At 49.5% G+C, this 60,948-nt stretch overlaps 5 protein-coding genes across 5 annotated transcripts; 2 read left to right on the top strand and 3 right to left on the bottom strand.

Moving 5' to 3' along the window:
- Positions 1–18,166: 18,166 nt before the first annotated feature.
- Positions 18,167–21,991, bottom strand: LOC128271519 (ADP-ribosylation factor-like protein 8). Its single transcript, XM_053009087.1, has 4 exons — positions 21,496–21,991; positions 20,697–20,851; positions 20,451–20,612; positions 18,167–20,193 (listed from the first exon to the last, which is right to left on the bottom strand). Exons 1-4 carry the CDS (start codon positions 21,616–21,618, stop codon positions 20,073–20,075), a joined length of 561 nt encoding a protein of 186 aa, XP_052865047.1. The 5' UTR covers positions 21,619–21,991; the 3' UTR covers positions 18,167–20,072.
- Positions 21,992–22,352: 361 nt separating this feature from the next.
- On the top strand, positions 22,353–24,529 carry LOC128271534 (protein phosphatase 1 regulatory subunit 21). Its single transcript, XM_053009107.1, has 6 exons — positions 22,353–22,644; positions 22,823–23,323; positions 23,412–23,713; positions 23,781–23,919; positions 23,994–24,101; positions 24,175–24,529. Exons 1-6 carry the CDS (start codon positions 22,591–22,593, stop codon positions 24,262–24,264), a joined length of 1,194 nt encoding a protein of 397 aa, XP_052865067.1. The 5' UTR covers positions 22,353–22,590; the 3' UTR covers positions 24,265–24,529.
- Positions 24,489–25,750, bottom strand: LOC128270115 (pre-mRNA-splicing factor ISY1 homolog). The gene is made up of 4 exons (XM_053007520.1): positions 25,685–25,750; positions 25,542–25,564; positions 25,314–25,474; positions 24,489–25,237 (listed from the first exon to the last, which is right to left on the bottom strand). Exons 1-4 carry the CDS (start codon positions 25,748–25,750, stop codon positions 24,603–24,605), a joined length of 885 nt encoding a protein of 294 aa, XP_052863480.1. The 3' UTR covers positions 24,489–24,602.
- A 556-nt stretch (positions 25,751–26,306) lies between these two features.
- On the top strand, positions 26,307–30,870 carry LOC128272014 (nuclear hormone receptor HR96). The gene is made up of 5 exons (XM_053009722.1): positions 26,307–27,389; positions 27,480–28,382; positions 29,045–29,254; positions 29,330–29,542; positions 29,639–30,870. The coding sequence occupies exons 1-5, from the start codon at positions 26,307–26,309 to the stop codon at positions 29,837–29,839; spliced, it is 2,610 nt and encodes an 869-aa protein (XP_052865682.1). The 3' UTR covers positions 29,840–30,870.
- A 15,738-nt stretch (positions 30,871–46,608) lies between these two features.
- LOC128270114 (5-hydroxytryptamine receptor 1-like) lies at positions 46,609–48,132 on the bottom strand. Its single transcript, XM_053007519.1, has one exon. The coding sequence runs from the start codon at positions 48,130–48,132 to the stop codon at positions 46,609–46,611; it is 1,524 nt and encodes a 507-aa protein (XP_052863479.1).
- Positions 48,133–60,948: the final 12,816 nt, after the last annotated feature.

Below are 60,948 nucleotides of genomic sequence, written 5' to 3'. Positions count from 1 at the left end.
ATATAAAGCAAGAAAACTTTCGAACGAGCGAAACTGCGGATTTTGGGCACAGGCTCTTGGATAAGGCCAGTAACACTAATACGCTGCTAACCTACCAAAACTTGACAGAGTGATCATAGACCTTAGCGTCACCGTTTGGCCCCCTGGCCTTAGCCTGTAGCCGCCTGGCCGAGTGCCTGGCATGTATCGCCATTCTCCAGTCCAGGTGGGTGGTTTGTACTTTGGACTGCATCTACGCAGTCTACAACACCGTGCACCGTGGAGATGTAGTGCTTCACTCGTGCGCTGTCTTGCTGTGGTCCCAACATAGGCATGTAGCTTGACAGAGGATGCGGATGCGGCCGACCCGGACCTCAGAATGCTTGGCGCAAGAAGATACAAAATATGATTTCAGCTTCGAGCGGGCAACCATCGGGCACGAGGTCAACGCAAATCTCCATGCGGTTTCTGCTCTCGAGAAGGCAAAGGCAGTCGGTGTAAATCGCGGTCAGCATATTGTCTTACGTTCCGAAGATGCTCGTTCCGTCGATGTTCGTCATTGTTTTAGTCCGAGCATTATTGCCCAACGGGACAAAAATGGAACTCAGCGAGCACTCGAGTTGTTTTGTTTGCAAAACTGTGTTCAACACATGCCCTCAGTTCCGAAACATAAATACATGTAACTACTCAAAAAATAGTGTAGCAAAATAAACGGAAAAAGACCCAATCCGTTAAAAAAGAATGCGTTGAGGAGACAAAATCGGCATCCCGATTAATAAAATACGTTTATCGGAACGCCACTGAAAACACTACACTCCTATGATGGTGCATCGTGTTGCTCAAGTTCTCCCGCAGACTTGGCCATTCCGCGGCCCAAGCAAAACCCAACCTGCGATTGTGTACGCCCTCCTTCGGTTGAATCATATTTCGCATAAATATCGAATGACCATACCGGATGCATACCGGTCAGCCAACGCGCCACAATGCTCCCAGACTCCCAGTCCCGGGATCGGAACGACGGCGGATAGCGATAGCCGTTGGGCGGTCCGGCCGGACAACGCGAGCGCGCGTGCTGCGGGACGGGGTGCGAAAGATAACATAAAATTGAACAGAACGTAACAAGATTTGCCCAGTTAAATATACCTTAACAGTCCTCCTCGTTTTCGTTCGCCTGGCATTTTTACCCACTGCGCCCCTGGATCCCGGGTATCTTCGGGTGTCCCGTATTTATCCCGGCCCGGCGCGGCCTCACGCAAGGAGAAGGCGTTACGTACCATTCGAGCCCGGGTTCGAAGTCGAGCTACGAGCTTCTCCGAGCCGGAGAGCACGCGGGAGAAACAAAAAAAGGAAATATCACATCGCAAAACTTTATCGAAATCGCCACAAAACTCTGCGTCACGAGGCGCGTCCTGCAGCCCAGGGCCCAGAGGTGTGTGAGTGTGTGTGTGTGCCGAAGATCGCGAAGATCGTCCGCGAGTGGCATGGTTTTTCACGCTTTCAAGTCTCACCAGGCCCATACACGCGAGCAGCGGCAGCAGGAGCAGCAGCCGGAGCATATCGGGGGCCGGGATCGAGAAATCGACCCCTCGCGGTCACTCCTCTCCGTTGGCGAAGAATGAAGCAACGACAAAGTTATGAAAATAAATATGACGATTCCTCGGTGCACAAAACAACAGCGACGATCGCGACCGCGACCGAGACGACGAGACTGCATGGCGAGTGTCTTCCTCCTGCGGAACGATTCCGCCCCAAAAACCGCCCCTGCCGGGCACCGAGTGGATCTGCGGGGTCTCTCAGGGGCCCCAACGGGGGGAATCGAACCCAAGTCTGCGACCGAATGCGAGAAACCGAATATAAATATGAAATAATATCGAGCCTTGTAGCGATCATCAGTAGGAAGCTGCCGCCAGACTGGGAGGAGGGAGGTCGTGCGCCGTGGTGGGAAACGGGGCAGGGTGGGAGGGGCCGCCGCGGTAAAAGTGCATCGCCAACAGAGAAATGCATGTAGCCCCAACATATTCCGAGCCATGTTTCCATTTCCTTAGAAACGGACCTCGCCAGACAGCTTGGGGTCCATATTTCAGCCACCCGAACGTGGTGTCAGGTGAGCGAAAGAGAGAGCGAGAGAGAGAGGCAGAGCGTGAGTGGTGAAGAAACATATCGCGCGGGGTCTCGCTGTCCGGGTGCGACAGCCTCCCGAGGACCCCGAGCGGTCCAGAGACCCGCAGAACCCGGGAGAAGCGAGTGACATTGAATTATCCAGCGTGAAATTGCAGTCCCATGGGGTCGATACGATCAGGGGTCCCGGTCGACAGTTTGCATTGTTTCTAGCCTCAATTAATTCAGCATTACGAACACTCCGGTCCAGCGGGGCCCCCGGGGCAAGGTTCCCAGGGTGGTCCCCGGGAACGGGCAGCGGCGGGACGCGATTCCCGGGAAAATGACCCACCGAGCCCGTGGTCTTTGACCACGTGGGAGGCACAAGCTCAATGGCCTGTCAATGCACCGTTCCCTGGTGCAATCCGTGGTGCTCCAGATAGGCCCCGGGTCCTGTGCCTGGGCTGGCTGTCAATATCGGGCTGCAAAATCACAAAACTGTGTCCGATAGTGTGCACCGAATTGAGGTACACTTTGAATCACGCCACAGGCCGCCGGGATCAACATAAAAACGGAGTTTGATTTCGCTAAGAGGCAAGCGCATACAAAGTATTCATAATCGTTAAGCCACAATCAAACTCAGACCGCAGCGGATAAGCAAGCAACTTTTGATGAATCCGAAAGAAACAACGATAAATATTTGGTTGTTACATTGAATAATGGGAAAATTATGATTGCAAAAGATGTTGCGAAAATCTTTCTTCAATCAATCATAATCATTACAATCTCCGTTCGAAACAAGCGTTAGGACCTTTACATCATCGACAACGATTGACGCTGACGATGCAACAATAAATAATAGACGAGAAAGCAGCACGCATAACTGCTTATCCTTCACCTCAACCAATTTAGATTATCACCGGAAACAATAAATAAATAAATATATAAATAAATAAATAAATAAACGAAACGCATTATCTCAATTAGTGCATAGTGCAAACAACATCTCCCTGTCTTCCTTACGCGTCGACGAGTCGAGTTCGACACATGTTTTTCTTCTATGCACACTCCGCCGACTTGCGTCTCGGCGGCCGTATCGGCATGTTAACAACATAATTATCACCCCGGGTTCGCATATTTACGCGATGAATTTCGCGCCAAGGCGTCGCGATTTTCGTGTCCGCGTGGTCTCAGCGCCAAAGTCGCGCCCAAAAAAAAACAACCTCCCCGAACAACGCGAGAACACATTTTCCGCGGAGCTCACTAATGAAATTGGCGCGTGTCTTTTGGCGTGTTCCGTTCCGTTGTGGTTCCGGCCATCGCAACTATGAATCCATCCATCGCCGGTCAGGTGAGGTGTGCTAGTACTACAATGTACCTACACGGACACGGCGACGGCCCCGGTGTACATCCATCAGTGCTCCACATTAACGCTCCGGTTCGGTAAGTAGATGCGTAACAAATACGCAAAGCATGCGGCCAAAGGGGTCGAAGATTCGCATTGCCCGTTCACACTTCACCGACCACTTCACCGGAACCGGAGAAGCGCTCTTGTTCTTGGGCTACAAATGAGCTACGGTTGGAGCAGGTGAATAAAATTATGGACCCTAGCGATGGGCGGACAGTAATACTTCAACCATGATACGTTGCGAGAATATAATGCTAAATTGCTAACCGAAAAAAAAAACGTTTCGAATCATCCACAAACATAAAACTTACTTTCAAGTGTGTTCCACGCTTGCGAGCCCCGGGTGGGGAAACAGTAAAGGATCCACACCAAGAGGTTCGCAAACGGAAGGGTCCAAAGCAAGGTTTTTTTTGGGGGGGGAACATTAACATCATTTCTTGGGCAAGAAAAGATGGGACGAAATTGTGCAGCGCACTAATTACGATTGCCAGCCCCCGGACGGGCGGGGACGAGTCTCGCACAATTATGGAAATGTATTCCACCCCGGCCATGTACCTGCGGCACGTAAATGGCATGCAGCCGCAGCACTAGTTATGCATTGATAAACGGCCAGTAAACTCCTGGCTTTCCGGGCGCAACCTCCTTCGTCTACGGTGATCGACACAAAAACCGATCCCTGCGCCGAGACGCGGCGTCGATTTGCTTAATCGATCGACGGAAAGGATCAAGATGGGCGGAAATAAAAGCATGAGCCACGCACCACACGCCAGGATAACAAGACGCCGACCGACAGCTGTCCCCGAGGCGGTAAACTAGAACCCTCCCAGGGGAAAAACGATCCCCTTTAGCGGTTTTGGGCGGCGGCGGCGGCGGTTTATCTGCAACGGATCGCGACGGGTAGATCATTTCAGCTTCGATCAAGGATTAAAGAAAAACGGCAACCGCTTACGACTGCATTTAAAGATAAGGGCCCCCGAGAAAGGGGGAGCAAATCGAACATCGGTTAACGTAAGATGCAAAAAAAACGGACCACGGACTTCCTATACGGATCAATCATCCTCGAGAGAGAAAGAGAGAGAGCGAATAACGACAGCAAACTGGCGCGGCACGGTTAGGAAGCACACATCAACATATCATGTTCCTGTCGTCTGGCAGCGGTCTGAAGCCACGCACGCAAACGCCGCGAGCCGAGCACACACGCGGAAATACGACCCGAGCCGGGTCCAAAGTCCACGAAGAAAAAATCCTCGCCTTCACTAGACTACGCACGCGTGCTACGGCGCGTGTGTGTGTTGCAGCAGCAACAGCAGGCAGCTGCATGCATTTAATTAACATCATTAATGTAATTGCACACGTCATAATCCTTTATCATGTCCTACAGCCGGCCGCCGGACCGGTCGCCGCCACCAGAAAATGGGGTTAAATCGCCGATCGCCGCAAAAGCAGGATGATCGGGAAGAAGTTCCCGGCGCCGGTTCAAACATTCTGCGGCCATTCTTCGGTTCCGCCGATCGTCACACGCGGTGCGCGATCCCTGTGTACCGTCGACGATCGTCGATGATTATTTGATTAAGTTCTTTCGGCTTCGGCCGAGCGCGGTGAGTGCCGTGACCGGATCCAATGCGATTAAAATCGATGATCCTTGTTAGGAGGCCTCTTAAGCGTGTCTAATTGTGCAATTATCGTGAACACCATCGGGCCATCAGCATCATGAGATGGCGGTGGCCCGGATGGAAGTGCCCGCGATGCGATGCGATGCACCGATCCGCCCGATAGATCCGTGCCCTTTCCGGGGTTCCCTTTTCGGGCCACGCTTCCGGACGCTCCGGCACACGCCGGCCTGCCGGCCAGCCGGAGCATAATATGTCAGTGCCCCGAACCGAACTGGAGCACGCATGGTACCGAAATGGAATGGATTTTTGAACGCGGCCCCGGCTTGATTATAGTGATTAGGGCCCGGGTGTAATTGTTTGATTAATAATAAAAGCCATAGTGAATTGATGCAAATTGGTCGATGAAAAGCGAAGGCAATTAACGGCCGGCAACAGGTTGTTGAAGGAGCTTGCGCCTGCGGGCGATGACAGGTTTGGGTGCCCGCCTCAGGTCGCGGGTGACTTCAAAGGGTAACAATGTTGTGAGTAGCACCGCAACTTATAAATATAAACTTAAGACCTGTTAAGAATTACGGATACCATTTTTAGGCCCATCGAACGTTTATTGATCTCGCAAGAAATTGATTTTATTCCAGCCGAATCTACAACCGAACTCCAAACTCTAAACGAAATGTCCTTCGGGTGCGGGGCCAATGTTTTAATTAAAAAGCAAACATCGGCCCCCAAAAATCGCGGCCCCGAAACACATGTTCTTGCGTTTCTGCGAGTTTCGGCACCGATCGATAACTAATGCGATCGACACGACACCGGCGTGCCAGCGTGAAGGGGGTGGGTGGGGGGAGGCGCGAGCACCAGCCGCTGGGACCGAATTCTTGAGACAGAAGCACACGACACCCGCACGACCAAACGGGTCGTCACCGAGTCTAGATCCCGTGCGGACCGGCGGGACGCACCGAAGAAGCAACCGTAAGTTCGAACCTTCAGCACCCTGCAGCAGCAGCAGCAGCAGCAGCAGCGCCATTGAAGGAATGTTGCCAAAAGAGAGTCTGCCATGTCGGCCTGTTGGGTCTGCTTCCCATATGCGGCTCTCGGCCGTCTGCTGGGGCCACGGAAAGGTGTTTGCTCGCAGCCAAATCAACACCTTCTACGCAGCCCCAACCGTCGCATGCTGTCGCCTCGAACGCGAACCATTATCTGATGGAGCTTCAGCATACCGTGTAAATTAAAATGTACCCCCTTTACGGGCCGGGATGCCCGCGGACGGACGGACGACACCATTTGCAAGCCAGTCGCCCTGTGTCTGTGTGCTCCGAACTTCGGAGTCCCTCGGTCCCGATCCATCAGATGCAGTGCACAAGCGAGCGAGTGTAAGAAGCGGCTCAGCACACGCGGCCCCAGCATCGACCCGACCATCGGCGACGATAGTGTGTGCCCCGTATCTGACCGAGTGTCTTCGGGTCTTCGGATGGTGGCGAGAGAATTTCCCGGAACCCAGGCGAACCCTCATGGGCACTGACTGGGTGACAATTTTAATGCTTCCCTGGCCGAACCGCTGGGCAACGCGAACGCACCAAGGACCCTCGGGAGGATGAATTAAGATACTGCCATCGCTTCGGCCAGCTGAACGTTCCTGGAAAACGGCTCCCCTATCGAACAGGCTGAAGCTGATTAAGCGACCCTTGATTTGTGGGTGTCCCAATCGCAAAACTTCTCCACACCGTTTTGCATGAAGCCACCGACACCGACCGGGGCCAGGCTTTTGGCACGACGGCGTGGCGTGATCGTGGCGGTATCTGCCGGGGCCGCTGATGGAAGCTTTTCCAGCCCTTCCGGCGTCGTTTTCTGGGCAAAAACGGCTACTAATTGCTAGATTGCCAGTGTTACTAGGCCTTTTTTTTGTGTGTGCATCTGCAACGCGCTGTGAGGCCCGACTTCCGCTGGCCGGCTGGGGGCTGTGCGTGATCACCGTGTGTACCGCCCAGCGTGTAGTGTGAAAAATGCTGTCGCTCCTGATCTATTGTTTGTTAATTTCTGTGGCGCTGTGTTTGCCGTTGCGAAGAGTAATTGAATATCAAGTTAGGGTAGTAACAAACACACCCAAAAAAAACGAAACAAAACCCACAACCTCCGAAAGATCCTCCGATTAGGAACCTGCGCCTTACGATGCGCGTCGTTTGCGTACCGAATTCCGATCGTTGCGTTTACATAAAACGAGGGGCCCGACGTGGGACGCGGTGCGAGGGGTAGCACACGTCAAGGTGACGTCCTCCATGCTGAGCTCCGTAGGACAATAATTAGCTTGCGCTGGGCCAAAGCATTAGCTGGGCTGGGCAGCAGCATAATCAGTGCCGCTGCCGCCGCGTGTGTCGCATTGTTCGGATGCATCGAGCGCATTTGCGATGCAGACGGAGTCGATGCACCGCCGCCATTGCGAAGACGTGTGAAAATTAAATTGTACTTAATGAATTAACAAACTTGGCATCGAGCTTGGCAGCGCAACATGCCGATGGCGCTCCTTGCATGTTAATATTTTTTGGGATTCGATAAGGAGCTTCCCGTAAGGATGCTGATGCTTAGTTTATTTACCTTGCGTTGTTTGCAAATAGTGAATTAATTATAATGCAAGTTTTAATGTTGAATGATGGAATGAAAGATTTCAATGATTCTTGACTTTGTTTACACCATCTTAGCGGATAGCTTTCAAGCGATTTTCATTTAATTTCCCAACGTCGGCTGGCGGATTCACGGAATTGCGTAACGTAAGTTCTGCGTAGCATCAACGCATCCAGCGCACAGCCAGCGCGGACCTTTCGTTGCGCTCTCCGTGATTGGGTCCGTGATGATGCAATCCGCTCACAGACGGATCACTCCGATGACGATCGGATCGAGGCGCCCGCAGCCGGATGCCGCCAGCGAAGGGATGCATAAATTAGTGGAAAATTTATCATCCTCGGGCGCCCGTAAACCCATCACACCGTTCAATTATCTTCGACATAATACAAAATAAATGGATCACAATTTGTTTGTCGGTAATCGCACGGTACAACCGCCGGGAATCTGGTCGGGTCGGATCTTTCATGCGCCTAGATTTCCGGGGTTAAATTGCACGGCGCCATTGCCAAGCGCTGTGTTCCCTGTGGCAGCGACCGACGGAGATCGGCGACGTCCGATGGCGTCCACATGTTGTAAAAATAAAAACCGACCCCCCTTTACAAGAAAGGTCAGTCCGTCAGCGGCGTCGTCGTTTGCCGCACGATGTTTATGTGACAATTCTCCACGGCTCCACCAGAGGAGCAGCCCAAAAGGGGAGCCAAAATTTATGATCTTTTCAAAACGCGCTCCGGAACGTAGCCAACATTAGGCGGTCACTGCGCGCGTCACGGCGGCCGATGGTGGACATGCAAATGTTATGCGTCGTCCCAAAAACCGTGCCGCCGCCGCCTTTGCGGTGAGCGCATCAAAGCGAATTTCAGCGAAATTCGTATGCGGCACCGATAACATTCCACGGTCGGCGATTCGCAGAGGTCTCGAAAGGGGAAAAGGCCGGAAACAGTGCGCCGTCTAATGCCAAACAAAAAGACAAGCCGCCACAAGCCGCGAAACCCATACACCACACCCTCTGGCCACACTGTGGCTTGACCCGGCCGCCGGTCCGTTCGCAGCCTTTGTATCACCAAATTAATCAAAACTAGTAATTATGACGTACGGGCGGAGGGTGACGCCCTTCGCGGTTCGCCGCATAAAAGACCCGAAGGTTGCGGCTTTTCCTAGAACACACAAAACCGCCGGACCTGCCGACTGCACTCGGCGCAGAGTGGCGAAGAACAATATGCAATTTCGTGCGGTGCTGGATGCAGCCGAAGCCGACATATAAAACGGCCGGCAAAATTACGGCGAGCGTAGGAAGGAAGTGGCCCAAGATTCACGTTTCGCCAGTATCCGGAACCTTTGGCGGCGACACCGACCGACCGACCACACGAAACGAACTGGCCGACGACGACGCGCATTAGATCAAATGGACGCATCGTTGACGGACGGAACACTTTCGCCGAAATGGCCCAACTTCCTTCGCGTCGCGTCCGGTGCAGTTGCAGGCCGTTCCAAGGAATTTGGCGTCGGCGTCGGCGTACGTTGCTCCAAAGGGCCGAGCAAATATTCAGATTTATTTTCCCTTTTCGCGCGAAGGACACCGCCCGAAAAGAAGACCGCTCGCCCGCCCGCTCGGCCCGGCCGTGCCCGGCGTGAGACAAATAACGAACAACGGCCCGATGGAACCCCGACGACGGGCGACACTTTACGCTAAATATTCATAAACTATTGTCCGTGCGAGAAATAAATAATAAATATCGACGGACAATTTGTTACGATTGGGTTACGGGTTTTCAGCCGCGCCTCGAGCGCGGTCGGCGATGAGCCTTCGATTTCGGTGGAATCGAACCCATCCGTTGGCCCGGCCGGCCCGGCTTGTGGGCTGTACAGTACGTGGCAAGATTGTGGAAATCGTTGTCTTTGATCGTTGATAAATCGGTATCCGCATTCGACCGTCGGAGCTGCCCAATGTTTTACAAATCGCATAACATGTTTAGTGTGGCCAACAATATAAGCCAACATAAGAGGAGTTATCATAAGTTACACAAATACAAATAGAATTAATGTCCATGAGCGGTGCAACTAATGCCATTCGAGAAAATATGACCCCAACTGTAAGCTTGACGTGGAAGGTTTTATTTTCCCCACGGCAGACCGCCAAAGCACAGCTGCTACCGATGCAACCGATGCGTTCTGATGCACATTTGCATGCGAATGTATATTCACAAACTACCGCGCGCGCGCAGCAAGATATTGCAAAATAAATAAGTAATATGCATAAAATGCTGTCCGGAACAATTTGTTCGAACAATTTCGCATTGTTCTACGTGGCGGCCCGCGGCCGTTGGTTGCCGGTTGCACGTGAGAGGCTGCAACCGGCGCGGCATGCGCGCCCGGTCGGTCAGAACCGGCCAGAAAAGCGAGGCCGTTACGAAACGAAGCGACTGGGCGCAAGCCGGTGTTTTTTGTGGATTATGCTTTCCGAGAAAAATGGATCACCGAGTCCGGTTGTATTTTATATCCAAAAAATGTATGTTTGTCCCCACGTTTCAGGGCGCACCAGTTTACAGTCTCGGTGCGGCGGCACGCGTACGCCCTAGAGTAAATACCGGCCACCACCGTGAAGGAACGGGGCAACTTTTTGGGTGCATCAAGTGTTTTAAAACAGCACCGCACCAGGAAACGGGACGCATGGCTCCAACATCCTTCGGAGTGCGGATTAAATGGTCCGTTTGTATTTTCAATTTGATTTGCTTAATAAAACAGAAAAAGCGCGGCGTGCCGTGCCGTGGTACACGTCGAGGTGGGTTAGTTAGGTCCGAAGCAGCGAACGCATGCATTTGTCCCAGCCACACACACACACACACCACACACCGGATTGTGATTCAGTGAGTGCAGCGGCGGGCCGGTGCATTGCGAATTGGGTGGGTACGCACAGAAATGTCTTCGTCTCTAATCGGTGCCAATCGGGTGGCGATCGGCACTTTTGAAGTGCAAACGATAGTGAAACGTTTGGAATAAAATGCACCGAGACGTTACGTGCGGCAAATAGTTGATCGACAGCTCGAAGGTGAACTCAGCTTGAACTGAGTGCTCATGTAAGAGGGTCGGAGATGGGCAATGGTTTGATTTAACGACAATGGCTGACACTTTTCATAAACTTCTGAAATATGTTCGGAAAATTCTCCCATTACATTGTGTACCATAATTGATCGGACAACATCGCTCGACACTGACCCCACCGCCCGGAGCCACAAGTTCTTTGAAACAATCCGTTTCAATCCGTCTACGCGGAATAATATCACAAATCAAATTGAAGAAAGACTCCAAACTGGGACAACGGTGTAGCGACTGATGAGGTGACTATTTTTCATTCATAAAACATAAATTCAGCCCTTCGGGTCGTTGGGTCCCGCACCCGCGTAAAGCGGTCCCCAGTGTCGTGAAAACACAAGAAGGATTAAGGAGGGAACACAAAACAAAAACCCTCTACCCAACCCCCGTTGGCCGTGTTAGCGATCGTACGGATCGCTACCATTTAAGATTAGGTAGCCAAACCAAACCCAGAATCCCAGCTGGCAGCACGTCCCAGCGAGGTGTCAGTGTCTGGGGAAGATCATAATTCATCCCGACCACGATGACCGTTTCCCAGCGCGCGTTTGGGGTCGGGTTTATGTGTTTTGTTTTTTCCTCTTTTCTATAACGAAATGTGTAACACTCGAAGCAGCGAAGAAACTGACACAAAACTTCGGTAACTCAACAAATCAACGGAAAGTAAAACAAAAAACGGAATGGGACGGAAAAATATGTTTGTCTCCAAGCTTCGCCGGCTTCGGTTGCAATCGGTCGAGATGAATTGGACGTGGTTCCGAGGCTTGTTCGATCTTATGTTTTCGTTCGCTTGCCTCTCGCTGTCTCTCTCTCTTTCCCAGGGGGAGAACCAAGCAAAGGCAGCAAACCTCAATCGTTACAAACGCTCGTTATTTCCTTCGATATCGTCGCCTCCGGAGCGCGGGAGTGCGATCTGTTAGTCTTGTTTTCCAGGAAGGCCGAACCAGAAAACCGGATCGTGCCCGGGGAACCGGGGAGGACGCACCGAAGAGATTTGTGTGAGCGCACGAGAGCGTCCGCGCAGCCATTTCATCATCGCCACGAAAAACTGCACACACGAGGAGCAGGCGCCGGGAATGGTGCGGGAACCGTTGCACGAATGCGGTTTCGGGTGTACCGACATATCTAACATCTCTCTAGCCGATCTTGTTCACTCCCCGCGCAACATACCTGATCGGAATTGATCGGGTCGACCACTTACAGGACGCTCCACCCGGAATGGGGCGGCAGTAATGGAAAGGGTTCACTGAAAAGAACTGCAAACTCTTCAGAAGACCTCACAAAAGTTCGCATGTGGGGTGCTCGGTTCGGTACTTTCCGTGCGTGTCACTTGCAGCCGGCGTGCGTGTGCGAAGCTATCCGTCAACGCACTGGACTCGAGATCGAGACTCGAGGAGTCCGATTTTCGTGCCGTCGAAGAAAAGACGAAAGACTGCAAGCGACGAACCTCTGGCTACCCGGTGGGTGGGCAGAGCAGTGTTCCCGGGCAGCTCTCCTCATCAATCGTCCGATCGATCGACGTAACAATGGACCCACCGGTGTCATGCCGGAATGCCACCCAAACAAAAAAAAGGCCCCCAAAACTGTGGCTGTCAAATTTGTTTTATTGTTTGAAAATTGCAACCGCCTCTCGGCCCGGCCAGGCGTGAGCTTCGGCGGAACCCCGACGCAAACTTCGTCTCAGTCATCCTGACGAGCCGTGGCAATGCAAATGGCACGCCACACTAACAACTGTGTCCTCCCGAAGCGAGCGTGTTCCGGTGGCTCCGGGGATTGGAGCGGATTGATCGATGGATTGTCACAAAGACCACCACCAGACGCGCCGGGGACGATGTTAATCATGTGGATTAAAATTCGCCCGAAACCATGCACCAGAGCGGAGGGCAACGCAAAGATGCAGGCAGCAGGCCCAACGAGAGGCCGGCTACATTCGTTCTTCGCTCGTCCTTTCGTGCTAGATCGTTTGGCATTCATTAGCCTCGGCTCGAGTTATTTGGCTCAGCGAGGGTGCTACCGAACGCCCGAAGCCTGGCTAATGTTAAGCCGGCCCCCGCCCGGCGCGGGCCACAAATCGACAAGAATCGTGACATCTTTCAGTTGCGAAGGCATACATAACTATTGCGCTGATTGCATATTAATCATTTCACCGGAATTGAGCTCCGTTGGCGTGGGCAAGCCACTGCCGGCTTGGGGCATTCGTTTTCAGTTTCAAACAGCACCAGACAGAGGATGTGAAGGCTCGATGAAGCATCACCATGGAACGCGAGTCAAAGGCGATCGACACGGAGACCAACGAAAGCATCGAAGATCGAAGGCAAGTTCTTACCGTCTTTCCAAGTAAACGTACTTCGAATCCCGAACCGTAGCGCGGACTCGGGTGCCGATATTCGGACGCGGATTACGAGTGTTTGGCCGGATGCAACGAGTTCCTGGAAGCTTCCGCTGCGAGCCCTTCCGTGAATGTATAAAAAGGGGTACACTAATTAAACACAGAAAACGGCCTTCGTCGATCCTTCCCGGGGGCCGTTGTCGACGGATTTTTAGGTCACCGTTTCGAACCGAATAACCGAACTAATGCCAAATTGTCCATTCCTATGGCATGCCTTCCGTGTTCCGGTGATTTAAGAATGAATTTAAGCCACAAACGGTTCGCTAACGATATGAATGGCGAGAAAAGGGTCTGTTGGCAAAGTAAGAGAAAGAAGCAAAGTTTTCATAGAAACTTGCAGCTAAGGTCCTTTTGACTTAAATTAGGCATATCAAACAAGGGCTCTAAGCGATGCTGAAGATTGGGCCCAAAGAAAATTCATTCCGTCGTTTCGCGCCATTCATCCTTATTATAATAAACTTCGGGTTACGTGTTGCAGAAGTCACGCTTCGGTGTTTCCCGAACAAACTTGAAACAACGCTGAAGATTGCCAATAGACGCCCTTCTCATCACGAATAGCGGGAGACGGCACCATTCCCACCCGATGCAGCATCTCTCATCTCTTTCGCGATCATCATTCGGACATGAGCCGGGCACCGGGCTCCACCAACCAACGGACGTTCTGGCTGGCCGTGCAAAACCCGCGAAGGTTGCCCATGCAGCGGAGACATTAATTATTATACACCAGCTCGCCAGAGGCTGGACCGGGACCGCGGGCGAACTGACACCTTGTCGTTTCCGAAGAATTCCGCCATCGCCGAAAAGGCGGCAGCAGCAAGCGAGGTACAACATTTTCCATTACACGTGTTCCCTTCTCCCTCTAGTTGCGCTGCTGCACTGGCCACATGTCAACCTTACAGGGAATGCCTCGGGTTGCGGTTTGCACTGGACTTGTTTCGCCCTCCGCACAGATCGCACCAATCCCGGCCAGTGGAGGGCCAGTGTTTCGATAAGAACACCAACAAGAAGGGCCGCCATTAACCGCTTCACGATTCGCGCTCTCGCATTCACTCTTCGTTCTTTACGCGGCTCGATCATTTCTCCGATCGGTCGATCTCCTAAGCTGACGTAATTATCTGCCCGAATGAGTCACACGGCCACACGGAAATGTGTCTCATTTTGGGCACCACGACCGTACATATTTGATTATGACATCCACCAATCGGTGGTCCATCAATCGGAATCGATGTGGGAGAATAACGATATCGAACCCGCGGCCTTACCGAATTCCCATAAATTAATCGCTCTCGCAGTCGATCGAACCAAACCATTTTATGCTTCCATTTTATGACCCAATAATGACGTCATTTAAGTCAATTTATAGCCTATTCGCTTCGTTTCTTCGCGTGGACACATCACCACGCGGCGGCGGGGATCGTAAAATTATAATGCCATTCCGAAGCGGCGAGGTCGATAGCGCATGTGACACACATCGTCAATTTGACGTGCAACCTCCTCCAGGCGGACCCGGACTCACAAGGTGATTCGTTTTAAATATTTATCATCCGTGGCCCATCATCCGTGGCCTTCCCGGGTTGGAATACGAACCACTCACGAAAACGCTGTCATCCTGCCGTGCCACACGGAAACCGTGTGTGTGGTCGCGGTCGATGTGTGACTCGGTGGAGGTCGTTCCGTGGCACATTACCAATGCGTAACACAGGTAGCCAACACTTTCTTCCTGCTGGTGGCGGCCCAACGGGTGCGGCCGCATGCATCCGCGTCCCAAACATCCTGCCGGTTCTAGGTACCCTCGGAGGCGGAAGAGCTCGGGCCCGTGCTGTGTGCTCATTACTATTACGATCGGTTTTTTATGATAATTTGCTCCCGGGGGCAAACCATATTTTCGATAATTTATTATTCTTACTATCAATGCACGTGAGAATATGCAGCCGATCCGCGCTAGAAGAAGGTGCAGAGCGCAACCACGCGAAACCACAGGCGAAGCCCAAAAGCATGCCGCATTAATCACGCCTCGTCCGAGACCGACGGGCGGTGTCAAGTCGATCGGGTTTTATTACCAATTTACGGCACGCAACGCTAGGTGTGAAAACTGTGCGCTGCGGATCACAGGTTTCTAGAGCTTTTCAATCACAATGCTGACTCAAAACAGGACACCTTAGAAAATATAAACCTAAACCTAAGCAACTCAAAACAAGAACACATTCAAAAGAAAAACTGGTTTCTGAGGATCATCCTTAAGAACAAATCAATTCCCAAACAAATAGTTCACCGATAATAATCGTCACGGTCAAGAAAGCAAACAGATTGGTCATCAAACTAACCGATCGCGAACCATTATCAGTGAAAGCACCGTTTATCGATAGCCTGATGGATAACCAATTGCTGCGATCGTCCCGTACCACGGTGGTCCGCCGTTCCCGGAACGGCCAAAAATCCTCGATCTGACCACGTCCAGCCTTCGAAGAGTGGGGCGTAATAAATCTTTCCCGTCCGCACGGAGACAGCATGATTTAGACGCGACGCGTTCCCAAAACGCTCGGCGAAGGAGCAAAGTGGAAAAGATCTGAAACGAATTGCTTTTCAGTTGACGCGATTTGAATAGCTAATCAATTATAGAACTATTTCGTGTTTAGTTTCCTCACCGCACCCGCGAGTGTAGCACCGCGTTGGGCAGTTCCCTGTTGTCCACTTGCCCCACGAAATACATAAAACGTTGCCAGTTGCCTTGTCCTACTCCTTTTCCGTATGCTTTGCCACCTTCCTCGACGTGTTCATAGATCTGGAGAGGGCCCGTTGACAAGCCTTTCGGTTTCGATATTCTATACCCACTTTTCTGTGTTGTTTCCCTTTACATAATACATTATTTTTTCCCCAGTTCTATTTTACTGGCCATACTCCGCGCAGACGTGTTGATGTCAAGTGGAGTTTGGAATTCGATGTCCATAGAGCGAAGCGAAACATGAACACATCCGTCATCCGTTCGACAGTACCAGTGGAACTGAAATGGGGAAGAAAAAAACACCGTCCGTGAAAGAAGTTGCCAAGCTGTCTGTGGTGGCCCCCATTCACCGATTAACCGGTGACACACCCGTCGGAATGGGTTGTTTAATAATTAGGATTTCGTACGATCCGATGCAAAACATCATATCACGAACAATGAACACATGCAATATAGCAATTGCAGTCCATTTTGGCGATATTTACAGAAAACGAATGATTTAGTTATTCTGCAAAGGGAAACACCGAAACTCGTTCAAGTGGCAATGGCAACGACGATCAGGCGATAGAACTGCGTGTGCGGTATGGAATGATGAAGGATAATAAACAGGCGTTAAGAAGATGGAGGACATTGACGAATGTTGGCAACGGTTTCGTAAAACGCATCGCCTAAGAAACGGAACGAAAGAAAACAGGAAACGCATTCGATCCTCGCGCCCCAAAAACAACCCACGACCAACGACAATCGCAACAACTGTCCACCCACCTTCTCCGAAAGGAGGGGCCCGGTTTGGCTTCTTCAGCAGCACAAAAACACCAGCCAGACACAGCCTGTAGAGGCGATCTTTGATCCTCCGGAGCGCGATCGGATGTGCGGATAAAAAATGTGCATAATAAACGTTTGTCAAATTTCTGTAATTGAAATTCATTATTGAAAACCCGTGGCGTGGCGTCGGAACGACAACGCGCGGGAAGCGGACACACCCAAACCTACCGCCGGGAGAACCACCATCCTCAGGGGAACTTTGCGAAACATTCCATGGGGCCCGAGGGTGTGTTGCTTGGTTGGTTGTAGGTGAGATTGAGAACATAGCACGAGACGTTATTCCCGTTCGCCATAAGGTGTTGGGGTCCGTGGAATTCGATAGCGACAAATTTCGGCGAAAATCATTTGTCTCGCTAACAATTTATAACTCTCACACACACAGACCCACCCTTTGGCTGTTGGTGGCGTAAACGAAGTGGCGTTCAGAGGCTGCATGGTCGCTGTTGCTGAAACATGAGAGCAACGCTAATGGTTTCAGTGCCACGCATTAATACAAACTTTGCAATACTAAGCACTTGTTATTCATTCGCTAAAACTGGAACCGAAATGAAATCGATTAGAACAGAAAAATAGATTTATAACTCCACACACCATAGAATGGAGCTGTAAAGGGGAAAAGTCTCATGAATGTCATTCACACCATTTACGCTTAGAACTACGTTCAAAATCGGTAATCATGGGATGATCATCAACACAGCTTTCATCGCTCCAATGCAGGACGACCGTCACGCTCGTCGTGATGGTTTTCCATCCTGCCATTTATTTGGCCAGCCCAGCCAGCGAAAGGTGCGGGATAAATCGGACATCTAAACATTTGTTATTAATCAAATCCGTACAATCGAGCATAAAATTGATCCAATTAAATGTGCCCCGTCATCGATCGCCTATCAATCACTCGCACGGACTCGCACTAGGAGGATGATCTTCCGGCAACGCCGGCGCTCTTCGCAGGCTCAACCGTGTACTGAACGACCATCGGTTCAAGACGATCTCGCACCTTCGTGGCCGATTACAATGATCAGTGCGCGCTGGCGATAGCGGGACGAGGCATCGTGAACCACGAAGAAGGCGGATCACAGCAGAACCAAAAACTCATGTAATCCCACAATTTGTTGAGCCAGAATAATGAAACGTTCTGTCCGGCACGCGAATGTGGATGATAAAAATCATACGCCGGATGTAGTATGATGGCAGGCGATAGATATATCGCCAGCAGATTGCGCTTGAGCTTTGCACCTCATGATTAGAATGCTACACACACGGCAGATGAACGGTATTTTCTCCGTCGATCCAATCGTTGATTGATGGCATCGAAGAATCCAAACGGATTTTTTTTCCCATTACTATCATTCCGATTAGTTTTTTTTGTCGAGAAATTCGACCAAGCCTTTGAACAATTAGTTTGTGTTCGATTTTACTTTTTTATTTTTTTTTTATTCTTTAATGTTTCATTTTGCGTTATAATAATATGCATTGTCAATATATACAGTTCAATTTCTAGTTGCTGCAGTTATTGGTATCAGTAGTTGATTTTTTGTAAATTCTTATTCCACAAGCTTTTACCGTTCTATTTTGTCCGATTCGATCCGTGCGATCGGTCTACTCTGGCGTAGCTTTTCTTTCATACTTCCATCGCTACTACTAACCCCAGCTAGCCTTTTTCATTTTCGTTATATTTTTGATAATTTTAATGGATAATTCATTTCCAAATTTATGAAGGATATTGCAACATTCGCTTGCGAAACTGACATCAGAATAACCTTTTTCTCGGTAATCATCCTGCTGTGATAAATCGTGGCACAGATACTAGTGGGACAGTTAGTGGAGATTTGCAAGCGTACAGTCAAGGACCGCGCTCAAATCTGTCCTCTCTGCTTAGGAGAAGAACTTAACTCTTAGAAAATAACACAAACTGATTGATTCATCTGGAGCATTTCCTGTATGAGCTTGCAATAAAAAGCGAGATAAAAGTAGAACATTCAAAATAACATCAATTAGATTAAAACAGAAAACGCGAAACAAACATGAATTACTTTGCTCCCTTCGCAGTTGCGTCTAATTGTTTGACTTGGAGCAGAATGTGGTAGAAGGTTTTTGATTAAAGATATTTGTCGAAAGGTTTGGTCTATTAAAAAGAAGAAAAAATCACTTTCGCTGCTTATCACATTCACCCAGTTAGCGCTCATTCTTCCTTTTTTCCACGAGACCCTCTCGGACCCGCTTTCTTAACACACAGCGTACCAACCATTCATTAACATTGTGGATATTTATATGTTGAACTACTACTGAAACCCAAACATTTTACGTACGCGGCTAATTAATCCAATATAACAAGTTAGTGTAACCTTTTCTTATGCCCTAGCACGTGGAACAATTCGATTCCTTACGGGTCTCTCGCCTTCATTTGGTTATTTGCGACATTCCGGTGTCCCATTCGACGAAGCAGTGTTGCTAACTCTTATGGAACTTATCGACGAGTACAAAACAAAGTTCACAGCAAAGCACCACAGTAAGACCGACTGTCTTTTGTGATAGACCGCATTTGGAATTTGCTTGCAACAATAACCATGATTTCACAACTGCTACCGATGGCGCTCTTTATGCTAGTCCGGAGACTATTCCTCGATGCAGCTACAAGTGTTGCTTTACGTCTAACCTTTGCTCTTAGCGCGGGAGTACCAGCAGTGTACGGAAACGGACTCGTTTCTCAACAATCACGTTTCGTTAATTGCTTTCGCATTGTGTTTATTTTGGGATCCGTGTGTTTGCGGTCTATTGTAAAAGTGATCAACTTTAGCTTGTAAAGGGCGGTGCTTTCCTTGGATGGGTTTCAATTCTAAACCGCTTTGAACCAAGAAGGACGTTACTATCTGTTTCCTGCCGTGACATTTACGGGTTAACTTAATGTTTACGTAAAGTGGTGCCGTTCTTTCCATACTCTTTTTCTCCTTCACCATTATGTTTCCACACAGACACACAGCGACAAGAACGACACTTTGCCCTGAGCGCGGGTTAGGAAGTGAAGGAAAAAAGCACTTACCGGCTGCACGGTTCGGCACGCGAATATGGATGCTGATTTGTAGTAATTTTTTCTGTTAACGCACATGCCATTTTGCCACATTCACTCATCGATTTGGCTTCAGCGCCAGACTACTTTAGCTTGGGTTTACTAAGGCATGCGCCACACCATGGTTCAATTATGAGATTTACTGTTCCTATTCGGTTTTGTTGCATTCAACGCATTTCGTTTCAATGCCCACCGGTAACTTACCAGCACGCTCGCAATGCACCACTCGCTGGGTACACTGTTAACCTGATTGGTGGTCGCTTTGCCAGCTTCTAACGGCTTTGGCTCTTCGAGTGGGCAATCAGCCACTGCAACGTGATGTCGATATTGTCTTTCTCTTTGCACGAAATACTATAACAACAGATCTCCCGATCCTGTATGCTAGAAAGATTCCTGAAAACGAAACCACAGAATTAGTTTCCTTTACTTAGGGATTGGTTTGGCACATTTAGGAAAATAATTGATCCTTTCTTGATGAAAAAAGATTTTAACCAACATGACAATGCCAATGACAAAATGAATGCTGCCCATTTAAGGAACTAACGTTTCCGACAATGATCATTATTTTGTCGTAACCAAATGTAACTAAAACAAACTCTTTGGACAAACAAGCCGAAGCTATCGTAAGAGAAGAATACAAACACACTCACATTCGTTCAATCAATCCAGTTTCGTCTAGTGCACCGGGGATATCACGCTTGTTGCCTAGCACTAGCACCGGTATACCGGCCAGCTGGGGCTTATCGAGCAGTGAGTGCAGTTCGTTTCGTGACGCTTCCATTTTATCCAAATCCGCCGCATCGACCATATAGCTAAAAGAGAAAAAGAAATCAAATGATAACGACGGCCCAGTACCAGTATGATTACCCGTTGGGAAAATGGGTCTTCTCACTTACACGATCGCATTCACGCCCCGACAGTACCGTTCCCACATCGAGCGGAACCGTGGCTGACCGCCGATGTCCCACACCTTGATGGTGACGTTGCCCTTGGTCACCTTGCGCATGTTGAACCCGACCGTCGGAATCATGTCCTCGCAAAACTGTCCTGACTGTTGGGTTGGGGCGATTGAGAGAATATCGTATATAGGTAAGAATGAGTGTGACGGAATAAGCGATAGGTCGCAATCACATAATGATAAGATCCGAGCACAAAGTTCGTCGAACGCGCGGTAATCACCAAAAAGAAAACATGTTTGTGAAAATATTTGCAGAAAGCGGCGTCGGCAAACAGTCCACGGAGAATTGTGATGGCAGCAGCATCATCGCAGCAAGCCATCGCCATAAACAACGCAGTGTCGTGGACATCCCCGATAACCGACCTGCTTGGACCACATTGTGTAAGGAGTTTGTCGTCGGACCGGCGATGGCCGTCATTCGGGTTCGAACGGAGACACCGCGTGCAGTAGCACGGAAAAATAAATCGATAACCGAATGTGACGTCTATCGCCAGACGGCACTTTTTCCCGTTTGCGGCAGCGGGTTTCGAAGGTGCGCTACGACCGAAAGCAACAGTTTCGTGGCGAAAATAATGCTGGTAACACCCACCAAACGAGAAGTCGCCCGTGAGTCATCGCCGATGGCGTACGGTAGTGACACCATTGCGGCCATTGGAATTGATAACGAGCTGTTACTGAGCATTGTTAAGCGCAGGAAACGCAGCAGACAATTGCAGCGCTACCAGGGGGACACTTACGGCGATTACGTTGACAAAGGTCGTCTTGCCGGAGTACTGCAGCCCGACCAGCGTCAGCTCCATCTCCTCCTTCCAGAATAGGCTTTTGAACCAGTCCAGAATGCGATTTATGAGGGCCAACATTGTGCACGGTTCGGTTCGTTCGTTCGTTCGAAGAAAATCACAACACTCGCACTTTCACCCCTTTCGTCCGATTCGCAGTCACGGTACAACGAAATTGTTTATTCTCTTTTTCTTATTTCTGGCCGCTCGCGGCCGGACGGCGATAATGCAATGGACGTTCCCCGACACAACAAACACTTCGCCAATCACTCGACACACTCGGGGCCACTTTCGGGCGGTTGGCGTCAAAACATACGGCGGGTCGACGAGTTTTTCTCACGAAAAGTACACCTACGCCCGTGGGGGTGGGTTTCCCTGCCCGAAACACTGGCCCGTCCCAAAATTGCTCCGTCCCAACAAATATGTATCGTCGCGAGCTTGCTTTTGCACCATCACTGCGAATCCTTGTGAAAGATGAAGCCACGCAGCTGACGGCTGCTGAGATTTCGTTTACTTTGACAGGAAAACGATACAATTCTGCGCGAAGGATGTGTCTTTTGTCGTTTTGCTTAGATGGAAGGCTAAAACGGTATTACTCTTTTTGGATACATTGATAAATAAATAGGAAAAATGTTTTATACCAAATTGCAAAATAAAGTCCGATCCGGTCCGATTTTCCGATTTGTTTATCCTTTGAAATATTTCAGCTTCGCCGATCTGTCAGTTGGGTTCCTGTCTCTTTCTCTCATTTCTGCCAAATGTTTTCTTTCTCGTTGACATCAGACAATGGAAAAAAAATCGCAATCTTCCGCACAACGAAAGGCCAATATTTGTTGAACCGAGCCGATGTTAAACAGTGGCATTTCCAGTCTCAGGTTGTTGTGTCTGTAAAAGAAAATTGCCCTCTTCTGTGGCTCGTTGGCGGAATGCTGAACGGAATCGTTAGCTAATTGAATGGATGTTCTAAACGGTCGATCTCGCTGCATGTTGGAAGGTTCTTGTTGATGGTACCACACTAGCAAATTGGTCAACCGTCTAGAAAGCCACCACGAAATGGAAGCCGAAAATTCCAACAAGTACCAGAAACTTGCCACCGAATACTCAAAAGTAAGTCACGACTCATGTTTGTGGGGACGCATGTTCGTAGGATGCAGAAGTAAGGGTTCACAACATCACGGCAATGGGTGGTTGCGAGGGGCGTGTTTTTGATGGTTGCAAATGATTGGCGCACCCAGGGCGTATCAAGGGGTACCGACTTTAATGTTTCCTCTCTCGTCTGTACCAGCTTCGAGCCCAAGCGAGTGTGCTGAAGCGAGCCGTGCTCGAGGAGCAAACGAAAAACTCATCGCTCCGGGAATCGTTACGCACCCGGGAGGCCACCCTGCGAAAATCGGAGCAGGAGGTGGACAGTTTAGGATTCCGTAACAAGCAACTAGAGCGGCGCGTTGCAGCGCTACAGGAAAACCTCGAGCAGGAGCTGAAGAAAGGCTCGGGCGGTAAGGCGTCCAAAACGAAATCTCCAAGCAACGATAGTATTACGGTGCCGGGCGCGGATGCTGGCGTGGTCGCGGAAGAGCTTCAGAAGAAAATCCTCGAGAATGCCCAGCTTTCAAACACGGTCGAAGACAGGGCGGCCGAGGTGAAGCAGTTGCAAAATCGCATCGAGGGACTGAACCGCGAACTGCAGCAACAGGCGGTTGTGGAGCAAAAGCTGCGTAAAGAGCTCGAGTTGCTGACCGTACGCAATTCGGAGCTGGAATCGAAAGCTTCCGAGGCGGCCAGCACGGTCAGTAACCGTGCACGCACGGCCCGCTTCGCTTTTACGGTGATTAGAGACTATTTTTACTTTCTTTTTCTCTCTCACACACAAACAGATCGGTAGCGAGGATGGTCTCAGCGTGACGACGGACATGGAAAACCACTATAACCATTTCACCGTCAGCTCGAATAGTGCAAACCAGCCAACGGCGAACAATGGCAATCCTGGTACCAACAATAACACTTCCGCCGCCAGTCATGACGATCGAATAGTGTTTCTTGAAAAGGAACTCACCCACTGGCGGGCGCAGTACGAGCTGCTGAAGATTGAAACCTCTAGTCACATGAAAACAGCGCCCTTGAAGGTGGAACAAAAGGACGAAATGATTGCGTCAAATGCCAACGATGGAAGCAACCGGTATGCCCGTCTATCGCAACATAAGAAGACTTACCCTGAGCGCCCTTCTGTCCTTTTTCCGTTGCAGAACGCTGGAGGATAATCAGCAGCAAAGTGAAGTGCAGACGCGCGAACAAAAGTTGATCGAGTGTTTTACGAAAAGCGCAGAGGAATTGTTTCATGACAAATGCCGGGCGGAATCGAAACTGGCTTCGCATTTCCTCGAGGTAAACTATCCGAAATGCGCTACCATCATCCACGCTGGGCCGTACACAGATTTAGTACATTTGATCCTTCACAGTGTCAAAGACTGCAGATCCATTTGGAGGTTTCCAAAAATAGGCTTAAGGAACGGGAGGAAGCCAGTCGAGAGGAGGAACGTCGTTACCGTATCATCGAAGATGAGCTTGTATGCCCCTAAAGCTTACCACGGCCAATCCGCAACCGGTTTGTAAACAATCGTTTTTCTCTATCTCTCGTAGTCCCGGACACGTCTCAACTACGAGGAACAGATCACTGTGTTGACGGAGCAAGTGATAAGTTTAAGTGATCAGCTAGCAAAGGCCAAGTAATCTACGCACGACAGACCGTTGGCAGGTTCTATGCATTCGTTCGTTAACGACCGGTCGGAAGGCATCAATAGCCATCGTGGTCTGTTTGGGTCGTAGCAACCCCCATGTGAGATGTGAATATCATTCATTTCCTTCGGTGCTGGAAGGATCGTGGCCAGCGGCTGCAATTGCGAAACGAGACGTGACAACGTCTCGAAAAAAACGAAACATTAACTGAATGTGTAATAAATTCTTATAAAAGAAGTTTCCGTCTGTATTTGTTAGAAAACGATTAAACGGGTGTTTTGCGTTATGCGACACAAAATTTAATCTATTTACATCATTCCTTACTTAGTGATTCACATTTGCTCATCGTCATCGATGCCATACTTTTTCATTAGTTCCAGCTTCCGTTTTTTCAGCAAGGCGGCTTCGATGTCCTGTTGGCTTGGCACGGGAACGTGTGCAGTAAACCGTGGTCCCAGTAGCCCCATCGGATCGTCTCGCACTTCCTTCTCGGCGTCACGTGTAATGTACGCATCCGACCCATAAATATCGGGTTCGTCCTCGACTGCATCGGTGTTACTTTCGGCACTCTTGGTGCTGTTCTGCTTCCACTCTTCCACCGCTCGCTGTACGGCTGCCTTTTCCGCCTTCTCCTCCAGAGGCAGCAGCACACCGTCATCATCATCCCGATATCCGTAGTAATCCGCATCGATGTCTTTCATCAGTTCGGCACGTGTTTTCTTCGGCGGTGGCGGTGGTTCTTGCTCAAACAGTTCTCGTACTCCCGGTAAATCTTTGGCGGCACCGAAGTATTTGTACCCACGGTTGCCCGGTACCTCGCGACCATCGGCGTCAAACATTCGTGGGCCATAGCGCCGGTAGTGGGGTCCTCCGAGATCCGAAATTTGGTTCTCCCAGTGCCGCTTCTCGCGGAGTAGCTTGTTAATCTCGTCGTTCAGATCGCGGATGCGGAACTCGCCCAAACCGGCTAAGAAAGTGGAAGAGACACGGAAGCATGAAATGGTACCCCCTTCTTGAGTGAGTTCAAATGAAAGGTCTCTTACCATTTTGTATCTGTGCTACTTTCTTTGAAATCTCCCTAATGATCTCCAGGCGCCACTTCTCGCACTGTGGCAGATCGGTACACTCCGAGGCCAGGTAAGGCCGGCGTTCCTGTTTGCCGGTCTCCGTTTCCTTTGCCGCTCTCCAACGAGCCAGTGTCGTCCTGTGGAAGCAAGCGGAAAATGCGTTAGGAAAACAACAAACCTCCATTTTGGGTAATCAATACTCACATAGCCTTCTCTGCATTTCGTGCCTGTGGCGAAAAGGTAAAACAATCGTTAATAAAGGGGAATTTTGAGTAAAATGCAAACAACTTACCATTTTTGTGCGGAGCAAGGAAGCGCAAAAAAGGAAAACGTCAACAAAGCGCAACGTTTGACAGCTGTCGAAAGGGTGGCTGCGTGCGGAGTTGTTGTTGCTCCGTGCTGCTCGCAGCCATTGCACAACAATTACGCATCCTCTTTCACCTGACAAGAGGTTGTCTGTTTTCAGAGAGCACAGCTCGAAGGAGTTGTGCCTTAAATTAAATTAAACTTTCAATTCAACACCCACCGGAGAATCGGCGGAACTCCTGGCGGGCCACGGTGAGCGAAACGGGAAACAGCAGGGCAGTGCCTTTGCAGCGGACGGTGTTTTGGCCGGAAATCCTCGCAATCGATCAGCTGATAAGCCCCAGATGGGTGGGGTGGCATTGTTTTGTGTGAAACGTTTGTTGATCCGAACGATGCTGGGTGCTGGTGCTTGATGCTGTCCCCTTCCGGTCCGTGCTCCGATGACGGGCGGAAGGATTCGTGGAGGCGAAACCGACGGCGGAGACTACGCCATCGCAACGTTCGTGGCGTGAACGGAGAACCTGTGAACGAACGAAAGATAAGCAGCGAATGGAAGATAAACCTTGTCACCGCCCGTTTCCTATCGCACACATTCGCAGTGCGGACAGTGCGCTAAGTGTCGCGAGGGCGAACACGTCGATGGAGCCAACGATGGAGCCGACGATGGAGAACCCAGTTCCGGACGGTGAAGTGATGGGCGCGAACGGTGCCAGTAGCAAGATTTGCAGCGTTTGCGGGGACAAGGCACTCGGCTGCAACTTTAACGCCATCACCTGCGAAAGCTGCAAGGCGTTTTTTCGGCGCAATGCACTATCGACGAAAAAGTTTTCGTGCCCGTTTAATGAAAAGTGTGACATCACGATCATAACGCGCCGCTTTTGTCAAAAGTGTCGACTAGTGAAGTGCTTTCGGATCGGCATGCGAAAGGAGTACATCATGTCGGAAGAGGACAAGGTGCTGAAGAGGAAGAAAATCGAACAGAATCGTGCCAAAAAGAGGCTTAGTGACGCACAGCCGGAAGGGGCGTCCGAAGCGGGTCCGACAGGCGTTGACACGGAGACCAGTAACGGGGTTCCGGTTAAGCTTAAGCGAGAGAAATCTCTGAAATTCTTCGATGCCGTGGAATGCTGGAACAATTCATCGTCCTCCGAGTACTGCCCGACGGATCCTGGTCAGTCGAACGGTCTCGGTTCGGTTGACCCCTCGAATTCCTCTAACCATTCGCTTGTCTCGAATGGCACGGCCAACGGGTTCCATCGCGTGCCTTCACCAGCGGAACTAATCACCACTCCCGGTTCGTCGGTCTACAATCCGAACAGTTCCCTCTCGTCCGAGACAGAACTGCTGACGGCTGCAGTTGCATCGTTGCAGCAACCGACACCTGCGAATGGAACCGTGGGGACGGCTTCACGATCGAATGGCAGCAGCTCACAAATGGCCGCTTGGGATGACGCTTCCCTAGCGCCGGTTACGATCGACTCGAGCGCGGAAGATATTGTCAATCGCATCGTCAACTATCCGACGCGCGCCAGCCAAACGATTGCCTCGCTAATGAAGAGTCCTCGCGACGCGGTTTTTATCATGTCGAAGATCATCCATTCGCAGTGCGACGCGCTGAAGCTGATAAGCCACTTTATAGTCGCACCTGGCGATGCACTTCAGATAATCAGCCTCATCATGAACTCTCCTTTCAATTCGTTAACTGTTTTTGCACAGTTTATGTCATCTCCGACCGATGCATTGCAGGTGATTATTTCATTTTCCTCTTATCCTTAGAATTCGCAGGATGTTAGAATTTTTTAATGAATACTATTGGTGACGGGACCTGACCTATAGGTGATTGGGAAGATAGTCAGTTCGCCGGCCGACGTTTTGACATTTATGCAACAGCTAATGCAGCAACCGGAAGACGCGCTGCAAATCATGAACAAGTTCATGTCATCACCGGCCGAGGCGCTCCAGATGATCAACAAGATGATGAGTCACTCGGACATTGTGAAAACGATCAAAGAGGCGGCCGATACATCTCAGAAGGATGACGAGGAGCCGTCGGCAGTTCCGCTGCAGCAACCGCAACAGCCGAATCAGCGGACGCTGGCCCCGGACGCACTGGAAGCTGCGGATGGCCCTTCAGAGCAACATCAAATGATTCGTTCGTTGATGCAAGAATCGGTGGCTCTGGATGCGGTTGCACCGATCAGTGCGGCCGCGTCCCCTTCGTCCACGTCGAACTACGAACCATCGTACCAATCGATGCTCGATCCGTTGCTTTCGAGCACGACTTTGGCTGGAGCCAACCACCCTCACCACCATGGTCACGGTCAGTCCACGTCGCCTTCGAGTTGCTCAGCCGATATAGCCGACGTCATGTTTGCATCCACCACGTTCGGGCACGATCTGTCGACGGCCGCCGCGATCGTCGGGCCACCGACGGACGATTTGGACATCTTTCAAGACATCGAAGCGAAACCGATCACGGCAAACACACTGGAATCGGTGCTGATGCAAGCCATCAAGCTGGAGTACGAGGGCTACAATAGTGCTCCAATTGGGGCCGGTAGTGCGGGACAGCAGGCACCGTCGCACCATCACCATGGAACGGTGCTTGGGAACAATAGTATCGAGCTAAACGATGCTGAAAGAGCCAAACTGAACGAGCTGATTGTGGCCAATAAAGCGCTCTATGCTCCCGTCGACGAGGATCTTGCGTCGCTCATCTCGGATGACTGCAGGATTAAGGTAACGTACATTGAATGGCTTCATTTTTGCAGAAAGTTAAATTTTTTGACATTTTGTTTTATGCGATCGTAGAAAAGAAGGGTTTTGCCCTTGAGCAGTATCGAACATGCAGACGGTTGGGAATGCAACCAATCTGTGGATATTTACCCAGCTTTCTTAACATTTTTATAAGGCCCTCAATTGGATGCCTCAACTGGTTTTATTGCAGTATTTGTCTTATCTGGCGACAAATCTCCTGCAGATTACGGGTACACTGCCATTGATTAGCTGCGGACGGAGACTGTTCTTTGCGCTCTGTAACGCCAGGTGATAATGACGGCCAGGCGAGTGATTACCAGCAACACACCTGTTCCTCCGGTGCACCCAAAATGTACTTAAAATCGATGGGCGGTTTGTAGTTGCTTTTTAATGGGAAGGCTTGATTTTTGTTATTTCTTTGCACTGAAACGTCCTACGATTGCGGTTTTCTTTTGCTCTGAGATAACGGAGGTCGTTCTGTATCAGCGGAGGTATTTTGTTGCTTTCGCTCGCCGACATGTGCCGAGGGATAAGCGCTAGTCATTGCTTTTTGTTGCTGTGTTGGGATTAACCCTTACTCACGCGACAACGCACGGTATTGGGCAGTTGATTATTATCGTCCATGTTTCGGTTTCTTCTTGCAGAGCAACCAACCGCAACAGGACCCGCAGCTACTGAAGGTGATCAACCTGACGGCCATTGCCATTCGGCGGTTAATAAAGATGTCGAAAAAGATCAGCGCCTTCAAGAACATGTGCCAAGAGGATCAGTTGGCACTACTGAAGGGCGGCTGCACGGAGATGATGATCCTGCGATCTGCCATGCAGTACGATTGTGATAGGGCAACGTGGAAGGTACGTGCCGCCCTCGGATCGAATAAGTCTCACTGCTGTGGCCGCTTTTGTTTGATGTTTACATTTTAATTTCAGATTCCTCACAGCCAGGAAGAAATGTCCAACATTAGGGCCGATGTGCTGAAGCTTGCCAAAGGAAACGTTTACCAGGAGCACGAGCGTTTCATTCGGACGTTCGACAAAAAGTGGCGCTCCGATGAAAACATCATACTGATCATGTGTGCCATTACTCTGTTCTCGCCCGCTCGTCCCAAAACCATACACTCGGATGTAATCAAACTTGAACAGGTACGACGGAAAGGCTTCGTATAGCCAGTTACAACTTATAGCAAATAACTCACCACAGGATACTGATCGATCTTGCTTTTCTTTTTCGCTTCTTAGAACTCCTACTACTATCTTCTACGCCGTTACCTGGAAAGCATCTATCCCGGTTGTGAAGCACGGTCGGTGTTTCTTAAGTTAATGCAAAAAATATCTGAGCTTCATCGTTTGAACGATGAAATCATCAGTGTTTACCTCAACGTTAACCCGTCCGAGGTGGAGCCGCTTTTGCGAGAAATATTCGATTTAAAAGTGCATTGAAAACGCTAAATTGATTGCCGTTTTGACGGTAATTTATCGCTGGTTATTGGAATAGGTTAGCCCAAAGCTTAAAGTGGAGGCTCTTTAACTGTATTTTGTTAGACACACGAGCATTAGATTGTCTCGGATGACCGGTATTACGAATATTTGGTTCCTACACGCATTTCTCCTTAGAATTAAGATCCGTTTCCGTTATTCCGATTTCTATTGGAAGGGTATTACTGGCTGATGTTACTCATGCTGCTTTGATAGGTTCATGACAATTTATCAACCTTTACTGGTGGCACTGGACAAATAATTTATATCATTACTCAGTTGCAATCCTGTTTTATTTGGCAGTAACCAAAACACTCTTTCAGTGCTCGCGTACCTCGTTTACATAAGTTCCGTTTCGTATGATACATTAGACATTAGAAAAGCAAATTTTCTGCATTCATGTTGAGAATCAAACTACTAAACGAAGTAAATCGCTAATAGCTACAACTAATTTGGAACAAAAAAATGCGTTAAGAAATACTATCAAACTTTGTACGTTAAGGTTAAAGTCAAAGAACATTCGCTTTCTCTCTGTAGACTGTGAGAAAGTAATATACAGGTAAACGAAAGAAGTGATATCAAATATTATCAACCTTGCCTTACAGCGTATTGTGATGCCTTTGCTCTTACAGCGAATGTACATTGTTAGGGAATGGACTTGGGGCGAGCTTTGAAACGAAAAAGAGAAAACTAGCAAAATAAAGACAGCATGCGGCACGAACGAAATGGAGTTCGTATGACTAAAGTAACGTGATACGCTTAGGTTAGTACGAGTCGCAAAACAGATGCATCACTGGAGACAACCAACCAAAACAGACAAAAGTTCAAATTACGAATATAGAAACGAGCAGACGCACCGTCGTCTAATTTCGTTCTCTTTCCTATGCAATGCTTTAGCCGTTAAGTAGGTTAGGTATTTTTTTGTTTCTACTGTTAAAAGCTTTTACTGTTTGTTATTAACTGGTAGTATAAATTTTTATTTACATCATTGTGTATCTAAAAAGGTATGCGAACAAATAAATTATTGATGATAATGTGCATCTCACAAAAACCAATCCAACACTTGTTTGTTTTTTTGGTAACCGGGAAAATGTCCACTTTGCAAAACAAAGCCTTCCTATTCGATGATATCCGTGCTGTTAGGATGTTCTGTTTGATACCAGTAGCGCAATATAGTGATTTAAATTGAATTGGTTGAATCACCACGCGACTCCATCGAACCATTCGATGGAGGTGCATGGTGTTTCACCAAAACAATACTAATCCCCAGGCAATTGTGCCGCTACCGGTCATCAAATTCGATTCAAATCACGTAAGAGGGTGGACGGGAATTGGCCACGAATCTGAAACATGTTTCTACGGATGTCTATTTCCAACATAATCCCTCAATCGGAACATATTCTGAACGTAGACGTGTGACGGGCAAAATAGCAACATTTTCGGACTGGTCCACTTTGCGCACCGTATTGCTGTTTGGGCATTGTTAATCCGCTTAAAAAATTGCATAATGTGTAGTGCTACAGGTCCAGGCTTACGCTGTTTTATTAATTACTCTACTGAATGACATCAGAAGTACATCAAAGCCCACCGAAAGAATATTGTGTCACTCATAAATTTAAACGGTTGTTGAGCGAACAGTAAAAACCCTCACGGTGCGATGGTTTGTTCGTGCCTTCGAAAAGCCCAAATTGTTATTACAACTGCTAACGAGCGGGCTCGTCGTACGCGTACTTTACTGTGTAATGTGGACCCCGTCCCGGCAGGGCGCCATAAGACCCTTATCAAAGACAAGATGCGTTGTTCCTAATACGATTACGCTTGCTGAACACACGAGCCCGACCCGATGGGCGAACATGTCACTTTCGCTAGGACATCGGCTTGTTGTCCTGTTCTCTGCCGGGGGCTGCAGGCGGCAGTCGTACGCGCATACGTTGTAGGCAGACATAATGTGCGGGGATAGACTCAACGTGTTCACAATTTGTTACGACTTTTTGCAGAGTAACGGGCGTTGGACCATTTCGGAGCATATTTTCCTGCTTTTTTCTGGAAATCAGCCTGTGGAGATTTCATTACCACGAAACGATACAACAGATTGATGTAACGTGTGTAACGTGTAACGTGAGACAGGGAGCGGATGGAGTGCGTCGTTTTGTCTAATTTATCGCCGTTTATTGAGAAGTCCAATTTTTCTACTAACACCCCTGCGAATGAAAACTTATGGCGCAAACGTATTATTCCATACGTTTGCCCTTCAACAACCGCTGCGAAGTACAATGCTACCCAAAAGTCTCATTAACCCATAATTTTAATTCGTTTCTTAAACCCACGCCATCAATTAAAAAGCGCTCCTGTAGTGAGTTTTCAAACCACTGCGCTCTGTTTCTCTCTCTCTACCTCTCTCTCTCTCTCTCTCTGTCGCTCGAAATGATCCATGAACATCATTTATTAATTCGCCGCAAACGCCCGCGTCATCAAGTTTTCGAGCGCAAACGAATTAACCGTCATCATTCACACCTGCTCCTGGAGAACGCCTACGGGGCTTCAATTGTTGCTGGCGCCCTTTTTTTACGCATTTCCAAAAACCTTACCTAATCAAGATTGATGACCGGCGATGAAATCTTCACAACGCACGAAACTCTCGGGGTCGAAGTGAAACGGCTTCATTCGAGCAGATGCTTCTTCACGGCACAGCGGCATCTGCAAAAGGTCGGCCAAAGATTTCCCCGGCACTGGCCGGCTGGGGGTACTCCTTGCGGAAGTGCCCTAAGCACCCCGGAAAAAAGAAAAACTCCCAAGAAATGTGAGCTTACGAGTGCTGAGTGCAGGAGCGCACGGGCAGCTGAACATACGCTCGCGTGTTCACACGCGGGCCTGTAAGAAGCGGTGCACGGCACCACGCGCGCAACTCGCAAGCTCTGCCAGTCCGTGCCGAAATAAGAAAAACCATAAATTACGTACCTCGTACGTGGCACGTGGCATGTGGCGGTGTTGCCCCGTTCGGCTGGTCCCGGTCGGCGGAGCGCCTTTCGACTCATAAATGTGCCAGACTCGCATGGATGTTTTTCTCCCGCCGGCACCGCGAATGTGAAATATGTGGAAAATATTTTCCTTTCGCTCAACTGGCTCCTGTCAACAGCTGCCACCCCTGGAGAGCCGCGCGCTTGCCGATATTTGCATTCACAAATGGAAAGTCGACGCGAAGTGATTGTGGAACGGAACACTCGCCGCGATGCACAATTTGGGGAATTGTCACGCCGATGGTGAGCTGGCAGCCGTAACCGAGCATAAAATCGCTCAGCGCTTCGGTGCCGGGTGCCGGTAGACACTCTCAAAAATTGATCATGATTATTTAAAAACGATTTCCTGGAAAACCGGTTCTTGGTAAGTGCAACCATTTGCTTTCTGTCTTCCATTGCCTTGCGATAAAAATTTCGAGTTAACTAAGCACGTCGTCTTTCGCACAACATTTTACAGCTTTTCCAATAACCAGTTTACCGATTTGCTGCTGTTTCGTGTTGGAGATTTACTACTTCTCAAATCAAGCATCCTTAATTGACAGCATTCTTGTCGAGTAGGTTCATTTAAATCCCTGTAAATTTTTTACGTGACATTTTAATTTCGTCACAGACGATCGAACAAAAAATTGGTCTTCTCTTCGTTTTGCCGTGTTTGCGAAACTTCAGCTTCTTCAACTTCACCCCATTGTAGCTTAGGATACTCGTAAGTATAATGTATTTTCATTAAATCAAACGACGTTTCCATTTGCAACCATTAAATTTATTGCCCCGTGTCGTTTGATTGAGGTGCCATTGATATTTTCACTGCAACCCCGGCACTGTGCAATTCGAAATGCAATCCCAACACCGACACGCACTAAGGAGTACGAAATCGCCCTATTCATAACATACATTACCACTCCCCGAGTCAATATTTGTGAAAAGCATCCGAAAATAAGAGCCGCCGAAATGGAAATGCATCATAAAACCATCGTTACAGTGAGTTTCATCTTTTATGGAGCGCCATCGCCATGTGCCACGAGGCTCGGCGACACACAGAGCAACACAATCTGCCGTATTATTCCCGTGGGACCGGTGTCGGGTTTTGCCAAACAGGGATGCGAACATCGGAACAAGGCTGCTTCTCGTTCGAGCACCCGCCCCAACACACGCCACCATAATTGGGCACCGGGACGGGCGGAGTGCGACATAAATAACATTTCGTGACGGCCCATGTGCGGCGCGCAAATGGCAGGTCCGGCATCATCATCATCTCGGTTGCAGTACTCGGCAGCACCGACGGTGCAATAATTTAATGTCATATCACGTTCCGGTGACACTTCGCTTCGGGGTGCCAAAGTTTAGAAGGATTCGCCCACTGCAGGTGGCCCCGTTTGGGGCGAGGGTTTAGTGGCAAAGCTTTAGTGCAACGAGGGTACATTAGTGCAGGAAACGATTCTAATATAAAATGGAAGATTAAAAACGACTCGAACTGCAGACGGTTGGTCCGCCTGGGAACTGTGTTCCGTAATGTACCGTTACGGGTTCATGAAGGATTGCATCAAATGCGCTGATTCTAGAACAGACTTGTTGTTGAACAATTCTGCTAAAATTTGTGTTCGTCAATGTAGTGGTTGGTATAGCGCCTCATGGTCAGGATCTTCCCGCAGGACAACACTACGAGATGCGTTTTCATCATAATGTGTGTCCAGCACTTCAATCGGATGTGCCGTACGATGGTGTTGTCGTTGAATTTGTCCTCGCATTCGGCAGCATACCGTGACTGGTGCTTACCGCGCATGGTGTCCGCCATTTCGTGACGACCTCTTCAACACTTCCGGAGCCAAAATCGTGCAGCGTGCGCTCGGCGCCGTGGCTGCAATTTTAAGACTCAATTAAAGAAACATTCCGTCGGCATAGCCGCCCGAAGGCGTGCGGTAAATGTTCAAGGTTCGCTCGTCAAGGCTGCAGCGTCCGGCGCGTGATGAAAGGCTACCAGTGCGGCCACAGCACGTAACGCCGGCCATCCGGCGGTGGCGGTATTCGTCATTTATGTCGCTCAGATGAAGGCATACCACATCTGCACCGAATTCCTAGCATCCCATATTAGTGTGCCCGGAAGTGGATGCGAATGGATGCTGGAGATCCGGCCTGCGTCCTCGACCGATACCCGCTCAAGGATGTCGCCGTCGAGGATTAGGTAATGTAATTAGTTTCACGAAATGTTTCGTGCACCGCGCCCTGTCGCTGCTGGCGCTAAATGGTCGTAGTAGATGGTTCGCTGGCTACGCCCAGCCTCATTTGGGGGTTTCCTCGCTCGACCGGCTTCACCTGACCGGGAAGCCGGTCGATGGTCGATGTCAGGGCCAAAAATTTAATCGACCCTCGCAGAGTGCCGCGGGCCCTTTTCTGCAAAAGCTAACATCATGTTCAGCGGCGGACGATGGAGATAACCCAGCATCAGATAGCCGTAAAGGCGGGAGCGAAAAACGAAAGCGTGTGAACGACACACCACGGTGATGGCAAACGAGGCAAACCGTGGTCATGTAGACCCATAACAACTCCGGAATGCTCGACATACCGTAATGGGGTGGTGGCGAGTTTTTGGGATTAAATTAATATAAATGCATCACTGGCGTGCACGCCGGCAGGGCTGAGCCGGCAAATGTTTGTTTGATCTAAAATAAAAGGATTGTTCATTTGTGTAAAGTACTTGTACCTATGGGCTAAATTGACCGCTGCCTTCCACTCGTTCTTTGCCATCGGTGTTAGGTTAATCTTATTTTTCCAATGTTTATTCAATTTTTTAAAGTGTTTAACTACACATTAAAAACAAACGATACGTTCATTCATTTACAACGAAACTATAACAAACTGTTAATCGTTTACGACAGGAATTGTTACAAAACTTCAATATCTAGACCCATGATGGTAAAAAATCTCTGAAGCGTTTTATTATTAGTATCAAATAGTATTTAAATGTGCATAAATAACTTAAAGTAAGAAAAATAGTCTTGATGATGTGTAAATTGAGTTCATAGTGAAAGAAGGATAAATAACGATACACAAATTCACCTTAGCATGAAATACCTGCAAGTAATTTCTAAGTTTCTCAACATTACAGGAAAATGAAAAGAAACTACTCTTGTCTAGCCTATGCGAACAAGTTCCTTAACAACACAAACCGTTTTTTAAACTTTTCCTCTTAGTTTTACAAACTAGGGACAAAAGCAAGAAAAGCTGGGGACGCATTTTTATGCTCCATGCTTCCGGAACAGGGCGCGATCGATGATGGTTTGCGTTTGAACACGGCACTGATTGAAAATGTTCCCTCCCTGGCCCTCCTTCGCCGGTGGCCGCCGAACCGGGGAACGAACCATGCGGTAAATGTGTAAATCCACCCGCCTGCCACAGATCCTCTTCGTTCGCCTCCCCGCCACGCACCAAGGAGGCTCGTTGAGGTCGCTCCCCTAGGGAAAGTTTTGCGCGACATCGGAGATGAAATAAATCGTACAAAAATCCTTACTCCATGTTTCGTCGGGCACTTGGTCGTCGTCGTCGTCCTCGGGATATCGATGGTGGTGCCCTCGGTTGGGGGGGACGTGGCGAACTTTGCTCCGATCGAGGCCCACCGGATAAGGCCAGTTAATCTACTTGCTAATTGAATTATTCAGTGTCTCTTCGATGCTCTTCGATGCTCCCGCGGCTCGAGGCGCCCGGCTCACCACCACAGATGCTGGCGGGTGATTGCCTTTTTCCTGCAAATAACTCACTTCCTTTTGCGTGCTGTTTTATATTTTTTCTTTGGTCTGGGTCCCCTTTTAGGCGCTCCCGTGTGGTATCGGCACATACATTAAGGAACGGCCCTCGCCTTCTTCTGTGTGTGCGACTTCCCGGACCAACACATCTACCCTCATATCAGTTTCAGCGAAGCGCGACGACCTTTGCTTCCGTTATGCTGGCCCCGACCTTGCTTCGTGGAGCGGGGGGCCCTGCCACAAAAGCCCCGATGCCTATCGAGAGTCCAGGAGCCTGAGCTGAGTATCAAACATACATGGTCTGTGGCCCAACGCCGCCAACGATAGGCCTCCAATCAGTGTGCGAATGTTAAAACATATTAACATTAGCTCGTGTGTGTGTATGTGCGTGTGGGTGTGTAAAGTCTGCCTTCCGTTGCTTCCATTATTCCATTATTCAGCGTTTCCGCCAGCCCGGCGGGCGGTTCTGGGAAAAAGATTTCGCGGCAACCATATCGCGGATATTGTTTGCTTGGTTTTCCGCCGTTCGCTGGTGAATTCTTCCGGCACTCCCTAAACTGTGGCAAAGTGTTAACGGGAGTCAAAGGCTTCGGCGATGAGCGGGCTTTTTGAAGCTTTATAACTTTGCGATGGCGTCAAAAATCGTTACCGTTCAAAGTTTACGATCTCACTTTCGGGGCTCCCGGGACATTAGGGACGGTTCCGGAGCTAGGACGTTCCTTCTTTGGCACGGCTCGTGGGACATTCTTTTCGGCTCCGGTCGGTCTTTTGCGGTGGCTTTCGATCAGTTTCCCCAACAATATAATCGATTTCGTGTTCATCCCTTGTTCTGGAGATGGTATTAATTTTCTGCCCGAATAAACGCTTGGATGACGAAAATTATCGATTACCGGCGGAGTTTGTTGTTTGCTTCGGCTCCAGCTGCCATCGATGAGGTTTTCCATCCGTTCCAGTGATAGCTCAAATTATTTGCTGATTTACCCTATTAAAAGAAAGTCACCCAAAATAAAGTACCCCAGCAGACTATACGGATAAGTTTTTATGTAAAATGACGTATAATGATAACGAAACTGTGTTTTCTCAACTTTTCCTTAATAAGCAAACAGCAAATTTAAATAATGAAGTAAGTAAGGTAGTAAGAAAGTGAAAATGTCGTAGAGTAAGTGCCCGGACTTGTCTTATTGTTATTCATTATTAAAGAACTCGAAAGATGAACGTTCCAACGTTGCCTGTTGACTGCATAAAGATCGCTAAGAAAATCACTATTATCCCAAAAAAGTTTAGATTCAGGTATACAATTGTTTGCTTGTGCTTTCTGTTTTGTGCTTTTGTGACTTTTTCAAAATTTCAAATCAACTTACTCAACAAATGAAACGCAATAATTAAATAAATACCTATCAGAAAAAAAAAAATGTTACAGGAAACCTTAGATTACATATAATCTTAAGCTGTAGACATCGAGCATTCACTAGTTGAAATTAACCAAGTTTCACCAGGAAAAGTTTTACTGATTAAGGCTCTCGTATCGTCACCGATACCTTCACAAACCATGAGCAAGTCCGTTCTTGGCATTTACCATGCTGAGCACGAAATACGACAGTTCCTAATGTCGCATTCGCATTTCCGCCCATTTGGAATGTTTGCGATTTTCCCTTCGCTCATTTGTACTCGGCCGAAAAAACTTCGAAACCACACTCGCGATAATGGTTTCCTTGGCGGGTAAGTTATGTGCGCTCGCACAGACGTCCGATAGCAAACAGTCGTAACTTAATTGAGGTAATTACTTTAAAAGGGAAATCAATTCTTCGCTATCGGCACTAATTCGCTTGCCAGGATTGCTCACGTAGCCGTGACTGTGGAGTGTGACCACCGAAAACCGGAAAGGAGCCAACAATGTGGGAAGAAACCACCGGGAAACTCAAGCGCCGGCGGAAAAAGTCCACATCAGGTCCCGAGCAGAAGTGGTTCTGGATGTTGTTACGTCGGAAGAAAAAAATCAAATTAAAATGAAACCAAACAAAAGTGAAAAACAATGCGGGACGCTGTTCAGGGGCGTGTTGGAGCAACCACTCTCCAGCTCTGATGGTAGCCTAATTTTTCTCCGGAACGTGATTTCGTTTTTGAGCAGAAACCCGGTCTCCGTGTTGCCGTTGCCCTCGTTGCGTGCACTTCAAGCTAAGATTAACGTGACACGGTGAGTGGGGGCAGAAGGTTGGAGCAAACTCGGCCAAGAATGTGGGAACCCTTAAGCAGGGCAACCGAACCCAAAAACAAGAGAAAGTTAAAATTAAGTATCCCAATTTCCGTTTGCCGGTGTTTGCCCGAGCCCCGGGTTTCGCTCAGAGCAGCAGCTGGGACGAGTGCTCCGGCGACCACTTTATCTCGTGATTAATTAATGTAGGTAAGTCCGTCCGTAAGGATGGGAGGGCAAGCTTTATGCCCGGTCTCGCGCAGTGGGGTAGCCTAAAAAAGGCACAACCGTCGCTCTTGTCAGTCAGTTGGCACAGTCTTCGGAGCGCCAGTCTAATTAACTCTCAAGTTAAACCACACGCCGGCAGGGAAAGGGCTATTAAATTTAAACCAAGATACTGATACTGACTGATAGCTACGGGCAGTCGGCTTCTATTTATTCGCTGGTCCTTACAATGACCCAAGCACAGAGAAAACAAGATTGGATAAGGATGATATTTTGCACAATAACCAAATTGAGCCAAAGCATCATCGATAAACTTTGTTATTACCCGTTATAGAACTCAATTGTCGGCACTCATCAAAATGAAGCGCTATTGAATGGCATTGTTCAGCTTTCATCGAACCCAAGGCGAACATCGATCTGGCATCAAACTACTAGAGTGCCTTCTCTTGCTGTTTCAAACGAATTGATACCAAAACAGTGAGCAATTCGAGTTGAAGAGTCCTTGAAAGTTGTTCGTTCGTTGATGAACGATTTCGAGAACTTGTTCGGTGCAGTCAGTCAGAGCGACCATCAGTCCGGCGCTCACAGCCCGCTGTCTGCCCCGAATCGTCCTGGCTTCGAGCGCAGTGACTGCAGAGGTGCGAATGAACGGATTCGGTTTTATGTTTATGCTCGGTGCAATTTTACGAGCGTAACTTTTACCGTCAACATTGGTGCAGCAAAGTGATTACATTGCGACCCGCTGGGTGGGCGACGTTGGGGTTGCATTCGATGCAAAACACCTCAATCTCCGTCCCCTGCCACCGAGGTGGACGATAAAATATGGAGCAAACAATAAAAGTGCGGTCATTAAAACCAGTCTTTTAACCTGCGGCAAAGGTTACAAGCACACCATGCTCTGGGTGCTGGGTGTGCTGAACCCCTTCGGTTTTACGTGGTTATCATGTAAGAGGAAAGTTGGAAACATCCGTTTTCATCAAGCAGTAATTTAATTAGCAATCGAAAAAAAAATACGACTGCACCGTTCGTTCCACCGCAACTTGCGAAGGTTTATGGAGAATGTAAAAGGGCTTAACCGCTTACATCAGGGTTTTTGGGATAGCGTTGATCATCAAACCATTAAAACGGAAAACTTTATACGCTCTTCTCATGCTTCGTACAGCCAGCAATTGTTTTATTCGACTTTTCACCTTTTTATGTTCTTGAAGAAACTAATAAGGTGAAACAATGTGGTTGCCCCCTGTCAACAGAATAATCTGCAAAATACCAAACCTCGCCAAAGCTCATAAAATTCTTCATAAAACTCCATCAAAACAGTTGCTTCAAAGGATTACATGGAGCAAAAAACAGTTGAAACAACACAAAGTAAGTCCGAATTGATGCGAAACAAAGTGACGCAAAACAAAGAGCACGCCACAAATCGTTCCACAGAAAGAATCCCGCCGCCGGAGCAGGTTCATTTGCTTTCCATCAATCAAACTGCAACTTTCTTGTTGTTGGTCGAATTATTTTGTATGTTTTACACATCTTCCAGCGTGGGCAGCAAATCGTCTTCGCAAAGCAACATGGCAACCACACGAAACAAAGTCCCCACAATGTGTGTCCTACGATTGCACGAAACCATAAGCACCGACCCTAAAACGGAAAAGTAACCGTCACGATCCGAAACTCCCACGGGGGGAGGCCAGAGACACGCTCGAGTGAAACCCTCCGCCACGAACGGGTGGGCTGTGTGTTGGGTGGCAAATCAACAAGTTTTTTTGTGTGATACTATTTTCTTATCTTGCTCCTGTCTCTCTCGTTCTCACTCTGTATGTTCGCTTTGGTTGCCGTTGGGGCGTCGGGCTGCCAGCTTCTGCTGGGGGGCAGTTATGGGAAAATTATTCCGCTCATTTCCTTCGACATTGTTGCGTGCTGGAAAACGTTCTGTTCGCGCCAGTTTTCCCGAGACCGGATCGGACGGTGGGATGCCGGGGGCGTCTCAGCGGTTGGAGGCAGAATTTTGGCTCGTTGTGTGTGGTTGGGTAACATTTGGTGGCACAACGAGACTTCCTGCGGCGAGTCGGTCGCTACTCACTTCAGTCAAGGAGATTTTTCTTTGTCCAACAACCACCGACGCCAACAAGAGCCCGTTCCACCCGTTCGCACCCATAGTCCCGCTGGGTTCCAGCTGATTGGGGTTCGAAATCCCGCACGTAAAATCTCAATCACTTCGCGGGAGCGTCCTGTGAAGCAATCGAAACCCCCGGCCGAGGGACTCTCGGTAGCAACAAAAGTTTCGTATCGTTTAGCGAACGCTTCGTTTGCGTGGTTTGATGATTTAATTTATTCTCTGACCTCACTTTTGCATGTAGAAAATTTTGTGCCCTTTTTCGGTTAGCTTGTAGAGCGGTAGCGAAAGTGGATTAACCTGTCTCGCAACAGGTGTTGAGTGTGATGTCCGTGTACCGTTTAGGATGCGTGAAGCATTCTGATTAATGCAAATTCCATTACTTTGCATATGACTTTGGTGCTTTGCATAACATTTCGGATGGAATATTCGATGCCAGCTTATCGAATCAAATGAGTTTGGCATCAACTCAGAATGCGTCATGTTCAGCAGCTGAAGTTATCAATCTGTTTGTCACGACGCTTATCGTGTCAGAATTTATTGTTTTACAAGTTTCGAAGTAATTCACATCACTCTTTAGCCTCTTATTTTGACTCAGAGATGAGTTTGCCCCCAAACGCTCCAAATATTGCCGATAAAGTTGCATTCGAATGTGTTTTTGTTCCATGGGTAGCGAATGCAGAACACATTGCACACAGTTTTCTGAAACCCAATACTTCAGTCAAAATATTGCTTACACTGCCCAATAGGATGCCTAGGGCTTCTACTAAATCTATTTCAGTCGACTCGACGATTTTCAAATAAGATATCCTGTATTTTCTCTACGATTTCAATCACTGCACGATACTTCATTTTTTCCATTGTAAAAAATACTGTGACACGTCGATACTAAATGGTTTGTAAAAAAAATTAATTGACCGATTGAAATGAAACTTTACATACGTTCATATGAAGAGTGTACCAACACAAAACAAAAATTTACTTATAGCAGCGCCCTCTGATAATGAGCGCAAAACTTATTAAACACCCCAGGATTTCACTTTAAAAAAGGGAGAATTTTGAAAGCCCTGAAAGCATGAAATCTCAAAAATTAGAAAATTTGTCGATTCCTTTCTCTCCTTTTAGTCGCCCGATGAATTGCTACACTAAACCAATTAAGACCGCACCCGAACCTAACAAGACAAAGAGTTCCAGGCTTCATGTTAATTTCCTAACTACTCGAACTGGGCCAACTATAACCACAAAACACGTTTGCCGCCTTCTGGCTCCGCCGCCTCTCTCTCTGGGCATAATGATCCATTGCTTTCTCTGTGTCGTACTTACAACAACTACTCGTCCTTTCTTGACTTTAATATGTCCCTCGATCAGTGTCGTGATGTTTTTGCTTTCATGTCTTCTTCTTGGTAAATGTTTCGTCCGTGTCATTATCGTCAATGTCTCCCACAAACCATTGGTTACCAGCTTGGTCGTTGCGTTGTGTCAGATCGTTTAGCTTTAGTTCTAGTTTATGGTTAAGTTCTATTGTCAATTAGGCTAAGTCGCCCGTTGACTTATACATACAAATAAATAAATAAATAAATAAAAGTTCCAAAGATTGTTTTCCAAAGCTCCTTGCAAAGATTGTGTACAAATATAGTTACACACCCGAACCCATGACTCGTACCTACGGCGAAACCATATCCCGTACACGTGCCACGGGCCACATCCGCCGCACCGATGTTCCCACGACAGCAGCGCAGCGGTCAACGGTCAATTCGGTGCGTCAGCAATTATTCACAGACAAAACCAGACCAGGCCCCCCCCCGAAAGGTTAGGTTCGATAGGTAGAAGTAAGGAATCGGTTTAGAAGTAAGAAATTGAAATGTAAAAAAGTAGGAATAAACAGTTCGTATTTGAAACTCATAATTATATATCGTACCATTATTGGCATGGTTGAAATACAAAACCTTGTGTCAAATGCTTATAGATTATGAAATAGTAATAATAAAGCGAACTGTAGTAACACTACAAACATCACCATTTTCTATTCATTTTGTTAATTGTTGCCTTTCTGGTGTAGTTATTATGAAACACACCATCTCTGCTTATCTTCCCAGCAACTCGAGTTCATTAACAGCACGGTTTGTCCCTTGTTGTTTGACGGTGTTTGTCCCTTTGGGGTGGAAAAACAACGTAAAACCGCCATCATTAATCTTCCTCATGCGTAACAACAGCATTTCGCCATTACGCGCCTTCGCGTGCCACATACACGCCGAGCGGATCGAAAAATTTAAATAATTTCCATCAGCATCGTCGGGAGCAGCGTCGGGACATTACATTAATTTCTGTCAATCATAAAACGGGGCAACAACAACCCCCGCAACGACGTCACGTACCACGGTGGAGCATAAATTGGCACCGTGCGGCACCCACGGCCAACCATTCATCAACATCGATCAACCCGGTTATGTTGTGCGGCCCGGCCCGGGATGCACGTACAGCATATCGCGGAGTCTGGCGTCTGACACAACAACACTGCCACGTGCTCCAGCCCTATGAGGTTCCACATTAATGGAGAAAGGGCTCCCACGCGGCTCGGTGTTTCGAACCATCAATTTATTGCTAGTGGCCACGACCACCACACCCCCTGCGTGCGGCGGTTCTTATCGAGCAGCACCTGGCAGTAATTTTTCACACTCCATTACTCGTCGCGCACAGTAAATAAAGAAAAAAACAAACGAGACACCCACGGATCCACCGTTGGTTATGTTTTACGACCGAAGCAGGGCGTTGGAACCGGCGTTGGTTTACCATATCATACGGTCCGTGGTCCGCGGTGTGGCTAGGGCCCTTACCTACGTCCACCCACTTTCGGGCCGGTGCGGTGGAAAGTCAATTTTGGGCAGCAGCATTCTTTTCTTCGCCCGGCCGACCGGCCCGGCAACGTAACGCGACGCGGAAAGAATAAAGTTAAACATTGTTTTGTGTAAGCTTCGGCGGCGCGAACTGCCCGAAACCGGAACTGGGTGGCAAACAAGGTGTACGATGGCGCGAAATTTAATTAAATGAAGATTAATTTCATATTTATCAAACTGCGTGAGACGCGTTCCGTTCCACGTCACGGCGCTAATAGGACGAGAATTATGGACCCTGTTGGCCGCGGGAAGCGAAAAGAGGAGGACGGTGCGCACGTAAAGTACGTCATTTGATTAGGTTGTCGCACCGATCGGAGGGTGGCCGCCGGGACCGGCCCGGCCCGGCGTATGTTCCGGTGGTGATAAGGAATTTCTTTCACGGTCCTGTGCCGCGTGGTCTCGTGTGTTTTCTTTCGGTGTTCGGTTTTTTGTTTTATCTTCCCCGTTGCGTCTTGGCAGTTTGTTTGCCTGTTCGTTCGCCTTCGTTCGCGCCATAAGTCCACCGACGGAGACCCAGACCCCAGCCGTTGTGTGGCTTTGGGGGAAGACTCGATAATAATAATGAATCAACGCTTAATGGGTGTCTTACTGGAGCAAGTACATAATTAGCTGCTATCTCTGGGACGTTGTGGTTCCGCTCCGCTCCTCATACTTACCCACTCGCCGAGGGACTCCACAAAATTGCGATTCGCTGCAGAAGGGAACTCTGATTGGCCTGTCGGATGATTGGGAGCTTCTTTTGTTGGCGAAACCCAACCCGACGCGATGCCGATGAACACGTGTCGTCGGAGAAAATATGTTCCCGCAGCAAATGGTCCATCGTTTCCTTCTCAACATCGTGAGGCTGCCGGAGACTGAATCGCCTCCGGTACACAGATTGATTGGCAACGAGGCGCTTGATGGAAAACCCAAATCGATGAGTACAAACCATTGAAATAGCAGCAAAAAATATGTTTTTATGAAATTACTAACACAATCGTAACTTTACCATTTGCTTTGAGGCATCATTGCCGTTGTCAAACAAGAAACCCACTGAAGAAATTCAAGCAAAACGAAAACACTTCTCGCTCCGATCGATTCAGAATCGCCATTGTTTGGTTTGTAGTTTATTTGTCTCTGCTCCGATCTGCACCGTGCTGTGCTTCGTTTCGCTACACACGAGGAAATGTAAAAAACTAAAACAATATATTCGTACACATTAGAACTAACTAAACTGAGTAGATTTTATCTTACATTTTGGTATACGTCCACTTGCGTTTCCGCTGTTTTCTACCGTTTCCGTTCTGTCCGCTCTGTTTGTGATTTATTGTGTTCTTTGTTTTTGTCCTGTTATCCTGTTTTATCGCTCTTCTTTCCCCTGTCCTCTGCTGTGTGTGTGTGTGTGTGTTACATTTCTTTTGTCTTCCGCTTTAGTTTCTACACTCTTTCTCTCTCAATATCGTGCGTTCGACAGAATATCAGTATCGGTGTAGTATACTCTAGTGTTTAGTGATGCCAACCGGACCAAGAAATTGGCCCGCGGGAAGAATGGGAAACAAACCACCGAACAGACCAAGGCCCAGAGGTGCCAGGCAATCTTGCGACAAAAGGGAAGCCTGGTACTGGCGGAAGCGGAACTTGTTATCGGAACCGCCGGGCGAAGTTGACCTGTTTGCCCGGCGAACCGATGCCACACGTGCCAATTGTCACACTGGCGCCGCTACTTCCGGTCTGTGTGTTTTGTAACAAAAAAAGAGGCGATCGAATCCGACGACCTTCGCAATTTGGATGCAAAAGCCTGATTCTGGTGGGTCCTTCGTGTGGACTGGCTTAGGATGGCCTTCACAGGGGGCCACAGGATTAATACTGTTTTTGCGTTTTTTTTTTCGGTTCTGGCTGGTTTCTCTGTGTGTCGGTGTTTTATTGTTTGCCCTATTGTGCGCTACTTGCGGATGCGGCTTATTGTACGTTTCGTTTCGTTTTTTTCCGTATTTCATACACACACACACGTGCGAGACATAGAGGGTTTGGGCTAATAAGAAAAACACAGACATGCACACATACATACGTACAATACACACATTCACAGTACACACGTATACACCGTACATCGAACGATAGCCGTCGATCGACGGCTCACCAAACATCGATACGAATAGTTTGCCTCGGCGGTACGCCGATTGCAAGATCCACTTCCACCGAACACCAAGGGAGACCTTCTGAGGGATTCTGAGGCAGCTTCCTTGGCCCAACGAACCACGCGCCACACGATGGGCTCCGAGCCTCCGGTCCTAGGAATGGGGCGGATGAGAAGCGCTCGCTCGAGTGCTGCGAGGTCCTGCGATACCGAGACATGAGGGTAGAGGGGGGTATGTACAGACTGGCTAGACCTTCTTAACCTAAACACTTGCGCCGCCGGTTGCGCCGTGATTGTTGACGTCGCGTAGACTTTGCGTAGTAGTTTGCGTTTACCTAGGGTCTGCACGCGGACCGGCACTTGCTGCCGGGGGTGAGCGCAGTGCAGTGAGACCAACGTCAACCGACGTTCTTCCTGTCGTCCTTCGGCGGGTTCCGGTGCCTTCACAGAAAGCTTTCGCGGGCCCCGCCGTCGTGCGTGATGACCAGCCGCTGCGAGCCCGGATCACCGTACTGGCTGTGGTAGAAGTCCTCGCGCATCATGTGGTTGAGGCTGGAACAGCGAAAGTACAGGATCTCCTGGAACGGCTTGCGGAAGTCGCGGTTCAGCGTGGCGTAGATGATCGGGTTGAGCAGCGAGTTGGCGTACCCGAGCCAGAGGAAGAACGACGACAGCGTCCGGTGGTCGTCCTTCATGAACGGGCGCACCAGCGCGAGGATGAAGAACGGCAGCCAGCAGATGGTGAACGCGGACATGATGATGCCGAGCGTCGTGGACGCCTTCCGCTCCTTGGCCAGCTGAAAGCGCAACCGCTTGTGCTGCGGCGAGCTGGTCGTCGTCGTCGCGGAGGGAGCTCGCGTACCGAGGATTGTCTTGCCGCGCTCCGCACTTCCGGTCTGGTGGTTCCCGGTGAAGGGCAGCACCTTCTTCTGCTGCTGCTGCAGCTGCACCAGGGTTGCACCGTTGATGGCACTCTCGAGCCGCTTCTGGGCGCGCTTCTCCTCCATCACGATGCGCCGGGCCGCCCGGAAGATCTGGCAGTACACGAACAGCATGACGGCGAGCGGGATGTAGAATGAGCCGAGCGTGGCGTAGATCTGGTAGAAGAAGTTCTGGCACACCGAGCACGCCGGCTGCCCGTTGATCGTGTGCTCGTTCCCAAGGATCAGCAGCGGCGGCAGTGAGATGCAGGCGGCCGCTAGCCACACCAGAACGATGCAGGCGATCATCCGGCGGGGTGTGCGCTTGACGCCGTACTCGAGCGGCTTCGTGATCGCCCAGTACCGGTCGACCGAGATGGCGCACAGGTTGAGGATGGACGCGGTGCACGACAGCACGTCGAACGCGACCCATATGTCGCAGAACACCTCACCGAAGCGCCACTCCTCGAGCACCTCGTACAGCAGGGCGGGCGGCATGACGAGTAGCGCCACGCACAGATCGGAGATGGCCAGGGACACGAGCAGGTAGTTGCAAGGCCGGCGCAGCTTGCGCACCAGGCAGACGGCCACGCACACCAGCATGTTGCCGATGACGGTGCCCACGATGACGGCCAGCAGCACGATGCTGATCACGATCGTGGACGGGCTGATGGGCGTGGGCGACGGTGTGGTGGCATCGGCCACCGCCCCACCCACCGGCAGGTACGGCGAGAGCGACGTGGTGACATTCGCCTCCAGGTACGCTAGAGAGCTCAGGTTCGCTCCGTACACCAGGTACGGCTCGGCGACGGCGGCGGCGGCAGTGGCAGTGTCGGGTTCGAAGGCGGCCGCGATCGTGGACGTGGCGCGGCTGGTGCTGGTGCCGCCGGCGGCTAGCAGCAGGTTGGACAGGGTCGTGGCCACGGTTAGCGCAAGCGGGACGATGCCGGACGACGCGTCGTGCGATGCCGGACCCGCCACGAACGCCGACGCGGGGGACTGGTGGTGATGTTTGCTGGCAGGGACGACGAGTTCGACCGAATCCATACATGCAGCTGGCGGTGGCTGTGTGGCCTGGACTGCGGGCCCAGACCTGGGAACCTGGGGGCTGCTCCTGCTGCGACTCAGGCTGAAGCCCCCATCCCTTACGGAGGCTGAGCCGCCTGAGGCTCCGGAAGTTGCGGAAGTTGTGGAAGTCCCCTGTACCAGAGAGTACTCGTACCGGTTTTCTCGCTCAGATCCCGGTCACCGCGTGTAGTGACCGCGGCAGACTATGGCTTGGGAACGTTTTCATTCTCACCCGCCGGGGGTTCAGGGCTTTCCTGAAACCGTAAATCGTCTTAACGTGATGACGTCACCAGGTGGTGTCTTCGTTCAAAAGTTGCCCACTCCGGCTCCGTGCTGTTGGGATGGGTTCGGTTCGGTCTTCGCAGAAAGTGGACCCCTCGGAAGTCGGCTCAAGTGTCATCGAGTGGCACCAGCACGCTCGTTTCCGGTGTCACCCTGAGCCACTCCAGCTCGGCCACTCGGTAGTATCTGCGAGGGCGAGAGAAACACAGAGAGAGAGAGATCCGTGTCGAGTTAGAAGCTGCGGGCTGTACGGCCCCAAAAACGGACGTCCGGGTCTCGACGGGCATCGACCACACAGCCGGTGGCCGTGAGCTGATACGCACCTGCAACAGTATACCGTTCGCCTGGCGTATGCAGGGTGCTTCTTGATTGAATTACTGTGTGTGTGTGACCGCTGTCGTCGCTCGGGACGCGCTCGATCCTGCGAAGCCTACGGTGTCGCCTCACTGACAGCTGTGCGCCAATTCAATGCCGGTTCCGTTCCGAGCCGGGACCACTCAGCTGGCCACAAATTTCACCTAACGGTGTCACCTGGTGATGGTCGGTCCTACGGTACGCGCCACGCTGCCGAGCAAACGGTTGACGCCGGAATGCAACCGAGTGGTTTGGTTCCAGTGGTGGCCGGCACTTTAACGGTTGCGTTCGGCGGCTTGCCTGGCTGTCATCGGGGTTGTCGGATTCACCAGCGACGCCGAACCGGAATGGTACACTTCACCCAAGACAAGCCTCGCAAGCCCCCGGTGGGCCCCGGTTTCCTGGCCCGTTACTTGACGATGTGGAGCCTCCGGACCGGAATGAAGCTTCGTCGAACTGCTCGCCACTGGAAAATGGACAAAAACAGTTCGGAAAATTCTATAAAAGGTTTGTTTTTCAAAACTTTGCCAAGCATGCTGCGTACCTTCGCCGTGTACTGGAAGCGGATTCACGGACCGTGCCGTGGGACCCCGTGGGACGCCGGGGGACCGTATGGTGTCTGTGGAGGCAGAACGGAAAACACATCATTAGCAAACAGGAACGGAAGGTAAGTAAGTTTTCTACGTTTCGCAATTTTGACCAGATATTTTAAAGCAAATTCGTAAGGAGTCAAGCATGACAGCTTGGCTTCTTCCAATCTATGAGCCGGCCCTCAATATATTAAATTACAATCTACTTTGTCTGAATTTACGAAATTTCTTGTCGCCAAGCGATGCCATTACCCAAATGGCGGTTCCCGGCGATGTCGCCCTTTTTAATAATAATCTACGATCCTTTAACATCGTGGACATTGCGTGAAGCCTTAAACCAACTCGTCGGTCGGCCCGGTCCCAGGTGTAAAAGTTACGGCAGAAAATTGCTACTCCTCAACGAGGACAATGAACGGCGGAGTAAATTAATTTCCCTCCCGGGAAAGGAAAATCGGCCGACGGAAACCCTTTTCCGTTTGCCGATTCCCGCAAAGTCAGCAGACGCTCGTGCTTCAAACATTTGACTTTCCTCCTCCTGAGCAAACGCGGGTGAGTAGCCGGGTTTTCGGGCATTGTGCTCGGGCCACACACGGAGAGCTCGAAACGCGGCAGCTGCTCGCCGAAGACGATGAAATTGCTTTAACTACGAACCCTCGAAACCATTCTATTCCAGCGAACGTTCGCCGATGGGTTCGAGTTTCGCCCGAAAGTGGAGTATCTACTTTTCGACTGGGCCGCCATTTTTACTGGGACAGCCAGCGGCAGCTGCAACGGTGCTACAGTTAATGGGTTTTCCACCGACCAGCAGTGAGATCCAGCCAGACGCTAAGCCAAACACCCGAAGGCCATCCCGGTCGAAACCCGGGGTCGAAACGGTTGCCCCAAGTAGCTCTCGTACACGCGCTCGCGGTCCCGCGGTGAAAATGTTTGTAAAACCCTTACAGTTGATTCACACCTTTGAACCCCTTTCGGTTTCGGAGAGGGTTTGCGTTTGTAAAACGATGTTTGGCCCCTGCGACACCTCCGTGCTTCTTCGGCGATTCGTCCCACCACGATGGAGGCGCATGGTGGCGCACGAACGCCGGCAATGGTCAAACGTGACGACTGGCCAGAGGTGGCGCGAAGTTTGTGTGTATGACTCGATTGTAAAGTGAGAATCATTACCAAACAGCGTGAAGCGGTAAATATTTGATGAGCACGGAAACGACCTGATCTACGCGCTGGCTCGTGGCCGAACCAATTTTGCAAATAAATTTCTATTTGGTTTCGAGCTCGGCACGGCGGAATCGGCTGTGAAAAGAATTATTTTTTCCCTGAGTTACGTGCAAACTTTATGGGCTTCTTGGCGTTGTCAGACGTCTTTCGCTGTAGCCCGCGGCCCCGCGGAGTAGCCATTCGTTACGGTTAGAAATACGGTTTGATGTGGCATTCGCCCTATTTGTGCCGGAGAATATGAAGAAAATTAAGTTACACGTTTTGTCTTCACAACCAATGCTAATATTTTGTAAGCATGTAACAAACTGTTTCAACACTCGGATGCAACAGGGTCCTCTTGATGAAACTCAAGCAGCAAATGCGTGTGGGCTTTTCACTCAAACGATGGCATGAAAATGGTGTTTATGTTAATCCATGCAGGGTGGCCATTAAGATGGCATTTGCATTCTGTACGTACGTTGCCCGTCAACGTTGGAACCGCACCGCAGGTGGATTTTGCACGACGCTCCTTCAATCAACGCTTCGAACCGACTAATCGTGCAATCCAAAAGCGTCCTCCTGGGCGCAGGAACATGATAAGCCCATCGAGCAGGATGAGGCATTATCTTGGTGGACGCCCGGCAGTTGCAGGATATGGTCTACACCACTGACTGCCGCTCACCACGAGACATGCACCGGGCTAAGTAAATGCCACACCGCAAACAGTGAGATCGATGCTTAGAACGCAAGCTCCTTTCTCTGGAGCTACTTTCGCCCTGGCTCTCCGGCGGGGGGCGAGGTGCAAAATGTGAATTACGACGCGTTATTCTTCGATCGAAAGTGCTCCTGCATCCTCCGGGTGCCGGTCGGCCGGATTCAAGCGTTACGCTCGCAGGACGCTGGCAAGACGATTGCAGGCCATTTGCATGCGCCCCCCATAGGGAGGTAATGGAGCGAAAAGGGCTGAAGCGTTTGATGAATTGTAATGACTTTGGTTCACCTTCCCGTGAGCACTTGAGTCGCATGAAAGAGTAAGTGGTCCCGCCGGGAGGTGCATTCGGACGAACGCTCGGTTATTGGATTCAGCACTTGCTCGGCACAGGATTTGATTTAATTTCTCCGGAAGCAGTGAGCGAACGAAACAATTCTGGAATGCTTTGCATACAAAGAACCATTGTTTGTCTTAAGAAAAGGATCTTAACTATAGTTCGTAGAAGTGTGGAAATAAAACCAAACCGTTCTCCAAGAGAGTGAAGCTTATAGCTTCGCACGCAAAGAACTAAAGAGCGTTCAGAACCAGAAACGGTTGCGTCATCATAAACTCAGACTGCAAAACTTGAAGGATATTATTTTTATGAGAGCACTTTATCTGTTCCGTGTGCGGAAAGACTTGCGCGGCGTGGGTGCTTCAAGCAATTAAATGAATGAAAACCAAGTTGGATTGAAAACAACTAACAAATTGCCAGCCATCTAACCGGGCAGCATTCGTGCGGCGGCCGAGCATATCTTTCGGTCTTCAAGGCCTTGCCTTCAAAATTACCCTTTGGGCACCCCCCAAAAAAGTGGTGCGGCTGCTTCAGTCATAAAGTATCAGCAGGAAAGTAGTTCGCCGAAGCCAAAGTCTGCCTCTGGGCGGCCAGAAACGAAACACCGGAGCTAACATCGAGCATCGGAGCACCGAGCGGACCGGCTTGCCAGTCTCGACGCGCACGGCCGATGAATCAACCTGCCGCCTGCGGCACCAAATCCTTTGCCCCATTTGTTTTCATTTTCCGTAAACGGAATATTTTACCCAGCCATCGGCCCCGGGCAAAGCAACAGCAACAACAACAACAAAAAACAGATAGAAAACCACCCCACGCGAAAACCGTCAGTAACCGGGGCAACAGATAGCGGCCGCCAAGAAGCTGGCCCGCCGGCGGCAAATAAGGTATTGTATGTTGCAGGCACACGGACAGGGCAAGGCCCAGGGTGGGCCCATGAATTTGGCCCACCCGGCCCATATTTCGTTCGCCATTACGCCGTGCACCCGTGCCGTGTGCCTGCAACGGTAGGCCACAGGCCGCACGCAGATATATATTCGCTCCTCCGCAGAATTTGTGCCTTGCCGGTCTTTTGGGTGTGTGTGTGTGGCCACCCACCGGGGCAGCCAGCAACAACGAAACTACTCGCGGTATAAATAGACTTGGAACAATAAATGTACGCAGAAATGGAACCGTCCAAGTGTGGTGGTGCCGGGGCCCAGCACTGATAGCTCTCGGAAGATGGCTGTTGCCGTTAAATAAATACAAACCACCCGAACCATCGTGTGCATTGATGTGCGGGTGTGCCAATCAGGGGCACCGAATTTCCACGCGAACGCGGCCCGGGATCATCATCCGCAAAACACTCGTCAATCGGGCCGATTTGGCGCGGTTCCGGGAGAGTGTTTAAATTTGTTCGTTTGATGAAAGATCGGGCCCGAAATTACGGCGCAATAACGATTCAAAGCAGGCAGCCGATGCATTTTAATTTAACCGCCAAACGAAGCCGGCTCTGGCCGATCTGGTCCGAGGTTCATAATGTTGAGCATTTCACTGGCATATTTACTTCTGACGATTGAAGTTCGCAGATGGCCCGCGGGAGAAGCACGATGCCTCGTTCGTGCCAAACACGCCTGTCCCGGTACCCGTCTCCGGCTCACCTTCATCGTGGCTGGAAGCCGGACCGCTTCCGTTATTATCCGTCCGCCGTCTTACGATTGGCCGCCTTCTCAGAATGGTCCCTTCCGGGGGAGCGATTTGAGAATGAAGTGTTTATCCTATTTCCCACGTTCTTCTGTTTGCTCGTGAAGCCCAACCAAATGGACTTTGAATGTGCGCCTCGATTGGAGGTGGAACAGATTTTTGCCTTTTTCTTGCTGTTTCACCGAAGCCGGTCTCAACGCAAAGCCGAGGCATCATAAGGCACCATAATCCATCCGTCTGCCGCTGGACACACGCTAAGGCCAGGCTCAGCTGGGGCTCCGTTCGAAATCGAGCTCTTTCTGTCCGGCGCCGGAGGGCTGGGGATATGGCTGGCCACTAAGAAAGCGATCCGACAAACAAAGAGAGCGAAAATTTCCCAACGGGATTTTCCGTTGGCCTTAATATTGGCTGGAGATATTATTTCATCATTGACATTTAATACCAACACTGCTGGACACTGGCCCGGGCTGACGGAAGTGGCCCTCTCGAGGACATCATCTCCGGGAGGATGAACAGCAACCCCAACGGTCCCACCCGGTGCCGGGCAGGGCGACACAAAACGAGCAGAAAGATTGAAAAGAATAGCCCCCGGGGGGAATCCGGCTATCGGAAACGAAGTTTTGTATTATTTCCCAACCAGGACACGAGCCGTGGATACGATACGGGTGGGAGTGTGTATAGTGTGTGTCCCAGGGAATGGCAGGAATTCAATGCCCGAGCCGAGGGTAAGTTAAGGGTAGACGGAGGCCCGCCGGACCTCGACCCTCCAGCCCAATTCTTTGGTCGACTCCGGCAAACAGGGAAACTATGCCTCGGACAGGTGTGGCGATTACGCTTTGAAATGAGAGCGTTTCGAACTTTCGGGCAAATAAATCAAACATTGGAGCATAGTTTTGCGCCGGGCTAGTACGCGGAAATCGTGCCAGGCTTCGCACGGTTCGGACTTCAAAAGACGCCGGCACCGCCGGACAAGCGTCGCGGTATGTTGGCCGAAGGATATGTTTTGCTTCGTCGTGCGCTCTTCAATTTCCCTGCACCGGCTGTGTTGCAACTCGAGCGGAGTTGCGATGAAAATGGAATATCTTTACGTTGACTTCAAGAGGTTTCGATTGCCGCTGGCGCCATAAACTATTTCGCCGCACCGGCATTGGCTCAACTTTTCGCGTAACGATCCATCTTCCGGAAAGTTGTTCCTAGTAGCGCTGCAAGAGATGGCCAGATTGAATGTCCTAGAACGAATCACTGCAACACCCGAAACCATACGAAAAATCGTTTGGAGGCAAATGATTATTTTGCTGTATGCTGCTGTCGTATGTTTACTCACACAAATAGCATAATAAATAATGCCTCTTCCTAGTCTACCTAGTCTTTGGGCAACGTAGCATGTACCGCAAGTCAGAAAGAATTTTTCGCAGAACTATCTCCGATTACCCTTTAGCGATGGATAAAATACATTTAGGCTTTCCCTTTTGTTTCGGCTTAATTTGTTTTCCGTTTTCTAGGGTTTTCATCTTCGACTGTGTTTTTGTTATCGTGTCCAAAAACCGGCGACTCTTTCTTGTTATTACGGCGCCGTGCAGCGTTGTTTCTGGAGAACGTTGAACATTTTAGGGCACATTTATGAGGCCAGCCCGTTTCTTGGCCGACAGCAGTGCGCCTGGCACAACCAGCCTGACAGCGGCCGTTTGTGCGTGGGATCAGTTAAAGAGGGGATATTGTTGCTCCGTAGCCGAGAGTACGCCTCGGGGAAACATGCACCGAAAAATTTCATCTTGAAGCAACAATTCCGAAAATCTCTACTGCTCGCAGAGCGCAGAAGAAAGCGGAACTCCTCGTTTCCGTCGGTTTGTTTTTCGTCCTCCCGGAGGCAGTGCTGTGGGAAGGTTTCACCGTGCGCTTACTTCCTACGCATCAGACGAACATGTTCACCTTGGATGGGATGGGATGACGAGCGCTGATGCGATGGGATGTCTTTCGGTTTCCTTGTCACCATTTGGCCGTCGTTTGTGGCAGCTAACTTTGGTCGGCTCGGTGCCACCGTGAAGGGTTTTGAACATTCTTTTAAGCCCGTGGCTCTCGGTAGCGAACTCTGCTGGTCGGTCTGCTGGTCTGCTGATCGTTCCTTAACGACTGTACCGGGCCGGAACATGAACCGTAACACGGCGACATTCGGAACGAAAGCCGTGAAAGTAACAGGTACGGTACGGTAATGGGGCTTTATACTATCCACCGGTTTAATCGTGCCCCTCTAAATAGAACTTCAGCGAACTTTGGGCATTACAGTTAGATGTATTTGCAAGCACTCCTCTCTGTGAAAGTCTTTTGCCTCCAAGGTAGCGGACATCATTCAGCTTTAAGCTTATTATGAGAGACATAGAAAAGATATTTTGTTTTCATTTTTTAATGCGCTCGAGAATGGTTCCTAGAAAATGCTGATCCACTAAACATGAAAAAATGTTTGTACGAGACCAGCTAGGCTTACCGGTCCGCACTCAAATTTAAAGCCAACGCTGCTGCTGCGCCCTGTCAAGGATTTCATATTGCTGCCGAGCGGTCTTAGAGACCTCGTCAAATATTCGCCCGAGTTATGAGGTTTGCTCGTCGTAGCCCCGTGCAAGGGAGTAAAGTAATGGCCCTCGTCATCATGCGTACTGCCTCCGCCGACCGAGAACTTTACGACTTTCGTCGGCGCCCAGGAAAGCGCCACAACGAATTCCCTAGTCCGATGTCCGGGGGGCCGACGCTTTACGGCCGTTCCGGATTTATCCCTGCCGTTGCTCCGGTACCTGGGATTGCGCATAAGATTATGCAAATTAATTATTTTTGCGCTTATTGTAATTTTAAATTCAGCCACCCACTGGCTAACCGAGGCCATTGCGCTGTGCTGCTGTGAACGGTGACGAGCAGCCGGGTTGAACGGCTGTCACCTCCATGATGGCCAGGCTCGTTTCTTGGCGCATTCCGAAGGCTTTCAGCATTTCGCTTACGATGTGCAAACTCACAGCTGTTGTTGGCCTCGAAGCATCTGGAGCCTGGCTTTTGGGGGGTCGCCGGCTCTTTGTGCCGAATGAAGCATAATCCTATAAACATTGCCTTTCGGAACATTTACGAGCTCGTGCTTCACCTTTAACTTTGAACCTCTCCTGGGTAATGCATAATTCACGATCGGCATAATGTGAAATATTCAGAAAGTGCTGTTCGACCGACCGACAGGTCGACCGAGTGCAGTCGTTGGCGGAATCGAATCAAGGTAACGGCTTTCAAATGTTTGCCGCACTCATATCGCACCATAGCGGAAATGGGCAATCCTTGGTAGCCGTTCCCGTTTTGGGTACACTTGCGAATGTCAGTTAGTAACGTAAAATAAAAGATCAAACAATGTTACGGGCGGAAGACTCGTAAAAAATGTGTTAGCGAAGTGCTTTAGCTTGTGTACTGCATGTTCGATAAGTCTTATCGCTCATCTGATGGCGTAATGATTAATATACCGTTCATGTGGGGAGCTTGAATGATTACTCATCGTCTCCAACGATTACTCACCAGCGAAACGGCGTGTTTGCTAATCGTTCTTCTGATTTTACTAGCGTTCGAACGATGACGAAGGTGTCGGCAACCCGTGTCGGTGATCATAGTCAAGTGCGAGAATAGATTTAATCACGACGTTCCATTTTCCCGATATTGTAATTTCCCTCGTTCTGCTCCGGTGGCCGGCGAGCTGGCCGTTCACCACTGGCCAGCATAATTAATCATCCAATTATCGACTTCAAATCGCTGCCTATATTGCGGTTGGCAAGTCGACTAACACACAGTGGCTGACCATAAGGACTCATTAATCTACCACGAACTCTCCGCCACATCGTTCGTGGAACGCGTGGCAAAAGAGCTTACGCAACCGGTCCTTTGAGTGGGTTTAGCGGTGGCCAGTAATTGGCAATTTTTCTCGCCTCGCGTTAGCTTTCACTTTAATTAATGCTTTCTTCTTTGCATCCACCGTAATGATGCTAATGGGAGAGAAAGCGGCGGTTTCTAGTCCCTATGGTAGAAAACTATCGCTTATTATAAATTATCATGACTGGCCGCATAGTGGAGAGCTTGGTGTTTGATCAATGCTTTTAAACTTTGAACGCAGAGTTTGAGAGCAAAAGAGTGAAAAATATGCAACTAATTAAAAGCTGATTTATGGCATATTTATGAAACATATTTTTAGGCATTGCGAAAACTTCCAATTATCGGCGGCTGCCGATAAGTTGGTGGCCGCCCCGAGCCATCGAACGATTAATTAAAAACCCTGTCATAAATTTGCCGTCAAGTGGAGCATAAAAAACGACCCTGTCTCACCGATTGCCGTCTGCGAAAATTAAATCTGACACAACCGAGAACCCGAGCGCCTGGTGGGACAAAGAATTCGTAATTTTACTGCTCTACTGCTCACAAGCCGATGCCGAGCACGCCAAGATGTCTTCTGCCCGGCAGCGGTTCGTGCCCCAAACCGCTTGGGCCTACAGTTTTCGAATTCGGTTTCAATTATAGACAACTCGAAACCAACCAGCTGCCCATCGATGTCCTGCAATCGAGATCGTTTCGGTTTGAGGCAAACCCCAGAGACTGCCGCTCGTTGTAGCATATTCTGTTATTTTTCTGACGTCAATTTGATTGGAATTAGTGGATTGTCCTTCAATCGTCGCTAATTCAGCAGGACATCGACACGGTGAACGATAGGAACAAAGAACCAACGATGTTGCTAAATTAAATTCTTGTTACCGATAACTAATTTCCATTTCCGACGAAATCGGCGCGACAAACATCGATCATCGTCCAGAGGTTTAATTCTCAATACTCAATTTTGTTCATTTATCGACCCGTCGAGTGTTGGTAATGACAAATGTTCAGTCCTGCCTGAGCATGCCTTTATTTTCTTCTTCTGCCACGGACCTGTAAGATATTTTAATTCTGCTTCCGACCCACACGAAACAATCCCTAGAACAATGTTGGCACTCGGTTTTTCCACGGCGTTCTACACACGCGTTGGATAGGGGCGAGGTTCAACAGGAGACAAGTGCTATATTATGTCGCGAGTCGGAAAAGCTCCTTGAGTGTGCATTACCGTGTCGAGGGCGGAAGTGTTGGCGAACACGGTTAGTCAGCCGTCAGCGGCTTAGCGTTCACAAGCGGGACGGCTTTTGCCGGGTGCCGGCGGCTTCGGAGCAGATGCGCCCACACTGACATTGCGCACAATTTGCCCGTCATGCGTCTGCTTCTACTTGAGTTGTTCCAGCATCCTCACCAGCTGCTCAATCTCAGCACCCGGTGACTTAAAATGGCTCACACGATGGCACTCTAATGGAGCTGATGAAATTTTCCTCTTCTTCGTGGGACTCTTTCCGCCGCTTATTCCTCCGCGTTCAAAATGTCGGTCAAAGCAAATCATTTTAATTTCAGCAGCACGCGGTTCCGAGAATTGCCGATGACGCCGAAGACCCGCTGAGTGGGTTTGTTTTTTATTTGGTAATTACTCCCGACAGCGGAAATGTTTTATTTCTCCAAAATCTAATTGAGTTATGCAACAGATTGGCCCAAAAAACAGGCCGCCGTGAAAAACAGGCCGACGATGTAACGAATTTGCTTATTACAAACCATAAATGGAAAACACGGTTCCGACTCCGTTCTACAGTTTGCGACAACGTCCCCGAACAAGTGTACGTCAAGGCAGGACAAGTGCAGGGCCAAGTCAACATATTTGGCTCGCTCTTACGCACACCGGCAAGCATTTTAATCATATTTTTCCCTAACCGATGTCGCTCCCGTTGCCTGGGGAAGCCGTCAAACAATATTCATTTCACGTGAGCACTCTCGTTCTCTACGGCGGAAGGTATGGTAACAGAACTGGCTGTAATTAAATTTGTTTTCCCTAGCGCCACGAAATCAGCATCCCGTCTGACGCTGGTGAGTGAGCTCTCGGCGGCGAACTCGACGGCGCTGTGACTTGCAGCAGTTTTACGATCCACTAAGATGAGGTCAGTTTGGTGGGAGGTACTTGACCGCCGTAGCTGTCCGGGGTTCGGTTTCCTGAAAATTATGATCACATGATGGACAGTTGAGTGGAAATGTAATTAGTAATGAACCACCGAACCCGCCATGCGAACAAGCGAAGACGGAGCGCGGGAAAATTTATACTTTTACTACAGTCCGCCGTGTGTTGTCCTACTTTATGTCGAGACGGTAAAGTTGAAGAATGGGCCGTTTTGTGGGACAGTTTTATGCGGTCCGCGTTTATGATTCGCCGCCGACTGCCGACTGTTTAACTGCATCGTTTATCTTCTCTAAAGTCTCGGCCCGGATTGGGAGGTAAGATTTTGTTTTAACTTCTAAACCACGGAAACAGGGACGCAAGTGAGTAATTCTTATTAATGACAGTCTTTTATTCTCTCTCCCCGATTGGGGTTGTTAATTGTAACCCGACATGTATGGCACTTTGATTTGGCCGTGCATTGCACGGTTAACGAAAGCGAAATAATGACTTTTTATTAACTTTTACTGTGTCACGTGTAATCCCACGTAATCATTGTGTGAGGCTTATTGATGGTTGTCGGCGAAACTGTATGTCACCAGTCGGAAAAGGTCCTCCGGTAAGCCAATTGACAAACGTTTCGGATTCAGTTCCATTAATGTTGCACGCTGCCGTGCTACGAATATCATCATTAAATATTATTTAAATCGGAGCGCGATTAATGTTTAATTGATAATGTTCGATTTTTCCCCGGCAGCGTTCGAAAGCACACATCGTAAAAAAAGGGTGGCGATATACCGAGACGATTGGCTGCTCGTTGCTGATAACATCGTTGGCCCTACCTTATTTCCATCCACTTTCCATTCGTTTGCTAATGGACCGGTGGGGGGGCTCGCCGTTGGCGGGCGGTTGCCTTAAACCTGGCTGGTAAATGCGAAGTAAATCACCGCTGGCGCTGACTGGAGTGCTTAAATCCCGAACCCGATCCAGGCTACGAGGCGAACCCGATACCGCTGTTGCTGTTGTTGAGCGCACTCCGAGTTAACGGGTATCGAAACAATCATGTACGGCCACGGCTTGAACGGCTCCCATAAATCTTGCGATTTCCGTGACCGTTTATCCCCGCTCGCAAAACCCAGGCCACTAAATGGCCCGCAAGGCCGGGAGCGGCGTTTGGAGCCACTTTCCTTCCCCATGCCGCTAGCGCCGTCGCATTATCTTGACCACACATCGAACTGTCAACTGCACACACTGCTGCGGCCGCGCCCGTCAGCCGTGAAGTCTCGTGTGGGCGAGAAATATTTTATAGCAAACACAACAACACCGGCCAGATGTCTACGGGCCGGGCCGGAATCAAGCCAACATCAGGCTTCTAATGGGCAGCACTTTATCTCGAAAGGTTTAACTCTCGGTAGGGTAACGAGAATTTATGGCACTATTTTTGGGGCCCCGGCTTTGGGTTTGGCGTTTGGCAAATCATTTGACCGCCAACCGGCCAATCCATCGTGCCGGCGATCACTTCCCGCCTGGCCGGCTTTTGACATCCACCCGAGTCCACCCGAGCGTCCGCTTTAAATCCGGATTGTGGATGGACTCGCTGGGCGTTCCAGTCTCCGGATGGTCGGCGGGCGATCATTGGCTT

The sequence above is a fragment of the Anopheles cruzii genome, chromosome 3 (assembly GCF_943734635.1).
Source record: "Anopheles cruzii chromosome 3, idAnoCruzAS_RS32_06, whole genome shotgun sequence".
Taxonomy (NCBI): domain Eukaryota; kingdom Metazoa; phylum Arthropoda; class Insecta; order Diptera; family Culicidae; genus Anopheles; species Anopheles cruzii.
This window is presented reverse-complemented; position numbering and strand designations above follow the sequence as displayed.

Coding starts and splice junctions, on each gene's coding strand:
- LOC128271519 (XM_053009087.1), bottom strand. CDS start 21,618: ATGTTGGCCCTCATAAATCGCATTCTGGACTGGTTCAAAAGCCTATTC. Junction 20,613..20,696: donor CGGGGCGTGAATGCGATCGT/GTAAGTGAGAAG, acceptor TTTCTCTTTTAG/CTATATGGTCGATGCGGCGG. Junction 20,194..20,450: donor ACTGGATTGATTGAACGAAT/GTGAGTGTGTTT, acceptor TTTCGTTTTCAG/GAATCTTTCTAGCATACAGG.
- LOC128271534 (XM_053009107.1), top strand. CDS start 22,591: ATGGAAGCCGAAAATTCCAACAAGTACCAGAAACTTGCCACCGAATAC. Junction 22,645..22,822: donor TTGCCACCGAATACTCAAAA/GTAAGTCACGAC, acceptor CGTCTGTACCAG/CTTCGAGCCCAAGCGAGTGT. Junction 23,920..23,993: donor TGGCTTCGCATTTCCTCGAG/GTAAACTATCCG, acceptor GATCCTTCACAG/TGTCAAAGACTGCAGATCCA.
- LOC128270115 (XM_053007520.1), bottom strand. CDS start 25,750: ATGGCTGCGAGCAGCACGGAGCAACAACAACTCCGCACGCAGCCACCC. Junction 25,565..25,684: donor CCTTTCGACAGCTGTCAAAC/GTTGCGCTTTGT, acceptor TTTTCGCCACAG/GCACGAAATGCAGAGAAGGC. Junction 25,238..25,313: donor AGTAGCACAGATACAAAATG/GTAAGAGACCTT, acceptor CCACTTTCTTAG/CCGGTTTGGGCGAGTTCCGC.
- LOC128272014 (XM_053009722.1), top strand. CDS start 26,307: ATGGAGAACCCAGTTCCGGACGGTGAAGTGATGGGCGCGAACGGTGCC. Junction 28,383..29,044: donor CGGATGACTGCAGGATTAAG/GTAACGTACATT, acceptor TTCTTCTTGCAG/AGCAACCAACCGCAACAGGA. Junction 29,255..29,329: donor GTGATAGGGCAACGTGGAAG/GTACGTGCCGCC, acceptor TTTTAATTTCAG/ATTCCTCACAGCCAGGAAGA.
- LOC128270114 (XM_053007519.1), bottom strand. CDS start 48,132: ATGGATTCGGTCGAACTCGTCGTCCCTGCCAGCAAACATCACCACCAG.